The following is a 72,089-nucleotide window of genomic DNA, read 5'->3' as shown; positions in this document are numbered from 1 at the left end:
TGGCTAATACTTGATTTCAAAATCCAATCTCTGTAGGGTGGTCTGCATCCACCTCCTTTGATGCATGTTGAGATTTTTTTATTTTTCGAGCCGGGGTCAGAGATGAGCGTGCTCATCTCTGAGATCCCTTTGGGTAAAGATCCACTTCAGACTTTGATGATCTATCATCAAGCTGAACCTCTGTCCCAAAAGATAATGTCTCCATAACTTTAGAGCATAAACTACTGAGAGTAACTCCAAGTCATGGACGATATAATTTCTCTCGTGTGTTCTGAGCTTTCTGGATTCATAGGCCACTGCATGACCTTCTTGCATAAGAGCATCGCCTAAGGTGAAACCACTGGCATTAGTAACTACCTCAAAAGGTGTGGTAAAATATGATAATTTAAGGATAGGGTTGGTTACTAAGGCTGTCTTCAACTTATCAAAGGCACTCTAACACATAGCAGTCCACTGAAATAGGGTACTCTTCTTGAGAAGGTTAGTTAAAGGGAATACTATCTGAGCATACCGTATAAAGATTCTATACCATCCAGTTAATCCTAAGAATCATTTGACTTCCTTTACCATCTTGGGTTTCGGCCAATCTACAACTGCTTGGATCTTTGTGGGGTCAGGAGAAATCCCATCTTTAGACACTATGAATCCCAAGTATTCCACCTGGTCAGGAGAAATCCCATCTTTAGACACTATGAATCCCATCTTTAGACACTATGAATCCCAAGTATTCCACCTGGTCACAACAGAGAAAGAACACTTGCTCTTTTTTGCAAAGAGTTGGTGCTTCCTTAGGATTTCCAGGACCTTACGCACATGATCTTCATGATCTGCAACATTCTTTGAGTATACCAAGATGTCATCAAAGAAGACAAGAACAAAATAATCCAGGTATTCTTTGAGAATATCCTGCATAAGACGATTAAACATCGTTGAGGCATTAGTCAATCCAAACGATATGACTGTGAACTCATAATGCCCATAGTGAGTATTGAATTCTGTATTCGGGATGTCTTGTTCCTTGATTCTGATCTGGTAGTACCCAGATTTGAGATCTATCTTTGTGAACATTTGGGTTTCACTTAACCGAACCAGAAGTTCATCAATCCTAGGGATAGGATACTTATTTTTAATTGTTAATTGATTCAATCCTCTGTAGTCAATATAAAGTCTTAACGGTCCATCTTTCTTCTTTTGAAAGAGAACACGTGCACCCCAAGGTGAGACATTGGGTCTGACGAATCCCTGCTCTAACAGTTGTCTTCACTGCTCCTTAAGTTCTATGGCTTCAGGGATTGGCATTTTGTATGCACGCTGGGTTACTGGCTGAGCTCTAGGGGTTAACTCAATCTCATGATCTACTTCACGAGACGGATTCATCTCAGTCTAGCTCTTCTTGGAAGGCATCTGCATATTCACTTAACCACTCTGGTTCCTTAGCCTTGCATTTTATGTCTACTAGATTCATCTTGACGACATAAACAACTTGCCTCTTTCTGAGCCCTTTTAACAATTTAGAAGCCTTGACTAATTGCAGCATTGGGGATCCAAAAATTCTAGTTCCTTGAACTTTATTCCCGTGAAGGTCGAGGAGGAAAGAGATGGTTCCATTGTGACAATGAATGTCATCCTGATTCTTATGGAGCCAATCCATTCCAAGGAGTTCATCATAGATTCCCAAGGGTAGGACTCTAAATTGGCAATCTGTTACATTCCCATCTAGACTAAACTGAATAAGGTCTGTCTCAAGCTGTGTGAAAATTCATTCATTTTAAATTAAATAAAATATCCATTATTTTGAATATGCCAAAAATTCATCTTTTTGCATTTAAATGATTGAATTCCAAATGTCATGGGAATTCCTCTTTTATCATTTTAAAAAGAATTCCTATACATAAATTAAATTTATCAAAAATTTCTTTTTTTAAATTAATTAAATTAATTATGCATAAATACAAAAAAAGTATTCTTTCTTAAATATGATAAAAATCATTCTTTTTGCTTCAAATTTCTAAACCTACAATATGGTAGGAGTTCCTCTTTTAGTATTATGCATAAAAATAATATAAGTATTTTTTTTCCAGAAACTTTTGCCATAGCTTCGCTGCTATTACTTATAATTTTTAATTTTTCTAAAAGAATAAAACCTTGTAATGAAATTATGATAGAAAATCTAATTTTAAGCTTAAATCTAAACTATGAATTTAAATCATAATTTTAACCATAATCATAAACTTAATTATGATTATCCCACTAAATTAAGCTAATTCCATTATTCCTCTTTCCCAAATTGATAGGATAATATATTTCTCATTTAGAATCAATCAAAGTAGTTTTTAACTACTTATAAATAATCTAAAAGAAATAACCATTATTTTGTTAACATAAAATCATAAAAATACCATTTTCTTCATCTCTAGCTTATCAAGCCTAGAGTTTGGTTTTGAAGTAAGAAAATATCAAAGAGAAGCATTCTTTTGCTAAAGAATTAGTTATAGAAATGACTATTCTTTTTGAGAGAGAGATATTTATAAGAAAGCATTCTAAATAAGCATAAAGATTAACTTTTTCTTGATTACACATTAATATTGTAAGATTCCTCCCCCCCAGCCCCTCATGATGTCCAGTATCTTCCCCTGTAATTCATTCCCCTCTTCAGAAATATAAAAGATCTTGTTTCTCCCTGTTTTGGTCTAGAGAGAAAAAATATTCTAGAGAGATAATATTCAGATTTTAAATATTTTTGGATAGAAAAATACCTCATCTTACTAAAATAAGTTCCCCTCAAACAGAAGCTCAAAAAGATTTTTAGAAGGTGCATTAGAAATTAAGTATAATCTGTTCAAGAGGCATTATCCTGGGGGTGAAGATTTTTTTGAAATTTTAAATTAAGGTTCCTAAGGACCAATAAGATTCATCCAAATGTAGGGAGGAGATAAATGAAGAAATAAAAAGAAAATCCCCCAAAAATGAGTAAATACTCACATAAGATGAAGAGTTGACTAAGGACAAGGTTAATAGTTAAAAAAGAGAGATATTTAGGTGAAATGATGCATTTTTGACACCTCTACATGGGTAGATTCCCCTCATGAAGAGGGCACCTATTTCACATGTTTTAAACTCCCAAATAATGAGATATTTTCATCTCTCCTCTCTCGTGTTTCAACTAGATCCAAAAAGTGACCAAAACTGACCCAAAAATGGTCAAAAATTGACCAAACTGATCTGAAAAATTCTAGAATCAATTGGCTTGGTTAGAGGCTCACTTTTTTCTATAAATAGAATCTCTCCCCTTTGTTGAAACATAATAGTATTTTATGCACTGTTACTCTGCTCCTCCCAAGCCAAGAACTGTGAGTTTATCAATAATTCACTAGTTTTTGACATTTCCCTCTTCCAAAGATTGGTGGCCACTCTTGTTACAAACAAGAGTTGAACCCTCAAACCATCAAGCCAAAGGAAAGCTCCAAGAAATTATGTAAGTAGAGATTCTTGTATTTTTCTTTATTGATTTTATGTTTTTCTAATGTTTATGATTGTTTGAAGTGATAAATGGATGTTATGCCTTGATCGAAAGGCTTTTCCCCTCTCTCTTCTTAGAATCAACCCTTCTTTATCCTAGTCAAGTGAAGATTGTTGGAATTAAAAATTTTATAATGTTTTCTCTTTTATAAGTGAATTTTGATTAGTATAGATTACTTTAAATCAATTAGAGTTAATTTTTAAGACAAAATTAAGTAGGAAAATTTGAAAAATGGTCACCCATACAAAGGAGGTTATGGCAAAATTTTTGGAAATAAGACTTATCTTTTATTATGCTAAAAGAATAATTCCTATCAATTCTATACTATAAAAGTGTCATTTTCATGCATAGAAGATGCATAAACATTATTATTATTTTCATGCATAAAGGAATAATTTTCTTTTATTATGAAAGTGTTACTTTCATCAAAATGGATTTTTAGGCATAAAAGATTATTATTTTATTGTAAAAGTATTACTTTTATCATATTTGATTTTCATGCATAGAAGTATGCATAAAAGATTATTATTTTTATTATAAAAGTATTACTTTTATCATATTTGATTTTTATGCATAAAAGTATGCATAAAAGATAAATTTGTTTATTATAAAAGTGTTACTTTTATCATATTTGATTTTCATGCATAAAAGTATGCATAAAAGATTTTACTTATTTAGTAAAAGTGTGATTTTCATCATAAATGATTTTATGCATAAATAGGATGCATAAGAAAAATTCTTTTATTCTAAAAGTGTAATTCCTACTAAATTAGATTTATGCATGGAAAGATGCATAAAGAAATTATTTTAACCCAAAAGAGTTATTCTCATCAATTTTGATTTTATGCATAGAAAGATGCATAAAGAAATCTATTTTTAGTTCAAAAGAATTATTTTCGTCAATTTTGATTTTATGCATAGGAGGATGCATAAAAGATTGATTTTTAATTCAAAAGTGTCATTCTCATTTAAAATGAATTTATGCATAGGAAGATGCATAAAAGATTGATTTCTATTTCGAAAGTGTTAGTCTCCTTAAAATGGAATTTATGCATAAATAGATGCGTAAAGAAATCTTATATCAAAAATAAGAATTCTCTTGTATTCTATAAATAGATATGAGGATGTGAAACGAATCAAATAGATATGAGGATGTGACACGAATCAAATAGATGAAAATGAACGAGGAATAGATGGAGATGTATGTATGTGAATGTGAATGTGGATGTGTGAATGGGGATATGGATGTAGATATGGAATGTGGATGTGGATGTATGTGAATGTGAATGAGGATGTGGAATGTGGATATGTGAATGTGAATGTGGATGTGGATGTATGAATGTGAAATGTGGATATGGATGTATGAATGTGGAATGTGGGTATGGATGTATGGATGTGATGTGAATGTAGATGTACGAATGTGAATGTGTGGATGGGGATATGGATGTAGATATGGAATGTGGATGTGGATGTATGTGAATGTGAATGAGGATGTGGAATGTGGATATGTGAATGTGAATGTGGATGTGGATGTGTGAATGTGAATGTGGATGTGGATGTATAAATGTGAAATGTGGATGTGGATGTGGATGTATGAATGTGGAATGTGGGTATGGATGTATGGATGTGATGTGAATGTAGATGTACGAATGTGGATGTGAATGTGGATGTGTGAATGGGGATATGGATGTAGATATGGAATGTGGATGTGGATGTATGTGAATGTGAATGAGGATGTGGAATGTGGATATGTGAATGTGAATGTGGATGTGGATGTGTGAATGTGAATGTGGATGTGGATGTATGAATGTGAAATGTGGATGTGGATGTGGATGTGGATGTATGAATGTGGAATGTGGAATGTGGGTATGGATGTATGAATGTGATGTACGAATGTGGATGTGGATGTGGATATGTGAATGTGGATGTGAGAATGGATGTGTGGATGTATGGATGTAGATGTGAATGTAGATGTACAAATGTGGATGTGTGTGTGGAATAATGATTGCAAATATGAATGTGAATGGATATGAAGTCGATATGAAATGTATGAGATGAGATGTCATGTGAATCATCAGAATGTGAATGAATAATATAAGATCTGAACGAATGAGATATAATGAGAAATGGATGTGATGAGACGTAATGTAAATTAAGAAAGATAGGAACAGATGTTATGTGAAGTGAATGAATCCGATGTGATGGGATGGAAAATGATGTATCTGGTCAAGAACGGATACACATATGATTTGGAATTGGATTAAGTAATATGGATTGATATGGAATAATGTGGAATGACGAGAGTTCAATATAGAAACGATATTTGTAAACTGTTTGCAAATGACTGTTTTATGTCAAAGATGCTGGGAAAGCATTTTGACTATCTTGAGTATGTGGTCATAGGAGACTTACCTGATAAAGTTGCAATAGCTAACGGAGAGTCAATGGAGGACGTCTCGCGTAGCAAGGTCGGCCGAGGTCTTGACCAGCCTCGGTTTGATTTAAATGGTGAGCTTCCGGTACGGTGGATGAGGGACCAAGGAAGCGGCCTATGTGAGTGAAGTGCTAGGTGACCTGCGAAGGATCCTAGAGGGTGCTGACCATACGGTGCTCGGGCTCTGGGTCGCCGAAGATACCCACACGTGTATCGTGGAAGATAGTGGAATAAGGAGTAAGAGTTGTTTTCTAAAATCGGGCATGGATCTGGTTGATTGACCTTGCTGGTCCTCAACGGATGAGTCCATGACTCTTTTATATGGATCTGTTGGTTGATCTTACTGATCTTCCATGGAGATTCCATTTTGTTATGTGAATATATTGCCGGTTACTATGAGCTAAGAACTGAAAAGGCCCCTGAGTGAACAGGTGGTGAGCGTTGTGGTTGCCAATGATGCCATAAGTACACCGATGAATGAATGATTAGAAATATGGATTCAACCAGAGATTTTGAGGATAGTGATCAATGACATAATGGTTTCATTAAAGGATTGTTTTAAAGTTAGCTGATGCTGAGAAAAAGACAATTTCATATTGGGTGCGTAAGTGGTGTGACTAGTTTTATGTTTGCATGAACTTCCATCTAGGGGGCCTGGGAACTCTTTTCCTTGGTACCCGGGACTAAACCTAACCAAATTCCTAATTGGATCCCATCACTACAGTGGTTGGGCTAACCATGGGATTGGGGATGGGGTTAGGCTGGACTAATGGATCCGTAAATCGAGACTCAATTTCTGTTTAGTTCGATAGATGAAGTAAATCCCGGACAAAAATTGTATTATGGAAAAAGGATCAACGGCTGTGCCTCTCGATGAGGAAAAAAGCGTTGGTCTCTATGATCCAAGTGCAATCTGTCCCTTGAATCTGACTATGGAACTTACGAGTTTGATCAGATCAATTCAGTTAAGTAAGGCTTTTGACTACGTTAGGGAAAATCTATCCTGGTGGAATCGTCTGTGCTTTCCGGGCAAGAGAAGTTTTTCCAAGTTCGGTTTGGAAGAATCGAGGAATTAGTCACCTGTTCGGATATCCGTGGGCGAGGCCCCGAGTGTGGGACCCTGCCCCATGCAAGATGTGCTACTTCCGTTGCTAGCACCCCGAATCCGTTACGCGGTGGGGACAGGGATCTTACAGTTGGTATTAGAGCCATTTGGCTAATGAGGATCAACCGAGAAGCCAAATATGTTAAAAATTTATCAAGAAGCACAAAAAGGTTGTAATTGTGTGATAAAAATTCATACAATTTGATATTCAAATAAAAATTCGTAAATTGGTAATTCGGTCTTCAGGTGGAAGTACCGCAATTGTATGGAATCCCTGACTTGCTTGAGGCCTAGACATGATAGTATTTACCTTATAATTCCAAGGACCATGACTACCCGTATATATCGAGGGTATAACTACAGCTCTTTACTGGCTGTATATACGAGTAAATCTAAGACTTAAAATTATAAGCATTAATGCTATCCAGTTGATGAATTCGAATGTGGTTGATATGATTTTTAAATTCTGGTTGAGAACTGATGAGTTGATTTGGATTCTGATTGAAAAATGATGATCCCTGAAAATTGGTTGAAATGTAATAAGCTGAGCGAAACCGCAATGAGGATGAATGGGACGAGTCCGTGTGATAATGTTCGTAGCTAGAATGAAGTTAATGACTTCAGCCAATCACAATCAGATTAGTGGATTGTGCTGCCAAATTACTACTGTTAACTTTTGATCAGTGGAAAATTTGAAATCCCCATGGATGATTGTTCAGATGGAAAAATTTAGTCTAATGGACCATTACTGTGTTAAAGATATGAATGAGATGTTCTGAATGAATTATTAACTGATAAAGCGTTCTATATGAGTATCTTTATCCCTTGATTCTGTGGGAAGCCGACCTATTTAGAGAACCCCGGAATCAGCTGAATCAAAATTCGGATTGAATCATAAATAGACTTAACAAGAATTTTCGTATTGATAGGAACATGGATCGAGGTCGTCGTGGTAGAAATGTTAACCCCCACCTCGATGAAGAAGAGCTTGACCTAGATGTTCGTAAAACTCTTCATAGTTTGCAACCTGGACCTTTCAAAGGTGAAGGGGAAAACTTGGGCGAGACTGTGGAGAAGTGGATCGAATCAATGGAAGAATACTTCGATGTCACCGGGTACAATGAGAAGAGAAAAATGGCTCTTGCAAGACTGAAGATAGTGGAGACAGCTAGAGTGGCATGGAGAAACCACTGCGAGACAAACTGTCTCGACCGAAATACCCAAACCTGGACCGATCTCAAGGCTTACCTCAGAAAGAGGTTTTGTCCCCCAAGCTTTCTTGAAACTAAGATGAATGAGTTCTTGGAACTAAAGCAAGAAACCTGACAAATTGAAGAGTACCATCAGGCTTTTGCACTTCTCCTTAAATATTCCCCTCAATTGGATGAAGAGTAGCTGATGGCCAGGTTCATTCGGGGAATGAACGAGCCATTAGATACTTTAGTCAAGAATGCCAAACCTATTTCCATGGCCGAAGCAGTTCGGATGGCGAAGGATTTTGCGAAAGCCTTTGATGTCAAAGTCTCGCCAAAGCTAGCACCATCACCTTTCAAAAGGTTTTTATTCCCAGAAGGTGATTCCAACCTTCCTCCGCCTAAGAGATATCAGGGTCAAACCCAGGATATGGGAAGTTCCAGAATGGAAGAAATGTCCTTTTTCCGAAATTCAATTTCCTGGATTTCAAATTCAAAAGTTCCACCCTTGAACAAGAGAGTGAAATGCTATAACTGGACATCGCAGTATGGATTGCCCAACTCCTTTTGGATCAAGGTTTTCAGGGCAGGGAAATCAGGGATCAAGATTCCAGACTCCATCCCCTTCCATCCAGAGTAATCACGGTTCTATCCGCCAAAATCAGGGAAGTCCCAGAGGTAGACCCTTTATCCAACCTGCAGTTTCAATCCAAAGTAATGCAGGACCTATATCTCAGAAGAGGGGAAGTTAAAGAGAGTTATTCCAAAATCGGCCGTCCACTTCCAAAGCAATAATGCTGGAAGTGATTGAAGAAGAAGAAGAAGATGAAGATGAAAAAGATCATACTCCACCTGCGAGATGAGGACATCTCGCATTTTTTAAGTGGGGTAGAATGTAAGATTCCTCCCCCCAACCCTCATGATGTCCAGTATCTTCCCCTGTAATTCATTCCCCTCTTCAGAAATATAAAAGATCTTGTTTCTACATGTTTTGGCCTAGAGAGAGAAAATATTCTAGAGAGATAATATTCAGATTTTAAATATTTTTGGATAGAAAAATACCTCATCTTATTAAAATAAGTTCCCTTGAAACAGAAGTTCAAAAGGTGCATTAGAAATTGAGTATAATGTGTTCAAGAGGCATTATCCTGAGGGTGAAGATTTTTTTGAAATTTTAAATTAAGGTTCCTATGGACCAATAAGATTCATCCAAATGTAGGGAGGAGCTAAATGAAGAAATAAAAGGAAAATCCCCCAAAAATGAGTAAATACTCACATAAGATGAAGAGTTGACTAAGGACAAGGTTAATAGTTAAAAAAGAGAGATATTTAGGTGAAATGATGCATTTTTGACACCTCTGCATGGGGAGATTCCCCTCATTTCACATGTTTGAATGAGTTTTAAACTCCCAAATAATGAGATATTTTTATCTCTCCTCTCTCCTGTTTCAACTAGATCCAAAAAGTGACCAAAACTGACCCAAAAATGGTCAAAAATTGACCAAACTGATCTGAAAAATTCTAGAATCAGTTGGCTTGGTTAGAGGCTCACTTTTTCCTATAAATAGAATCTCTCTCCTTTGTTGAAACATAATAGTGTTTTATGCACTATTACTCTGCTCCTCCCAAGCCAAGAACTGTGAATTTATTAATAATTCACTAGTTTTTGACATTTCCCTCTTCCAAAGATTGGTGGCCACTCTTGTTACAAACAAGAGTTGAACCCTCAAACCATCAAGCCAAAGGAAAGCTCCAAGAAATTATGTAAGTAGAGATTCTTGTATTTTTCTTTATTGATTTTATGTTTTTCTAATGTTTATGATTGTTTGAAGTGATAAATGGATGTTATGCCTTGATCGAAAGGCTTTTCCCCTCTCTCTTCTTAGAATCAACCCTTCTTTATCCTAGTTAAGTGAAGATTGTTGGAATTAAACTTTTTATAATGTTTTATGTTTTATAAGTGAATTTTGATTAGTATAGATTACTTTAAATCAATTAGAGTTAATTTTTAAGACAAAATTAAGTAGGAAAATTTGAAAAATGGTCAGCCATACAAAGGAGGTTATGGCAAAATTTTTGGAAATAAGAATTATCTTTCATTATGCTAAAAGAGTAATTCCTATCAATTCTATACTCTAAAAGTGTCATTTTCATGCATAGAAGATGCATATTGATTATTATTATTCTTATGGATAAAGGAATGATTTTCTTTTATTATGAAAGTGTTACTTTCTTCAAAATAGATTTTTATGCATAAAGGAATAATTTTCTTTTATTATGAAAGTGTTACTTTCACCAAAAAAGATCTTTATGCATAAAGGAATAATTTTCTTTTATTATGAAAGTTTTACTTTCATCAAAATGGATTTTTAGGCATAAAAGATTATGTTTTTATTATAAAAGTGTTACTTTTATCATATTTGATTTTCATGCATAAAGGTATGCATGAAAGATTATTATTTTATTATAAAAGTGTTACTTTTATCATAATTGATTTTCATGCATAGAGGTATGCATAAAAGATTATTATTTTATTGTAAAAGTGTTACTTTTATCATATTTGATTTTCATGCATAAAGGTATGCATAAAAGACTATTATTTTATTGTAAAAGTGTTACTTTTATCATAATTGATTTTCATGCATAGAGGTATGCATAAAAGATTAGTATTTTATTGTAAAAGTGTTACTTTTATCATATTTGATTTTCATGCATAGAGGTATGCATAAAAGATTATTATTTTATTGTAAAAGTGTTACTTTTATCATATTTGATTTTCCTATGATCAGATTCAAGGGACAGATTGCACTTGGATCATAGAGACCAACGCTTTTTTCCTCATCGAGAGGCACAGCCGTTGATCCTTTTTCCATAGAACAATTTTTGTCCGAGATTTACTTCATCTATTGAACTAAACAGAAATTGAGTCTCAATTTACGGATCCATCAGTCCAGCCTAACCCCATCCAGTCCCATGGGTTAGCCAACCGCCCAACCACTAGTGATGGGATCCAATTAGGAATTTGGTTAGGTTTTGTCCCGGGTACCAGGGAAAAGAGTTCCTAGGCCCCCTAGCCGGAAGTTCATGCAAACATAGAACTAGTCACACCACTTACACACCCAATATGAAATTTCTTTTTTCTCAGCATCAGCTAACTTTAAAACAATCCTTTAATGAAACCATTATGTCACTGATGACAATCCTCAAAATCTCTGGTTGAATCCATATTTCCAATCATACATTCATCGGTGCACTTATGGCATCATTGGCAACCAGAACGCTCACCACCTGTTCACTCAGGGGCCTTTTCAATAGTTCCTAGCTCATAGTACCCGACAATATTTTCACATATAAAAATCAAGATGGAATCCTCGTTGAAGATCAGCAAAACCAATCAACAGATCCATATAAGAAAGCCATGGACTCATCCGTTGAGGACGAGCAAGGTCAATCAACCAGATCCATGCCCGGTTTCAGAAAACAACTCTTACTCCTTGTTCTAATATCTTCCACGACGTACGTGTGGGTATCTTCGGCGACCCAGAGCTCGAGCACCGTATGGTCAGCACCCTCTAGAATCCTTCACAGGTCACCTAGCGCTTCACTCATAGGCCGCTTCCTTGGTCCCTCATCCATCGTACCGGAAGCTCACCACGAGGCTGGTCAAGACCTCGGCCGACCTTGCTACGCGAGATGTCCTCCGTTGACTCTCCATCAGCAGTTGCAACTTTATTAATTAGGTCTCCACACGACCTTAATCACAAGATGGTCAAAATGCTTCCCCAGCATTCTTGACATAAAACAATCATTTACAAACAGGTCACAAATACAGTTTCTATATTGAACTCTCATCTTTTCACATTATTCCACTTATTTAATCCAATTCCAATTCATATGTGTATCCATTCTTGACCAGATACACCATTTTCTATCCCATCACATAGGATTCATTCACTTCACATAACATCCATTCCTATCTTTCTTAATTTACATTACGTCTCCTCACATCCATTTCTCATTATATCTCATTCGTTCAAATCTTATATTATTCGTTCACATTCTAATTCACATGACATCTCATCTCATCCATTCGCTCATATCGACTTCATATCCATTCACATTCATATTTGCATTCATTATTCCACACACACATCCACACTCGTACATCCACATTCACATCTACATTTATACATCCATTTTCACATCCACATCCAAATCCACATTCATACATCCACATCCACATCTACATTCATACATCCACATTCACATTCACATCCATACATCCATATCCACATTCCACATCCTCATTCACATTCACATACATCCACATCCACATTCCATATTTACATCCATATCCCCATTCACACATCCACATTCACATTCACATGCATCCATATCTACATCCATATCCCCATTCACACATACACATTCACATTCACATACATCCACATTCACATTCACATTCACATCCAGACATCCATATCCACATTCACATCCAGACATCCATATCCACATTCCACATCCTTATTCACATTTACATACATCCACATCCATATTCCATTCACATCCAGACATCCATATCCACATTCCACATCCTTATTCACATTTACATACATCCACATCCATATTCCATATCTACATCCATATCCACATTCACACATCCACATTCACATTCACATACATCCACATTCACATTCACATTCTCATCCATACATCCATATCGACATTCCACATCTACATCATTTCTTTCACATACATATAACTACATCTATTCTTTCACATACATACATCTCCATCTATTCCTCATTCATTTTCATCTAATTGATTCGTTTCACATCCTCATATCTATTTATAGAATACAAGAGAATTCTTATTTTCGATATAAGATTTCTTTACGCATTTATTTATGCATAAATTCCAATTTAAGGAAACTAACACTTTCGAAATAAAAATCAATCTTTTATGCATAAATTCATTTTAAATGAGAATTCGGTTATACATTCATTGGTGCACTTATGGCATCATTGACAACCAAAACGCTCACCACCTGTTCACTCAGGGGCCCTCCAATAGTTCCTAGCTCATAGTACCTTACAATATTTTCACATATAAAAATCAAGATGGAATCCTCGTTGAAGATCACCAAGATCAATCAACAGATCCATATAAGAGAGCCATGGACTCATTCGTTTTGAGGACCAACAAGGTCAATCAACCAGATCCATGCCCGATTTCAGAAAACAACTCTTACTCCTTATTTCAATATCTTCCACGACACACGTGTGGGTATCTTCGGCGACCCAGAGCCCGAGCACCGTATGGTTAGCACCCTCTAGGATCCTTCGCAGGTCACCTAGCGCTTCACTCATAGGCCGCTTCCTTGGTTCCTCACCCACCATACCGGAAGCTCACCATTAAAATCGAATCGAGGCTGGTCGGCCGACCTTGCTACGCAAGACGTCCTTCATTGACTCTCCGTCAGCAGTTGCAACTTTATCAGTCAGGTCTCCACGACCTTAATCACAAGATGGTCAAAAATGCCTCCCCAGCATTCTTGACATAAAACAATCATTTACAAACAGGTCACAAATACAGTTTCTATATTGAACTCTCGTCTTTTCACATTAATCCATATTATTTAATCCAATTCCAATTCATATGTGTATCCATTCTTGACTAGATACATCATTTTCTATCCCATCACGTAGGATTCATTCACTTCACATAACATCCATTCCTATCTTTCTTAATTTACATTACGTCTCCTCACATCCATTTCTCATTATATCTCATTCGTTCAGATCTTATATTATTCATTCACATTCTGATTCAAATGACATCTCATCTCATCCATTCGCTCGTATCGACTTCATATCCATTCACATTCATATTTGAATTCATTATTCCACACACACATCCACATTCATACATCCACATTCACATCTACATTTATACATTCATTTTAACATCCACATCCAAATCCACATTCATACATCCACATTCACATCTACATTCATACATCCACATTCACATTCACATCCATACATCCATATCCACATTCCACATCCTCATTCACATTTACATACATCCTCATTCACATTTACATACATCCTCATTCACATTTACATACATCCACATTCACATTCCATATCTACATCCATATCCCCATTCACACATCCACATTCATATTCACATGCATCCACATTCACATTCCATATCTACATCCATATATCCACATTCACATTCACATCCATACATCCATATCCACATTCCACATCCTTATTCACATTTACATACATCCACATCCACATTCCATATCTACATCCATATTCCCATTCACACATCCACATTCATATTCACATGCATCCACATTCACATTCACAAACATCCACATTCATATTCTCATCCATACATCCATATCCACATTCCACATCTACATCATTTCTTTCACATACATATAACTACATCTATTCTTTCACATACATACATCTCCATCTATTCCTCGTTCACTTTCATCTAATTGATTCGTTTCACATCCTCATATCTATTTATAGAATACAAGAGAATTCTTGTTTTTGATATAAGATTTCTTTACGCATTTATTTATGCATAAATTCCAATTTAAGGAGACTAACACTTTCGAAATAAAAATCAATCTTTTATGCATCTTCCTATGCATAAATTCATTTTAAATGAGAATGACACTTTTGAATAGAAAATCAAATCTTTAATGCATCTTCCTATGCAGAAAATCAAAATTGACGAAAATAACTCTTTTGAACAAAAAATAGACATCTTTATGCATCTCTCTATGCATGAAATTAAAATTGATGAGAATAACATTTTTGGATTAAAATAAATTCTTTATGCATCTTTCCATTCATAAATCCAATTTAGTAGAAATTACACTTTTAGAATAAAAGAATTTCTCTTATGCATCTATTTTAAGCATAAAATCATTTATGATGAAAATCACACTTTTAATATAAAAATATCTTTTATGAATCCATTTATGCATAAAAATCAAATATGATAAAAGTTACACTTTTACAATAAAATAATAATCTTTTATGCATACCTCTATGCATGAAAATCAAATATGATAAAAGTAACACTTTTACAATAAAATAATAATCTTTTATGCATACCTCTATGCATGAAAATCAAATATGATAAAAGTAACACTTTTACAATAAAATAATAATCTTTTATGCATACCTCTATGCATGAAAATCAAATATGATAAAAGTAAACACTTTTACAATAAAATAATAATCTTTTACGCATACCTCTATGCATGAAAATCAATTATGATAAAAGTAATACTTTTATAATAAAATAATAATCATTTATGCATACCTCTATGCATGAAAATCAAATATGATAAAAGTAACACTTTTACAATAAAATTATAACATTTTATGCCTAAAAAATCCATTTTGATGAAAGTAACACTTTCATAATAAAAGAAAATTATTCCTTTATGCATAAAAATCTATTTTGATGAAAGTAACACTTTCATAATAAAAGAAAATTATTCCATTTATGCATAAAAATCTATTTTGATAGAAGTAACACTTTCATAATAAAAGAAAATTTTTCCTTTATGCATAAGAATAATAATAATCAATATGCATCTTCTATGCATGAAAATGACACTTTTAGAGTATAGAATTGATAGGAATTAATCTTTTAGCATAATAAAAGATAATTCTTATTTCCAAAAAATTTACCATAACCTCCTTTGTATGATTGACCATTTTTCAAATTTTCTTACTTAATTTTATCTTAAAAATTAACTCTAATTGATTTAAAGTAATCCATACTAATTAAAATTCACTTATAAAAGAGAAAACATTATCTTAAAAATTAACTCTAATTGATTTAAAGTAATCCATACTAATTAAAATTCACTTATAAAAGAGAAAACATTATAAAAAGTTTAATTCCAACAATTTTCACTTAACTAGGATAAAGAAGGGTTGATTCTAAGAAGAGAGAGGGGAAAAGCCTTTCAATCAAGGCATAACATCCATTTATCACTTCAAACAATCATAAACATTAGAAAAACATAAAATCAATAAAGAAAAATACAAGAATATCTACTTACATAATTTCTTGGAGCTTTCCTTTGGCTTGATGGTTTGAGGGTTCAACTCTTGTTTGTAACAAGAGTGGCCACCAATCTTTGGAAGAGGAAAATGTCAAAAACTAGTGAATTATTAATAAATTCACAGTTCTTGGCTTGGGAGGAGCAGAGTAACAATGCATAAAACACTATTAAGTTTCAACAAAGGAGAGAGCTCTTATTTATAGGAAAAAGTGAGCCTCTAACCAAGAAAACTGATTCTAGAATTTTTCAGATCAGTTTGGTCAATTTTTGACCATTTTTGGGTTAGTTTTTCTCACTTTTTGGATCTAGTTGAAACAGGAGAGACGAGAGAAGAAAATATCTCATTATTTGGGAGTTTAAAACTCATTCAAGCATGTGAAATAGGCACCCTCTTCATGAGGGGAATTCCCCCATGCAGAGGTGTCAAAAATGCATCATTTCACCTAAATATCTCTCTTTTTTAACTATTAACCTTGTCCTTAGTCAACTCTTCATCTTATGTGAGTATTTACTCATTTTTGGGAGATTTTCCTTTTATTTCTTCATTTATCTCCTCCCTACATTTGGATGAATCTTATTGGTCCATAGGAACCTTAATTTAAAATTTTGAAAAAATCTTCACCCCCAGGATAATGTCTCTTGAACAGATTATACTTAATTTCTAATGCACCTTCTAGGAATCTTTTTGAACTTCTGTTTCAGGGGAATTTATTTTAATAAGATGAGGTATCTTTCTATCCAAAAATATTTAAAATCTGAATATTCTCTTTCTAGAATATTTTCTCTCTCTAGGCCAAAACTGGTAGAAACAAGAGGGATTTGATTAGAGGGAAAGATACTGGACGTCCTGAGAGGCTGGGGGAGGAATCTTACATTCTACCCCACTTAAAAAACAAGATCTTTTATATTTCTGAAGAGGGATTTGATTAGAGGGAAAGATACTGGACATCCTGAGAGGCTGGGGGAGGAATCTTACATTCTACCCCACTTAAAAAACGCGAGATGTCCTCATCTCGCAGGTGGAGTATGATTTCTTTCTTTTTCTTCTTCTTCTTCCTCAATCACTTCCAGCGTTACTGCCTTGGAAGTGGATGGACGATTTGGGAACAACTCTCTTTGACTTCCCCTATTCTGAGATAGAGGTCTTGTATTACTTTGGGTTGAAACTGCAGGTTGGATAGAGGGTCTACCTCTTGGATTTCCCTGATTTTGGTGGAAAGAATCCTCATTACTCTGGACGGAAGGGACTGGAGTCTGGAATCTTGACCCTTGATTTCCCTACCTTGAAAACCTTGATCCAAAAGGAGGGCAATCCATACTGCGATGTCCAAATCCTTGACAGCTATAGCATTTCACTCTCTTGTTCAAGGGTGGAACTTCTGAAGTTGAATTCCAGGGGATTGAGTTTCAGAAAAAGGACATTTCTTCCATTTTGGAATTTCCCATATCCTGGGTTTGACCTTGCTCTTAGGCGGAGGAAGGTTGGAATCACTTTTTGGGAATAAAAACCTTTTGAAAGGTGATGGTGCTGGGTTTGGAGGGACTCTGACATCAAAGGCTTTGGCGAAATCCTTTGCCATTCTTACTACTTCGGCCATTGAGATAGGATTTGCATTCTTGACTAAAGTATCCAATGGCTCGTTCATTCCCCGAATGAACCTGGCCATCAGCTGCTCTTCATCCAATTCAGGGGAATATTTAAGGAGAAGGGCAAAAGCCTAATGGTACTCTTCAATTGTCTGGTTTTCGTGCTTTAGTTCCAAGAACTCATTCATCTTAGTTTCAAGAAAGCCTGGGGGACAAAACCTCTTTCTGAGGTAAGCCTTGAGATCGGTCCAGGTTTGGGTATTTCGGTCAAGACGGTTTGTCTCGCAATGGTTTCTCCACGCCACTCTAGCTGTCTCCACTATCTTCAGCCTTGTAAGAGCCATTTTGCTCTTCTCATTGTACCCGGTGACATCGAAGTATTCTTCCATTGATTCGATCCACTTCTCCACAGTCTCGCCCAAGTTTTCCCCTTCACCTTTGAAAGGTCCAGGCTGCAAACTATGAAGAGTTTTACGAACATCCAGGTCGAGCTCTTCTTCATCGAGTTGGGGGTTAACATTTCTACCATGATGACCTCGGTCCATGTTCCTATCAATACGAAAATTCTTGTTAAGACTCTTTATTTATGATTCAATCCGAATTCTTGTTAAGTCTCTTTATTTATGATTCAATCCGAATTTTGATTCAACTGATTCCGAGGTTCTCTAAATAGGTCGGCTCCCACCAGAATCAAGGGATAAAGATACTCATATAGAACGCATTATCAGTTAATAATTCATTCATAATATCTCATTCATATCTTTAACACAATAATGGTCCATCAGATTGAATTTTTCTATCTAAACAATCCTCCATGGGGATTTCAAATTTTCAGATTTATAATTTATCAACCCATAACTTGATCTATTGATCAAAGGTTAACAGTAATAATCTGCCCAGCACAATTCACTAATCTCATAGTGATTGGCTGAAGTCATTAACGTCATTCTAGTTAAGAACGTCATCACAGGGACTCGTCCCATTCATCCCAATTGCGGTTTCGCTCAACTTATTACATTTCAACCAATTTTTAGGGATCATCATTTTTCAATCAGAATCCAAATCAACTCATCAGTTCTCAACTAGAATTTAAAAATCATATTAACCACATTCGAATTCATCAACTGGATAGCATTAATGCTTATAATTTCAAGTCTTAGATTTACTCGTATATACAGCCAGTAAAGAGCTACAGTTATACCCTCGGTATATACGGGTAGTCACGGTCCTTGGAATTATAAGATAGATACTATCATGTCTAGGCCTCAAGCAAGTCAAGGATTCCATACAATTGCGGTACTTCCACCTGAATACCGAATTACCAAATTACGAATTTCAGTTTGAATATCAAATTGTATGAATTTTATCACACAATTACAAACTTTTAGAGCCTCTTGATAAATTTTTGACATATTTGGCTTCTCGATTGATCCTTATTAGCCAAATAGCTGTGATACCAACTGTAAGATCCCTGTCCCCACCGCGCAACGGTCGGATTCGGGGTGCTAGCAACGGTAGTAGCACATCTTGCGTGGGGCAGAGTCCCACCCTCGGGGCCTCGCCTACCACGGATATCTGGACAGGTGACTAATTCCTCGATTCTTCAAAACCAAACTTGGAAAAACTTCTCTTGCCCGGAAAGCACGGGCGATTCCACCAGGATAGCTTTTCCCTAACGTAGTCAAAAGCCTTACTTAATTGAATTGATCTGACCGAACTCCTAAGTTCTATAGTCAGATTCAAGGGACAGATTGCACTTGGATCATAGAGACCAACGCTTTTTTCCTCATCGAGAGGCACAGCCGTTGATCCTTTTTCCATAAAACAATTTTGTTCGGGATTTACTTCATCTATCGAACTAAACAGAAATTGAGTCTCGATTTACGGATCCATCAGTCCAGCCTAGCCCCATCCAATCCCATGGGTTAGCCAACCGCCCAACCACTGTAGTGATGGGATCCAATTAGGAATTTGGTTAGGTTTTATCCTGGGTACCAAGGAAAAGAGTTCCCAGGCCCCCTAGCAGGAAGTTCATGCAAACATAAAACTAGTCACACCACTTACGCACCCAATATAAAATTGCCTTTTTCTCAGCATCAGCTAACTTTAAAACAATCCTTTAATGAAACCATTATGTCATTGATCACTATCCTCAAAATCTCTGGTTGAATCCATATTTCTAATCATTCATTTATCGGTGTACTTATGGCATCATTGGCAACCAGAACGCTCACCACCTGTTCACTCAGGGGCCTTTTTGACAGTTCTTAGCTCATAGTAACCGGCAATATATTCACATAACAAAATGGAATCTCCGTGGAAGAACAGCAAGATCAACCAATAGATCCATATAAAAGAGCCATGGACTCATCCGTTGAGGACCAGCAAGGTCAATCAACCAGATCCATGCCCGGTTTCAGAAAACAACTCTTACTCCTTATTCCAATATCTTCCACGACGCACGTGTGGGTATCTTCGGCGACCCAGAGCTCGAGCACCGTATGGTCAGCACCCTCTAGGATCTTTCGCAGGTCACCTAGTGCTTCACTCATAGGCCGCTTCCTTGGTCCCTCATCCACTGTACCGAAAGCTCACCATTTAAATCGAACCGAGGCTCGTCGTCAAGACCTCGACCGACCTTACTAGGCGAGACGTCCTCCATTGACTCTCTGCCAGCTCTTGCAAATTTATCAGGTAAGTCTCTACGACCACATACTCAAGACAGTCAAAATGCTTCCCCAGTAGCTTTGACATAAAACAGTCATTTGCAAACAGTTTACAAATACAGTTTCTATATTGAACTCTTGTCATTCCACATTATTCCATATCAATCCATATTACTTAATCCAATTTCAAATCATATGTGTATCCGTTCTTGACCAGATACATCATTTTCCATCCCATCACATCGGATTCATTCACTTCACATAACATCCGTTCCTATCTTTCTTAATTTACATTACGTCTCATCATATCCATTTCTCATTATATCTCATTCGTTCAGATCTTATATTATTCATTCACATTCTGATGATTCACATGACATCTCATCTCATCCATTTGCTCATATCGACTTCATATCCATTCACATTCATATTTGCAATCATTATTCCACACACACATCCACATTCGTACATCTACATTTATACATCCATTTTCACATCCACATTCATACATCCACATCCAAATCCACATTTATACATCCACATCCACATCTACATTCATACATCCACATCCACATTCACATCCATACATCCATATCCACATTCCACATCCTCATTCACATTCACATACATCCACATCCACATTTCATATCTACATCCATATCCCCATTCACACATCCACATTCATATTCACATACATCCACATTCACATTCCACATTCCATATCTACATCTGTATCCCCATTCACACATCCATATTCATATTCACATACATCCACATTCACATTCCATATCTACATCCATATCCCCATTCACACATCCACATTCACATTCACATACATCCACATTCACATTCCATATCTACATCCATATCCCCATTCACACATCCCCACATTCACATTCACATTCACATTCACATACATCCACATCCACATTCACATTCCATATCTACATCCATATCCCTATTCACACATCCACATTCACATTCACATACATCCATATTCACATTCCATATCTACATCCATATCCCCATTCACACATCCACATTCACATTCACAAATCCACATTCCACATCCTCATTCACATTCACATACATCCACATCCACATTCCATATCTACATCATTTCGTTCACATACATATAACTACATCTATTCTTTCACATACATACATCTCCATCTATTCCTCGTTCATTTTCATCTAATTGATTTGTTTCAAATCCTCATATCTATTTATAGAATACAAGAGAATTCTTATTTTCGATATAAGATTTCTTTACACGTTTATTTATGCATAAATTCCATTTTAAGGAGACTAACACTTTCAAAATAAAAATCAATCTTTTATGCATCTTCCTATGCATAAATTCATTTTAAATGAGAATGACACTTTTGAATAGCAAATCAATTCTTTAATGCATCTTCCTATGCATAAAATCAAAATTAACATAAATAACTCTTTAGAACTTTCTTTATGCATCTTTCCATGCATAAATCCAATTTAGTAGGAATTACACTTTTAGAATAAAAGAATTTTTCTTAGGCATCCTATTTATGCATTAAATCATTTATGATGAAAATCACTCTTTTAATATAAAAAAATATCTTTTATGCATAAAATCATTTATGATAAAAATCACTCTTTTAATATAAAAGAATTTCTTTTATGCATAAAATCATTTATGATGAAAGTAACACTTTTATAAAAAAATAATCTTTTATGCATACTTCTATGCATGAAAATCAAATATGATAAAAGTAACACTTTTACAATAAAATAATAATCCTTTATGCATACCTCTATGCATGAAAATCAATTATGATAAAAGTAACACTTTTATAATAAAATAATAATCTTTTATGCATACCTCTATGCATGAAAATCAATTATGATAAAAGTAACACTTTTATAATAAAATAATAATCTTTTATGCATACCTCTATGTATGAAAATCAAATATGATAAAAGTAAAACTTTATAATTAAAAAAATAATCTTTTATGCATACTCCTATGCATGAAAATCAAATATGATAAAAGTAACACTTTTACAATAAAATAATAATCTTTTATGCCTAAAAATCCATTTTGATGAAAGTAACACTTTCATACTAAAAGAAAATTATTCCTTTATGCATAAAAATAATAATAATCAATATGCATCTTCTTTGCATGAAAATGACACTTTTAGAGTATAGAATTGATAGGAATTACTCTTTTAGCATAATAAAAGATAATTCTTATTTCCAAAAATTTTGCCATAACCTCCTTTGTATGGCTGATCATTTTTAAATTTTTCCTACTTAATTTTATCTTAAAAATTAACTCTAATTGATTTAAAGTAATCTATACTAATCAAAATTCACTTATAAAAGAGAAAGCATTATAAAATTTTAATTCCAATAATTTTCACTTAACTAGGATAAAGAAGGATTGATTCTAAGAATAGAGAGGGGAAAAGCCTTTCGATCAAGGCATAACATCCATTTATCACTTCAAACAATCATAAAAATTAGAAAAAAATAAAATCAATAAAGAAAAATATAAGAATCTCTACTTACATAATTTCTTGGAGCTTTCCTTTGGCTTGATGGTTTGAGGGTTCAACTCTTGTTTGTAACAAGAGTGGCCACCAAGCTTTGGAAGAGGGAAATGTCAAAAACTAGTGAATTATTAATAAATTCACAATTCTTGGCTTGGGAGGAGCAGAGTAATAGTGCATAAAACACTATTAAGTTTCAACAAAGGGGAGGGCTTCTATTTATAGGAAAACGTGAGACTCTAACCAAGCAAATTGGTTCTAGAATTTTTCAGATCAGTTTGGTCAATTTTTGACCATTTTTGGGTCAGTTTTGCTCACTTTTTGGATCTAGTTGAAACAGGAGAGAGGAGAGATAAAAATATCTCATTATTTGGGAGTTTAAAACTCATTCAAGCATGTGAAATAGGCGCCCTCTTCATGAGGGAAATTTCCCCATGCAGAGGACCTGTCAAAAATGCATCATTTCACCTAAATATCTCTGTTTTTTAACTATTAACCTTGTCCTTAGTCAACTCTTCATCTTATGTGAGTATTTACTCATTTTTGGGAGATTTTCCTTTTATTTCTTCATTTATCTCCTCCCTACATTGGAATGAATCTTATTGGTCCATAGGAACCTTAATTTAAAATTTCGAAAAAATCTTCACCCCCAAGATAATGCCTCTTGAACAGATTATACTTAATTTCTAGTGCACCTTCTGAAAATCTTTTTGAGATTCTGTTTTAGGGAAACTTATTTTAGTAAGATGAGGTATTTTTCTATCCAAAAATATTTAAAATCTGAATATTATCTCTCTAGAATATTTTCTCTCTCTAGGCCAAAACAGGTAGAAACAAGATCTTTTATATTTCTGAAGAGGGGAATGAATTACAGGGGGAAGATACTGGACATCATGAGGGACTGGGAGAAGGAATCTTATAAATATTCTTAGGGAAAGCTTGATTTGAATTAAAACAACCATTTAGAAGACTTCTCAAGCTTGGGAGGGGTTGATAAGAGAAGTCATTTGAGAGAATTAACAAAAAACCATAAAATTCATTCTTACCTAAAACACATATCTTATTTTTATGCAGAATACTAAAAGAGGAACTCCTACCATATTGTAGGTTTAGAAATTTGAAGCAAAAAGAATGATTTTGATCATATTTAAGAAAGGATATATTTTTTTGTATTTATGCATTATTAATTAATTAAAAAAAAGAAAATTTTGATAAATTCAATTTATGTATAAGACTTTTTTTAAATGATAAAAGAAGAATTTCCATGAAATTTTGAATTCAATAATTTAAATGCAAAAAGAGGAATTTTTGGCATATTCAAAATAATGGATATTTTATTTAATTTAAAAAAGAGAAATTTTTGATAAATTTAATTTATGTATAAGAAATTTTTTAAATAATAAAAGAGGAATTTCCATGGCATTCAGAATTCAATCACTTCAATGCAAAAAGAGGAATTTTAAGCATATTCAAAAAATGGATATTTGTATTTAATTAAAAGAGGAATTTTTATGGTATTTTAAGTAGAGAAAGGTTTAAATTAACTTTGATGATGACAGAAGAGGAATTTTCACCCTAATTCCACCTAGAAAATTAGGGTTGATAATTAAATTGGTGGAAAGAATATTCTTAGATATTTTATGTGGATAAATCACCAAATTATTATTTACCCAAAATTAGATTAATGGAAGAAGAGTATTTTTATAAAATCTTGATATTCTCATATAGAACTAATTCTTAGTCTATTGTGGTTAGGAAGGAATGAATTTCATAAAGTTAGAATTTCCTTACAGTTAGAAGTTCTGTAGATGTTTATCTGAAGAAAATCCTTATAAATCAAAGTTAGAAGTAAACTGAATAATTTTGGTTAGACCATGGCTAAGAATGGCGGCCAGTAAACTACTTGCCCATTTCTCGAATCCAAATAAAGCAAAAACCTCGAGACCAATTCCAATTCTTGACACAAAGGTTAGACTACCGTTAAATTAGCGCAATTCCCTCTTAACCGAATTCACCAAGAATCTAGTTGGAAATTTAGTCAATGATGGGTAGATTACCCTGATGAGAGATTAGGATAATATTTCCCTGATGAGAGATCAGGATAATATTACCCTGATGAGAGATCAATGATTCTCATAAAGAGAATCTCGATTATAGGAAAAGGGTTCTGTGGAATCAAACTCAAACCAAGAATTCTACTTGTATTAGAACCTCTGTTTTCTTTTAAAGGACTGTTTTATGCCAGAATGCTAGAGGAAGCATTTGGTATGTGATTAACTAAGGAGAGACTCGTTTTTGCAACAGCTAGCGGGGAGTCGTCAAGGGACGTCGCTCGTCTCGCAACGCTCGTCTCGCGAAAAAGCCTACCGAGGTCTTGACCAGCCTCGGTATGGTTTAAATGGTGTGCTTCCGGTATGATGGGCGAGGACTGATGAAGCGGTCCTTGAGTGAAGTGCTGGGACACCTAAATAGGATCTTTGAGGGTTCTAGCCAGGTGATGCATGGGCTCGTGGTTGCTATAGGACACCCATGCGTATGTTGAGGAAGATACGGATGAACTAAAAGGAACTACTTTTGTGAACTGAAAGGATCTTAGAGGGTTCTGGCCAGGTGATGCATGGGCTCGTGGTTGCTATAGGACACCCATGCGTATGTCGAGGAAGATACGGATGAACTGAAAGGAACTACTTTTGTGAACTGAAAGGAACTACTCTTGTAAACTGAATTTTGATATATTGAATCTTGTTGGTTGACCAGATGGTCTTCAACGGAGAGTCCGGATGATATATTTTGTAAAACAATGGACTTAATATTTTGGAGGATTATGATCAGTAATACTATGATTTCATTGAAAGATTGTTTTAAAGACAGTTGAATCTGTTAAAATGGCAATTTCATATTGGGTGTGTAAGTGGTATGACTACCTTGAATTTTGCTTAAAGTGCCGACTAGGGGGCTAGGGAACTCTTTTCCTCTGTACCCGAGCAAAACATAACCCAATTTTTATAAAGGAATCCCACCAATACAGTGGTTGGGTGGTTGGCTAACCCATGGGTCGTCGGTTGGGGTTAGGCTAGATTGGGGGGATTCCTCCGATACAAATAGTTACAATTAAGTTACGTTAGCTAGATTAAGTCCTAGGAAGACCCTTGTTCTGTGGGAGGGGGGATCAGCAGCGGCGGGCTGGGCGTTGCAAAAGGGAGAAAAAAGTAATGATTCTATGGACCAAGTGCAAGTCTCTTCCTTGATCTGACCATGTGATTTTTGGGTTTGGTCGGATCAGTTGTTGCAACCATTCGAAAAGTGGGGTATTGATTTCATTGGACCCATTAGTCCCGCGGTTAGATACACTTAAGCTCGATAAATAATCGTCGCCATGGACTATTACACAAAATGGATAGAAGTAAGGGCTACCCGTAAAGCTGATGCATGCTTTACTACAAAAGTCTTGTATGAGTCAATAATCACACGCTTCAGATGCCCCCTTGAGATTGTGAGCAACAATGGAACACACTTTAATCCAATTCCTCATGAGAATTCCTTGTCACTTATAGGAAATCTTCCCCATATTACCCCCAAGCTAATGGCCAATTAGAAAGCACCAACAAAGTTCTATGTGCCATTCTCACCAAAACGATTGACGCGAGCTGCGTAATGATTGGGAAAAAAGTTACCCATAGCACTTTGGGCCTATCAAATGTCCTACAAGGCTGCTACCAATGCAACACCCTTCAGTTTGACCTATGGTACTGAAGTAGTTATGCCAATGGAGTTCTTGGTCCTAAGTTTACAAATTGTTACACAAGAAAAACTCACAGGGAATGTCATAGGCTGTCGCCTATTTGAGGTTGAAAAGCTTGACGAAACATGGCTCCTCGCTTTATATAGCATGATTGTAGAAAAGATGAGGCGTAAACAATGGTTCGATGACCAGCTAAAGGATAAAAAAATGAATGATGGCAACATGGTTCTCCTCTTTAGCACAAATGTATGATTCCTCCTCAGCCTGAATAATGAAAAAGCTTTAACCTCAATCCCCTATAGTCATTCCCTATTTCAGAATGCAAGAAAATATTATTTTTCCTTGTTTTTACCTAGAGAGAATAAAAATTCAGAGATCATTCAATATTGAGATATTTTTAGATATAAAAATTCTCCTAATATCTAAAATATATTTTCCTGAAATAGAAGTTCAAAATAAATTCTCCAATGTGCATCAGGAATCAATTAAATAAGGGTATAGATTTTCAAAAAAATTTGGATTATGGTCCAATTAAGGTTCCTATGGGCCAATATGATTAATCCAAGTGCTGGGATGAGATAAATCCAAAGAATAAAAGAAAATATCCAAAAATGAGTAAATGCTCACATAAAATGAAGAGTTGATTGAGTACAAGGTTTATTAGTTAAAAATTAAGAGATATTACTAAAAAAAAGATATATTTTAGAAAAATAAAGAATTTTTGACACCTTGGTAAGGAGAGGGGTAGGCGCCTCCTTCACATGTGTGGAAGGGTTTTTAATTCAAAAACATTGTGATACTTTTATCTCTCCTCTCTCTTGGATCAAACTATGAACCCAAACTGGTATTTTTTATCTCTCCTCTCTCCTGGATCAAACTGGATCAAAAGGGGACCCAAACTGGATATTTTTATCTCTCCTCTCTCCTGGATCAAACTGGATCAAAAGGGGACCCAAACTGGTCCAAATCTTATCAAAATTGAGTTAGATTGAAGTCGAAAAATTCTAGAACCCAGTTGGACTCAGTTAGTGTGGCCTCCCTCTCCTATAAATAGACCCTCTCCTGTGAGCTATACCATGCCAGTATTACATTCAAATAATCATATTTTCTATTATCCCTGGAGCTTTTCTCTCTCTTCAACAACTCTTGTAGCTCTCTTCTCCATTTGCTAAACCAATTAATTGGTTGGGGGCTTCACTTCTAGAAAAAGAAGCAAGCTAATCCTTGAGGTAAGAATAAATTTTATGGTTTGTTGTTAATTTTCTCAAATGACTTCTCTTCTCAACCCCTCTCAAGCTTGAGAAGTTTTCTAATTAGTTGTTTTAAATTCAAATCAAGCTTTCCCTAAGAATCTTAATGTGTAATCAAGAAAAAGTTAATCTTTATGCTAATTTAGAATGCTTTCTTATGTATATCTCTCTCTCAAGAAGAAAAGTCATTTCTATGTCATTCTTTAGCAAAAGAATGCTTCTCTTTGATAATTTCTTATTCCAAAACCAAACTCTAGGCTTGTTAAGCTAGAGAATAAGAAAATGGTATTTTTGTGATTTGTTAACAAAATAATGGTTAATTCTTTTAGATTATTTATAAGTAGCTACTAAAAACTACTTTGATTGATTCTAAATGAGAAATAGATTATCCTATCAATTTAAAAAAAGAGAAATAATGGAATTAGCTTAATCTAATGGGATAATCATAATTAAGTTTATTATTATGGTTAAAATTATGATTTAAATCCATAGTTTAGATTTAAGCTTAAAAGTAGATATTCTATCAGATTTTCATTACAATGTTTTATTATTTTAAGGAAAAAAATATCAGTAATAGTAGTGAAGCTATGGTAAAATTTTTGGAAAATAATAAATATCTTATTTTTATGTGCATAAAGCTAAAAGAGGAATTCCTACCATATTCTAGGATTAGACATCCTATCCAAAAATAATGATTTTCATCATATTCATGGGAAATAAATTTTTAGTATTTATGCATGAATATTTAATTAAAAGAAAAAAAGAATTTTTGGTAAATTTATTTTATGCATAAGAAATGTTTTAAATAATAAAAGAGGAATTCCCATGACATTTGGAATTCAATCATTTAAATACAAAAAGATATTTTTTTGGCATATTTAAAATAATAGATATTTTTATCTAATTTAAAAAAATAAATTTTAGATAAATTTATTTTATGATAAAAGAGGAATTCCCATGACATTTGGAATTCAATCATTTAAATGCAAAAAGAGGAATTTTAAGCATATTAAAAAAAAGAATATTTGTATTTAATTAAAAGAAGAATTTTTATGGTATTTTAAGTAGAGAAAGTTTTCAATTAAATTTTGGTGACAAAAGAGGAATTTTCACCATAACTCCACCTAGGCAAGAAGTTTACTGGCCGCCCCTCTCGCAGTCGTGTTCTAACCAAAATTATTCAGTTTACTTCTAACTTTGATTCCTAAGGATTTTCTTCAGATAAACATCTACCGAACTTCTAACCAAGGGAAAATTCCAACTTTATGAATTTCATTCCTTCCTAACCATAATAGATTAAGAAATGGTTCTATATGAGAATATCAGGTTTTTATAAAAATACTCTTCTTCCATTAATCTAATTTTGGGTAAATATCAACTTGGTGATTTATCCACCTAAAATATCTAAGAATATTCTTTCTACCAATTTAATTATCCATCTCTCGAATCTGAATCAAGCAAAAACATCATGTGACCAATTCTAATTCTTGACACAAAGAATAGACTACTGTTGAATTAGCATGGTTTTTCCTTAACCGAAATCACCAAGAATCTAGTTGGAAATTCAGTTAAATGATGGGTAGATTATCGTGATGAGAGATCAATGATTCTCATTAAGAAAATCTGGATTAAGGAAAAAGGGTTTTGTGGAACCAATCTCGAACCGGGAATTTTAGTTGCATGGAACCAATCTTTTCTTTTAAAGGACGTTTTTATGCCAGAATGTTGGAGGAAGCATTTGGTATGTGTTAAACTAAGGAGAGACTCATGTTGCAAACAGCTAGTGGGGACTTGTCGAGGGATGTCGCTCGCGGCAAAACCTGCCAAGGTCTTGACCAACCTTGGCATGGTTAAAATGGTGCGCTTTCGATGATACGATGGGCGAGGACCGATGAAGGAGTCCCTGAGTGAAGTGCTAGGACACTTAAGTAGGATCCTAGAGGGTTTTGATGACCAGGTGATGCATGGGCTCACAGTTTCTAGGACACCCATGCGTACGTGGAGGAAGATACGGATGAACCAAAAAGAATAACTTTTGTGAATTGAATTTTGATATTAGATCTTGTTGGTTGACCAGCTAGTTTTCAACGGAGAATCCAAAAAAAATATTTTGTAAAACAATGGACTCAATATTTTGGAGGATTATGATCAGTAATACTATGATTTCATTGAAAGATTGTTTTAAAGACAACCAAATCTGTTAAAATGGCAATTTCATATTGGGTGTGTAAATGGTATGACTACCTTGAATTTTGCTTGAAACGTCGGCTAGGGGGCCTGGGAACTTTTTTCCTTGGTACCCGGGAAAAATAGGACCAAATTTTTATAAAGAAATCCCACCAATACAGTGGTTGGTGGACGGTTGGCATGGGCTAGTTGGGGTTAGTTAGGCTGGATCGGGGGATTTTTGCGATACAAATAGTTATGATTAAGTTACGTTAGTTAGAATTAGTCCTAGAGGAAGGCCCTTGTTCTATGGGAGGGAATTAGCAGCTTTGCCTTGCTAAAGGAGGAAAAAAGCGGTGATTCTATGGACCAAGTGCAAGTCTCTTCCTTGATCTGACCATGTGACTTTTGGGTTCTGTCAGATTAGTTTGGTTAGTTAAGACTTTGACTCGAGAGATCAATTCTCCCATTAGATGATTTTCCTAGTGGAATCTACCGTGCCTTCCAAGCGAGGGAAGGTTTTCTGGTTTTGGAGGAACCGTCGAGCTAGTCTCTTGTCCGAATATCTATGGGTGAGGCTCGGAGTGTGGATCCATGCCCTGCGCAAGAGGCTGACGCTGCTTCCACCGTCAATGCCCTCAGAGGGGGCACGGGTCTTAGAGCTGGTATCAGAGCCTTATTGAAAGCTAATAAGGAAAAATGAATTCTTATCAGAAATTTATGATAAAAACTCAAAAAGAGAATTTACGTATTGTATTTTCATTCCTTAAGCTTCATTAATGAAGATTTTTAATCAAAGAATTTGGTTTTAAACCTTATTTGTCTCACTTAAAAGTTTTTGGATGTATTACATATGTGCATGTGCTAGATGAGTTACGTACCAAGCTAGATCCAAAAGCAACAAAATGTATGTTTATTGGGTATTCCCTTGAGCAAAAGAGATATAGATGTTATAATCTTGCTACACGTGAATTGAGGATAAGCAGGGATGTTGTATTTGATGAGATGAGTAGCTGGTATGCTACTCAAAAGAATGTTGTTGGGGTTGATGTAAGTGGAAATGTGGCTGCACAAAATGCTAGTCAGCACAATCACAGTCATTGAGTGGACAAGAATGTTGTTGGGGTTGATGTAAGTGGAAATGTGGCTGCACAAAATGCTAGTCAGCACAATCACAGTCATTGAGTGGACAAGGAGAGTCCTCATCCAGTGGTTTTGTTGATAGACCATGGAGTGGTAGGCTGTGTCATAATACCAGTCTTGAAAATGTAGTTGGTACATCACATAAAGGCAAAGAGAAAGTGGTTGAGTCCCTTGGTATGCCTGACATTTCTGCAGGGTATTCTCTTGTTGATGTAGTGGCTCGGAGATGAGCCTTGATGAGGAGCTTAGGATTCCAGTAATGAGGACACCTGGTGTGAAGTAGGCTATGGAAGCCATGAATGCAAAGTTACAAAGATCTAGAAGAGTCAAAAATCCTATGCAGAGATTGACTTATGATGATTATGTGGCACATCACTATGCATATATGGCAAAAGTTGTGTAGGTTGTAGAACCCACATGTTTTGATGAGGCTATTGGAAATGTGTGTTGGGATAAAGCTATGGATGAGGAGATGGATGAGGAGATGGATGCATTGTATTTAAATGAGACTTGGGATTTGGTGCCATTTCCTAAAGGTAAGAAAACCATTGGTAAGTGGGTATATAAGGTGAAACATAACAGTGATGGTAACATAAGCAGGTACAAGGCTAGATTGGTAGCCAAAGGATATGCATAGACACATGGGATGAGGAGACATTTTTCCTAATTGCAAAGATGGCAACTATGAGAGTTGTGATTGTGGTGGCTATAGCTAAAGGCTGGTTTTTACATCAAATGGATGTCAAAAATGCATTCTTGCATGGTGACTTGCAAGAAGAGGTGTATATGGATCAGCACCAAGTTTTGAGGATACAGGTCACTTGGAGTATGTGTGTAAGCTTTGTAAGGCCTTGTATGGGCTGAAGCAAGCTCCGTGAGCATGGCATGACAGGATTACTGAGTATCTTGTCACTATTGGTTTTCATATGATGTAGATCACTCTTTATATGTGCGCAAGAGTGATAAGGGTATTGTGACCATCACCATTTATGTAGATGATCTTATTATTGGGGGGGTGACAACTTGGAAGAGATTGAGCATGTGAAAAGTCTTCTCAAAAGAAAGTTTGAGATGAAGGATTTGGGAGAACTGTGCTACTTTTTGGGAATTGAGGTCATTCACACACCTGCGGGTATTTGGCTGTCAAAGAGACATTATGCATTGACATGTTGTCCAAGTATAGGATGGCTAATTTTAAGCCAATCTTGGTGCCATTAGATCAAAATGATAAGCTTAGTGTGCGGATGCAGGTTATGTGTTGTGGAGGATCCCACTATGTACATAAAGATTGTGGGGAGTTTCATCTATGTCACGATCAACAGGCCAGATTTGAGCTACATTGTTGGCTTAGAGATGCAAGTTCCGTGCAAACCACATCTTGAGAGTGTGCGATGCACACTTTGGTATTTGAGGGCCATTGTTGATTTGTTTTATGCAGCAGGTGTATCATTAGAGCTATATGGGTACACAGATGCAGATTGGATAGGTAGCATCTCAGACAGGAGATCTACTAGTGGATTTATGTTTTTATTGGGGAGTGCTACTGTGACATGGAGCAACAAGAAGCAGCCCACAGTTTCCTTGTCAAGTATAGAGGTAGAGTACAGAGGAGCTGTAGTGGCATCATGTGAGGTAGGTTGGTTACGCAAGCTACTTGTTGCTGATTTGGGGTTGCATGTGGAGAGAAAGATTGTCATATATTGTGACAATATTAGTAGTATATAGTTGACCAGGAACCCAATTTTCCATGCGCGGATGAAACACATTGAGGTGTGTTACCACTTCATTAGGGAGAGAGTCTTGGTAGGCAACATTGACTTGTTATATGTTCAGCACACATGATAAGGTTGCTGACATTTTCACGAAGGCCTTGGGAGCTGAGAAGCTCCGCAGATTTGAGATATGCTTGGAGTTCATGGCTGGAGTTGAGCTTGAGGGGGAGTGTTGAGATGTCAAGCTCAACATGAGCTGACACTCACGATGAGGTGCTTGCATGACCGTTTGACATTTATATCATTGGCGGGTTTTGTAGCTGGCACCGACATATCTTCGCCAACGATTCTACAAACTAAACTACACTAACTAGTCCACATCTACCCACTCCTCTTAGTGTGTTCACATTATGGACCTCTTGTATATACTCTATTATGTGTGTTAGTCACTTTATCTTCTTTGTAGACCTCTTTTGTTATGTGAAAAAGAAGAAGAATTTTTAGCCTCTCACCTTGTGTGCTCTCTTCTAGGGTTTGTGTGTGAGTGTGTGCTTGCAAGAGCTCAATCTCTCTTCTCCCTTGCATCTTTTCATGGTGGCTAGAAGTGTGAGCACCCATCTCGACAATGCAATGGCTACCATAGGTCACCCCATTGCTTGTCCCATCACATTTGATCTCATGGGAAAGTAGTTGGCTTAGCGATGTTTGAAGCCTTACATCTTGGACCAATATTGTAAGGTGTTGCACCAACTCAGAATCAACCCCCAAGATCTGTCTATCCGTCGGCCGATGGGCATGGAATCTTTTCCATGAGGAGCAAGGCAAGAACCCCAAAATCCTCTATAGTTTCTCATGGTTCGCTACTCCATGCAATAGAAACCGTGTACCAAAGCCAAACATGCTCAAGCGCCTACATGAGTTCATCAGCAGATACAAAAGATCTCGCTGTGGTTGCCACAATCAAGTTCTTCGATCTGATCATCCATTACCACAAAGGCACTCAAGGATTGGCCTTTGGACATCAACAAAGGGCCAACATGGAAGCAGCTATTTGGCTACTATGAGTGCATCCACTGGATGCTTGTTGCTTGGTGCCTCCAAACCTTCAAGGATATGATGAAGACAAACTTCTGGATGAGCTACCGTGTCTTCCATTAAGCCCCCCCACATCCTACCTCGCGAGGCAACTTTGTCTGGGACCTAGTCATTCTACTACCATTAGATCCTTTGCCAACTCCAAGGATGGACCTCAATTCAAGAGGGGGGTATATTAACCACTCCGGTTAACATCATTTTTCAAGCGTGGTCACCCTTCGTGTAACTTATCTTTTTGTAACCGTGCAAATAACTTATTGATAAAAGATATATGGGATGACTGAGCTTATGGTTTGTGTAATGCTGGTTGTAGGAATAAGCTAGAAAGCCAATTTTGGGCCCCCCAATTGTAAATGGGCAGATGACCATTGTAAAAAGTGAGCTCATGTATATATGGAATATGAAAAGGGACAATCCCATTTGTCTAAATTGAGTCTTGCTCTCTCTCTCTCTCTCTCTCTCTCTCTCTCTCTCTCTCTCTCTCTCTCTCTCTCGCTTGAGCTTGTGGTTGCATGCTTGTGTTGTATATGATTGCTTTCTTGATTGTTTTGTATGCATAGTAGGAATGGTGTTAATCTAGCTTCTCTTCTCCTCTCCCTTCTCTCTTCTTTCCATCAAGATCCCTCTTGCATGCATTTTTACATTGAGTGAAGGTAGATCTTTCCATAGCTCCCTTATTTTCTCTTCACCTAGCTTCTAAATCTCCACCTAGGTGACACAAGTGGTGGTGAAGTAAGCCCCTAGTGGCCTCACATAGTAGGGGAGTAACTCTCATTACGGTTAGCTAAGTGCTATTATCCGAATCAACCCTTGCATGGCTCCTTTCTCTTCTTCTCTCTTTTTCCTCTTATGCAAGGTAGTATGTTTAGGTTAACACCTCTTGGGTGAGGACTTGAAGCTTGTTTATTGGTGACCACCCCAAGAAAAGGGTTTTGTACTGATTAGCCCATTTGGTTAGAGTTAGTAGCTTACCCTTGAGGTTGTCTTTGAGTGGTTGTATAAGCTTTAACATTTGTGGCATTGCCCTTGGGTTTAGTGATGAATGAAGTGGAGAGGGCGGGTTGGAGCTTTGTAGATGAGGGTCTTTTTGTTGAAAGGACTCGACAAATTGAGCTTGTGAGTTCCCATGCTTTGTGTAGGGGAAAGTCCATGGGATGTGGTTGTGATGAAGAGGGGACTTGGTTCCTCATTGGCCGCCAAACCTGCTGTGTGGATTGGACAAGTACTCGCACAGTTTTGGTGGATTGGGCCAACTTTTGAGGGTGATTTGGTGGAAACCAAATGATGGAGTTTCCAACCATCATAGAAGCATTGGGCTTTTAAGAGATGTTTTGGCACCCACCGCTGTCTAAGTGATGAGAGGGTGCGTGGTTGATAAGGCATCTTCTTGGTTTTTTGTCAACGGGGCTTTGAGCTATGAGTAGGTTGTCAACGTCGAGGACAAGCTTTTCTTTATGGATTTGGGAGCCACACTTGTGTGTTTCCTTCATGGAAGCCTTGAGCTTTGAGCGAGTGGGTAGTCTCCCATCATTGTTAGCTTCTCTGCGCTTGGGGTTGCCTAACTTTTTGCCGTTGGGCCTTGTGTCGTAGCTCCTTGGGGAGTTGTTTTGGTGGATGCACACATGCTGCATTTTTGGGTAGTCCGAGGTGAATGTTGCCTTCATAGTAGCCTTGTGCTCTTAGCAACAAGTGGTTGGGGACTAGCCAACATTGAAGGTTTGGCTTAGGGTTGGTTTTTGTCAGCTTGGTTTTCTTTTTTCTCTTGTGTTTCCGAGATGGTTGTTTTGGGATCCAGAGTTTTGTCTAGCCATCATAGAATCCTTGAGCTGCAAAAAGATTCTTAGGCACCCACCATTGATCGTCATGATAGTGGTAAGATATTGGGGTGCTTGCAGTGGGGATGGTCGAGGATGTAGAGTTAAGGGTGATTGTCAACAACATTGAGGCTTGATTGTCAATGTGGGATGGTATTGCTCGTGCTTCTTCGACCAGCTTTGGTGAGGCATGGGGTGTGGTAATAGGGGAGACTGGCGGCGGTGATGAGGATGTGACTTGAATGTGCAGGGCAATCAAGGATGAGGTTATGTGCATGATTTCCTCTTGTGGACACAAGAGGGCTATGGATTTTTTGCTATTGACTTTCATGGTGGCCGTTTCTTCCTGCCAATTGATTTGGTAAGAGTGGCATCAATCCACTCTTTTCCAATTATAAACTAGCCTTCGAGTGCTCTTGCGTCTATGACATGAAATTTGCACTCCAACTAGTTACTTTTATAGATATTTTAGGAATGAAATACCCAACACTCATTAGATGCAATTCATGTGAAATTTGAATGTAAGTGTTTTCAAGTGTAAGTGTGGGTTTTGCTATAGTTTTCCACGCCTCCAAGAATATGAGATTGGTGTGGACCATAGGATATATGTGGGCTTGCCACCATTGTAGACCATTCTCAATCGATAATCCAATCCATATTCTTGGTGGGTTTGGTTCTTGTGCCGTTTGGGGGGGCAGTGGAAGCCTTACCAATTTTTGGGGTTAAAAGAGTATCCTTTGTGGAAGCAGTTTTGGTGTTGGCATAGGATCGGATACATGGGACTCCCCTTCCAAGAGGATAGTTATGTTGTCAACTGAGTTGACTGTACATGTGGTATTTTGGACCCAACTTCCTCTAGGGATGACTTCTTCTTTGTCCTCACCTATGGGGAACCACATAAAACTTACAAGCGAATGGGTTAAAGATAGTATGTAAAATTTATCTAAAATACCCAAGGCTTCATATCCGCCGTTGTCCACTAGGCAACTGAATTTTTGCATGAGCACTATGAAGAGATGGTTTTCCTAGGGAGACCCATGTTTGTAAGATTCCTCCTGAGCCTGAATAATGAATAACCTTTACTTCAATCCCCTGTAATCATTCCCTATTTCTGAATACAAGAAAATATTTTTTTCACTTGTTTTTGCCTAGAGAGATAAAAAATTCTAGAGAGAGGCGATTCAGTATTGAGATAATTTGGATAAACAAATTATCCTAATATCAAAAATATGTTTCCTTGAAATAGAAGTTCAAAATAAGTTCTCTAAGGTGCATTAGGAATCAATTAAAAATGAATTACAAGGCCTTAGCCTAAGGGTCAAGATTTTCTGAAATTTTTGGATTATGGTCCAATTAAGGTTCCTATGGGCCAACAAGATTAATCATCCAAGTGTTGGAATGAGATAAATCCAATGAATAAAAGAAAATACCCAAAAATGAGTAAATGCTCACATAAGATGAAGAGTTGACTGAGTACAAGGTTTATTAGTTAAAAATTATCAGATATTACTAAAAAATGAGATATTTTGGAGGAATGATGAATTTTTGACACCTTGGTAAGGAAGGGGAGACCTTTGAGGTAGACGTCTCCTTCACATGTGTGGGGGGGTTTTTTATTCAAAAATATTAAGATATTTTTATCTCTCCTCTATCCTGAATCAAACTAGATCAAAATGGAAGCTAAACTGGTCCAAATCTTGTCCAAATTTAACCAAACTAAAGCTGGAAAATTCTAGAACTTAGCTGGACTCAGTTAGTGGCCTCCCTCACCTACAAATAGACCCTCATTTTTTTGTATTCTCATCAACTAGACCATGCCAATATTACATTAAAATAAGCATATTTTCTATTATCCCTTAAAAATCCTCTACATTTTGGAGAAATTGGAGCTTCTCTCTCTCTTCAACCATCCTTGGAGCTTTCCTCTCAACACACTAACCAATTGATTGGTTGGGGGCTTCCTTCTAAGAGAAAGAAGCAAGCAAAATCAAGTGGTAAGATATAATTTCATGGTTTTCCTCTAATATTCTCAATGTTTTCACTTCCAACCCCTCTCAAGCTTGAGAAGTTTCAAATTGATTGTTTTTCAGTGCAAATTAAGATTTCTAAAGAATTCTAATCATTATTCACAAATTTTTTTTTCTTTATGCTTAATTTAGGATGTTTTTATGTATATCTCTCTCTCCCCAAAAGAATGGTCATTCCTATGACCAATTCTCTATTCAAATGATGCTTCTCATTGATAAATTCTCAATTCAAAAATCAAACTCTATGGTAGTTAAGCTAGAGGTTAAAGAAATGGCTTTTTAATGTTTATATGCTAATAAAATTATGATAAACTTATGATTTAATTCCATAAATTGGATTTAGGTCTAAATGATAGTTATTCTATCATAATAGTATTATAAAGTCTTATTCTTTTAAAATTTATTGAAAATTATCAGTAATAAGAGAGGAGCTATGGTAAAATTTTTAGATATTAATACATAAATCATTTTTGTGCATAATGTGAAAAGAAAACTTCCTACCATATTCTAGGATTAGTCATCCTATGGTAAAAGAATGATTTTCATCACATCCATCGAGAACTAATTTCTAGTGTTTATACTTAAATAATTAATTAGAGAAAAAGACACATTTTTGGTAATTTCATTTTTATGCAAAAAGAGGAATTTCCATGATAATGGAGATCCATGTAATTAAATGGAAAAAGAGAAAATTTAATATATTAAAATAATAAAAAAAATTAGAAGAATTTTAGATAAATTTATTTTTATGCATGAGAAAAGTTAAATGATAAAAGAAGAATTCCCATGACATTTGTAATTCAATCATTTAAATGGTAAAAGTGGAATTCTTGGCATAATTGAATTAATGGATATTTTTATTTAAAATTTAAAGAAGAATTTTAGATAAATTATGCATGAGAAATTTTATTTTATGATAAAAGAGGAATTTTCATGATACTTAGAATTCAATCATTTAAATGGTAAAAGAGGAATTCTTGGTTTATTTGAATTAATGGATTTTTTTATTAATTTAAAAAGAAATTTTAGATAAATTTATTTTATGATAAAAGAGGAAATCCCATGACAATTGGAGTCCAATCATTAAATGAGAAAAAGAGAATTTTAAGCTTATTCAAAACAATGGATATTGGTATTTAGTTAAAAGAAGAAATTTTATGGTATTTAAGTAAAGAAAGAATTGAATTAAATTTTGGTGACAAAAGAGGAATTTTCACCAAAATTCCACCTAGAGAATTAGAATTGATAAATTAAGTGGTAGAAAGAATTTCTTTAGATGTTTTATGTGGTTAAATCACTAAATTGGTATTAACCCAAAATTAGATTAAATGGAAGAAGAGTATTTTCATTAAAATTCGATATTCTCATATAAAATCAATTCTTAATCTATTATGGTTAAGAAGGAAGAAATTCACAAAGTTGGAATTTCCTTACGGTTATAAGTTCAATAGATGTTTATCTGAAGAAAATCCTTGGAATCAAAGCTAGAACTAAACCAACTGATTTTGGTTAGACCATGACTATGAGAGGGACGGTCAGCAAACTATTTGTCCTCTCGATTTGAATCAAGCAAAAACCTCGTGACCGATTCCAGTTATTAATACAAAGAGTGGACTACCATTGAATTAACTAGTTTTTCCTTGACCAAAATCACCAAGAATCTAGTAGGATAGTCAGCCAAATGATGGATAGATTACCCTAATGAGAGATCAAGGATTCTCAATATGAAGTTAGGGATTAAGTAAAGAGGGTTTTGTGGAACCAATCTTAAACTGGGAATTTTACTTGCATAGAACCTCTGTTTTCTTTTAAAGGATTGTTTTATGCTAGAATGCTGGAGGAAGCATTTGGTATGTGTTTAATCTAAGAAGAGGCTCGTTTTTGCAAACAGCTCGCAGGGAGTCGTCAAGGGACATCGCTTGCATGGCAAAGCCTGCTGAGGTCTTAACCAGCCTCGGTGTATAGTTAAAATGGTGTATAGTTAAAATGGTGTGCTTCCGGTACATGGGTAAAGACCGACGAAGCGGTCCCTGAGTGAAGTGCTAGGACACCTAAGTAGGATCCTAGAGGATTCTGACTAGGTGATGTGCACGGGCTCGTGGTTGCTAGGACACCCATGTGTGCGTGGACGAGGAAGATTCTGATGGACTAAAAAGAATGACTTGTGAATCAAATTTTAATATTGGATCTCCTTGGTTGGCCAGCTGGTCTTCAATGGAGAGTCGAGATGACATATTTTGTAATACAATGGACTCAGAATTTTGGTGGTATGGATGATGATCAGTAATATTATGATTTTCATTGCAAGATTATTTTAAAGACAGTCGATTCTATTATAATGGCAATTTCATATTGGGTGTGTACGTGGTATGTCTACCTTAATTTTTGCATGAAACGCCGGCTAGGGGGCCTGGGAACTCTTTTCCTCAGTACCCGGGCAAAACATAACCAAATCCTTATAAAGGAATCCCACCAATATAGTGGTTAGGCGGTTGGCTAACCCATGGGCTGGATCAGAGGATTCCTACGATACCATTAAGATAAGATTAGTTACATTAGTTAGATTAAGTCCTGAGAAGACCCTTGTTCTGTGGGAGGGAATCAGCGGGCTATGCCTCGTTAAAGGAGGAAAAAAGAGATGATTCTATGGACCAAGTGCAAGTCTCCTCTTTGATCTGACCATGTGACTTCAGGTTTTGGTTGGATCAGTTTGAATAGTTAAGACTTTGACTCGTTAGATTAATTCTCCCGTTCGAAGATTTTCCCTGGAGGAATCGCATGTGCCTTCCAAGGGTGAGGGAAGTTTTTTTGGGTTCAATTTTGGAGGAACTGCTGGACTAGTCTCTTGTCTGGACATCTATGGGCGAGGCCCTGACGAGTGTGGATCCATGCCCCGCGCAAGAGGCTGACGCTACTTCCGCCGTGCCAGTGCCCTCAGAGGGGGCACCGCGGAGGGGGGAGGGGTCTCACAATTTTTCCCATGGCAAACAATTGTGGTGGCTAGATGTGGGAGACAATAAGGCACACTTTTGTTGCATATTTCTTCTAAAGAGAAAATCTAACCATACCCAAAGGGTTATGGTTTTGTGTTGGGGAATTGCACTTACGCTCATGGTGTTAAGCAAAGTGAAGGGCATGTAGGGTTCATGAAGGTATTGGGAGGTTGGGAGCACAAATTTCATTCCAAGTTTGTATTTTGGGAGTGTATCAAGTGTTGCTAGGATTTTCATCTAGTCATGGTTGGCTTCATCATCCATGACAGAAGTGATTGTGTTTGGCTCCCACTCATCATCAAGGATGTGGTCACAGAATCTTCTCCGAAGGGACCTCTGATCATGGGATGTGCCTTCCATGTATATAAGTTCACTTTGAGTGTGCGAGCATGTTTGCAAAGGTAGACATGATCTGTGTCCCAGTCATGGACCACTCATGTTAGTCTCATGAAGGGCCTTCTCATAATGTTTCATAGCCAGATTGAGTAAAATCCATGGCTATAAATATGTGTTTGAAGATCACGTCAAGGAATTTAATCTTGAGGTCCTTCAATAGTCCAAGGGGTTTTGAGGTTGTCCTATCCGCTCTAGCCATATCACGAATTTGGCATCATCCAAGGGTGGTTCTCCCCAATTTTCCTAACAGGTCCTTGTGATTATGCTTACATGAGTATCCCCATCCAAGATGGCCGGGACCTCATGTCCTTCATAGGAAATGGGAATGAGTGTGTTTGTGTCATCACTTTCAATGTAGTGACCCAACACAATCACTTGAATAGTCGGTGCACCTTTGGGTTGTGGGTTTTCCCACTGAAGTAATTAAGGATGATGTGGCTTAGATTCATCTGCAGAATATGAGTTGTCCATCTCCTCTACGGGAGCCAGTAGTTTTTGTTCCATCTAATCCCTAAGGTTATTCCATAAATTCGGATTCCCTTGTAAAAAGGTTCTAAAGGACATTTGGATTTGGGAGGAGGAAAGAAAGGCTGATAGGCTGGCAAGGTCACGTTGATGAGGGGCTTCCTCATTTCTAGGGCTTGTTTCATAGGTTGGACCGGCAATGGTGTATGGAAGTTCAATTTGGTTTTTATTTGATGGTGCTTTAGGTTGAGACTTGGGTGCTATATAGGAGGGTAAAATATTTCAGCAAATTTGTTGTGGGCACCCTGTGAGTCTTTGTCGGACTCTGTGTCACGATCCACATTGAGTTCTTTAATGTGAATGTGGGATTTGGTCTTAGCCTCCTATATAATAGGCAATGGAGTGTTAGAAGGAACAGGGGGAAAGATATTTTTGGGTCAACGTCAAGCTGGAAAACTAATCTTTCTTAGCCTCAAACATAATCTTGGTCTCCTACCCTATCTACTGCACATGTTCAGATTCGTAAAGAGATCTATGGGGATTGCGTGTCCTTGGGTTTTCTTACATAGGACACATTGATGTGTTTGGGAGACCTTCCTCTATAGCCCATTCGAAACACACCACCATGATTGAGGAGGGAAATACTACCCAACATCACAATCCAGCATGAAAACCAAATGAAGGCACCAATACACTCAGCTATCTGTAGCTCTGACACAAGTCGACACTTGAGTACACTCCAATTTCCTCAAACTATATGAATGTCTCTTCTAGATGTCCTCCCAGGTCAGCTATAATCTCTAATAGCCCCGATCTTCCCTTATAACCCTTCAGCCAGTTGACCAGAAATACTCTCAGCTAACACAAATAGATTAGATGTTGATAGAATAATTGCTTTCGAATGCTGACGCTTACTTTCTTCTAAAATTTGTCCTCTAGGATCCTCTACAATCTTCCAACATCAGCTAACCTTATATCCACGACCTCAGAACCTACCTGGACTTCTTGTTGACACACAACTGACACCCTTCTGATTAAATTAGCTGAGATAGACTTAGCTCTCTGAAATAGACCCAACCGATTCAACTATCTCAACTGAAGAAAAAATCTTCCCTTACATGTCCTCTGACCTCCCTTGACTCTCAAGTTGCTCCATTCTCAAAAAAAATACCACACCAAAGACTCTCTGCTGACTCTAACTGACTGTATTCAGACTTTTCTGACCACACTTACTCAGTCGACCCAACTGAATCAGAATTCCTCTCCTTTGAATATAGTGACCCTCTTAAGCCTTTAAAAAACTATAACCCCACCAAGACTCACCTCTCTATACTCACAACAACTCATATCTATAGACGGTATTCTGACTCAAAAATACCTTCTCTTTCAATTATGCCTCACTGTTGATAGATGACTATCTGTTAATCCCATTTTGGATTAACAATGTGCTCCTCCATTTGAGGAAATTAATAAGTGTCATGAAAAGGTAATATAAAAGTTGTAAATTATAAGATATTGGCCACCCAAGGACTTAGTTAAGTAAGTTTTGGGGCGCCCAAGTGTGAATAGTGAGGGAGAAATTCCAAACTTAGTGTCCATTAATGAAGAACTAAGAGTGGAGGAAGGGTTTGTAACCCTAGATGAAGAGGATCTCTGAGAGGGAAAATTCTATCGTTTCACATTCACTCGGTTTGTAAAGAGAAAATTCAGGAAATCTATCGAAGTCGAAATATTCAGATAAATGATTAATTTATTTCTCATCAAAATTCGTGATTAATTTAGAAATCAGTTAAGTGAATATTCAATGAATGAAGTTCAGTAAATTAGTATTTGAAATACCACCCCCTTTTTGAGAAAGATAATTCAGGAAGAAAAAGAAATGTGAGGTAAATAGATGTGAAGAGATGTGTGGTGAGAAGAATCAGATAGATGTGAATGAAGGGATGAATAGATGTGTGGTGAAAATCAGATAGATGTGAATGAAGGGATGAATAGATGTGATGTGAATAGAGGTGATGAGATGTGAGGTAAATAGATGTGAAGAGATGTGTGGTGAGAAGAATCAGATAGATGTGAATGAAGGGATGAATAGATGTGATGTGAATAGAGGTGATGAGATGTGTGCTGTGAATGAAGGGATCAATAGATGTGAATGAAGGGATGAATAGATGTGAATGAAGGGATGAATAGATGTGATGTGAGGTAAATAGAGGTGAAGGGATCAATAGATGTGAATGAAGGGATGAATAGAGGTGATGAGATGTGAGGTAAATAGATGTGAAGAGATGTGTGGTGAGAAGAATCAGATAAATGTGAATGAAGGGATGAATAGATGTGATGTGATTAGAGGTGATGAGATGTGAGGTAAATAGATGTTAAGATATGTGTGATGTGAATCAGATAGATGTGAATGAAGGGATGAATAGATGTGATGTGAATAGAGGTGATGAGATGTGAGGTAAATAGATGTGATGAGATGTGTGATGTGAATCAGATAGATCTGCATGAATGGATGGATGGATGGATGTGATGTGAATAGGGATGAAGAGATGTGAGGTAATAGATGTGATGAGATGTGATGTCATGGGAATCAGGATGTAAATGAATTATATGGGATGTGAGTGGATGTATGTGAAAGAATGGATGTGAATGTAGGTAAAAGAATGTGATGTAGATGTGTATGCGAAGGAATGTGATGTGATGAAAAATGATGTGATATGACATGAATATATGTGGATGTGAAGTGATAGATATGAATGTATGAATAGATGTGGGTAGTCGTATAGGTGAACGATTGGATGGAGATAGTGGACAGAAGTGATGAGATGTAATGTGGATAGAATGTATGTGATGGGATGGTTACGAGAATGTATGTGGTGGTATTAATGAACGAATGTGATGGATATGAATGAATGAGATGTGATGGGTGTAAATGGATGAGATATAATTGAATGTGATGGACGAGAATTGATGTGGTGTCATGTGAATTGTGATGTGAATGATTATGATGTGATGAGAAAGAGAATACAGATGAAATAAATGAGGAATGATGTGGAATAATGTGGGAAGACGAGAGTTTACTATAGAAATGGTATTTATGACCTGTTTTTTAAAAATGACTATTTTATGTCAAGAATGCTCGGGAAGCATTTTGATCGTCTTGTGAAAATGAGGTCGTGGAGACCTAATGCTGACGGAGAGTCAATGGAGGTCCTCTTGCGTAGCAAGGTCGATCGAGGTCTTGACCAACCTCGGCTCGATTAAAATGGTGAGCTTCCGGTACGGTGGATGAGGGACCAAGGAAGCGGCCTATGAGTGAAGCGCTAGGTGACCTGCGAAGGATCCTAGAGGGTGCTGACCATACGCGGTGCTCGAGCTCTGGGTCACCAAAGATACCCACACGTGCATCGTGGAAGATATTGGAACAAGGAGTAAGAGTTGTTTTTTGAATTCGGATTTGGTTGATTGGCCTTGCTGGTCCTCAACGAATGAGTCCATGGCTCTTTTATATGGATCCGTTGGTTGATCTTGCTGATCTTTAATGGAGATTCCTTTTTTGATATGTGAATATGTTTCCGTGGTTACTATAAGCTAGGAACTATCAAAAAGGCCCTTGAGTGGACGGGTGGTGAGCGTTCTGGTTGCCAATGATGCCATAGATATACCAATGAAGGAATGATTGGAAATAAAGATTCAACCAGAGATTTGGAGGATTATGACCAATGATACTATGGTTTCATTAAATGATTGTTTTAAAGACAGTTGATTCTGTGAAAAAGGTAATTTTATATTGGGTGTGTAAGTGGTGTGACTAGTTTTAAGTTTGCATTTAAGTTTGCATGAATATCCAGCTAGGGGGCCTGGGAACTCTTTTCCCTGGTACACCGGGGACAAAACCTAACCAAATTCTTAGTTGGATCCCATCACTATAGTAGTTGTGCGGTTGGCTAACCCCTGGGACTGGGATGGGGTTAGGCTGGACTAATGGATCCCTAAATTGAGACTCAATTCTCTTATGGTACGATAGATGAAGTAAATCCCAGACAAAAATTATTCTATGGAAAAGAATCAACGGCTGTGTCTCTCAATGTGAGGAAAAAAGCATTGGTCTCTATGATCCAAGTGCAATCGTTTCCCTGATCTGACTATGGGACTTACGGGTTCGGTCAGATCAGTTCAGTTAGTTAAGACTTTTTGACTACGTTAGAGAAAAATTATCCTGGAGGAATTGCCCGTGCTTTCCGGGCAATGGGAAGTTTTTTTGGGTTTGGTTTTAGAAGAACCGATGGATTAGTCTCTTGTCCGGATATCCGTGGGTGAGGCCTCGAGTGAGGGACCCTAGCCCGTGCAAGAAGTGCTACTTCCGATGTGCTAGAGGCCCTGAATTCATTGCGCGGTGGGGTCAGGGACCTTACAACTGGTATCAGAGCAAATTTGGCTAAAGTGGATCAACTAAGAAGCCAAAAATATCAAAAATTGATCAAGTAGCAGCAGTAAAAGGTTGAAATTGTGTGATAAATTCAAACAAACTGTTATTCAGACTGAAATTCATAAATTGGTAATTGGGTCTTCAGATGGAAGTACCACAATTATATGGAATCCTTGACTTACTTGAGGCCTTGACATGATGGTATTTACCTTATAATTCCAAGGACCGTGACTACCCGTATATACCGAGGGTATAACTGCAGCTCTTTACTGGTAGTATATATGAGTAAATCTAAAATCCTAAAATTATAAGGAAAAATGCTATCCAGATGATGAATTCAAATGTGGTTGATATGATTTTAAAATTCTGGTTGAGAACTGATGAGTTGATTTGGATTCTGATTGAAAAATGATGATTCTTGAATTTTGGTTGAAATGTAATAAGCTGAACAAAACCACAATGAGGATGAATGGGACGAGTCCTTGTGATGATATTCATAACTGGAATGACGATAATGACTTTAGCAAATCACTATGAGATTAGTGGATTGTGCTGACAAATTACTACTATTAACACTTGACCTAGTGGATCAAGTTAAGGGATGACAAATAAAAAAAATCTATATAATTGAAATTCCCATGGAGGACTGTTCAGATGGAAATTTCGGTCTAATGGACCATTATTGTGTTAAAGATATGAATGAGATGTTCTGAATGAATTGTTATCCGATAATGAGTTCTATACGAATATCTTTATCCCATGATTTTGTGAGAAAATGACCAATCTAAAGAACCCCATAATCAGTTGAATCTAAAATCGGATTTGAATCATAAATAAAGGGACTTAACAAGAATTTTCGTATTGATAGGAGCATGGATCGAGATCATCGTGGTAGAAATGATAACCCCCAACTCGACGAGGAAGAGCTCGACTTGGATGTTCGTAAAACTCTTCATAGATCCCAGCCTGGACCTTTCAAGGGTGAAGGGGAAAACTTGGGTGAGGCTGTGGAAAAGTGGACCGAAGCAATGGAAGAGTACTTCGATGTCATCGGGTACAATGAGAAGAGCAAAATGGCTCTTGCAAGATTGAAGATAGTAGAAACAACCAGAGTGGCTTGGAGAAACCACTGCGAGACAAACCGTTTGGATCGGAATACCCAGACATGGAATGATCTCAAAAATTACCTAAGGACAAGGTTCTATCCTCCCCGCTTTTTGGAAACAAAGATGAACGAATTCTTAGAATTAACCTAGGGAAGCAGAACTATTGAATTATATCATAAAGCGTTGGCTCTCCTCCTCAAATTCTTGCCACCGCTCTGATGAAGAACAGCTCATGGCTAGGCTCATTCGGGGACTAAACGAATCTTTGAATATGTGGTGAAGAATGCCAAGCCAGTTTCCATGGCTGAAGCATTGCAGATGGTGAAGGATTTCACCAAGGCCTTTGATGTCAAAGTCTCGCGGAAGCCAGCACCCTCACCTTTCAAAAGGTTTTTATTTCCAGAAGGTGATTCCAACCTTCCGCCACCTAAAAGATATCAGGGCAAAGCCCAGGATATGGGAAGTTCCAAAATGGAAGAAATGTCCTTTCCCGAAACTCAATCCCCTGGAATTCAACTCAGAAGTTACACCCTTGAACAAGGAAGTGAAATGCTATAACTGTCAAGGATTTGGACATCACAGTATGGATTGCCCAACACCTTTTGGATCAGGGAAATCAGGGATCAAGATTCCAGACTCCAGCTCCTTCCTTCCAGAGTAATCAGGTTTCTTTCCGCCAAAATCAAGAAAATCCCAAAGGCAGACCTTCTAACCAACCCGCAGTCTCAATCCAAAGTAATGCAAGACCTCCGCCTCAGAATAGGAGAAGGCAGAGAGAGATATTTCCAAATCGACTCTCCACTTCCAAGGCAATAATGCTGGAAGTAATTGAAGAAGAAGATGAAAGATGAAAGATGAAAGAGATATTTCTAAATCGATCGTCCACTTCCAAGGCAGTAATGTTGGAAGTAATTGAAGAAGAAGAAGAAGATGAAAGAGATCATACTACACCTGTGAGATGAGGACATCTCGTGTTTTTCAAGTGGGAGAGAATATAAGATTCCTCCCCAGCCCTCAAGATGTCTAGTTTCTTCCCCTGTAATCAATCCCCTTTTCAAAATAATAAAAGATCTTGTTTCTACCTGTTTTGGCCTAGAGAGAGAAAATATTCTAGAGAGAGATAACTCAGTTTTTAGATATTTTTGGATGGAAAAATATCCTTTCTTATAAAAGTAAATTCCCCCAAAACAGAAGCTTAAAAAGAATTTCCTAAGGTGCATTAGAAATAAATTATAATCTGCTCAAAAGGCCTTAGCCTAAGGGTCCAGATTTTTTGAAAATTTTGGATTAAGTTTCTGAGGGACAATTAGATTGATCCAAATGTAGGGAGGAGATAAATTGAAGAAATAAAGAAAAACCCCCCGAAAATGAGTAAATACTCACATAAGATGAAGAGTGGACTAAGGACCAAGGAAAATAGTTAAAAAACTGATTTTTGACACTTCAAAATGGGGATTCCCCCTCATGAAGGAGGCACTTTTTTTCTCATCATTACTCCCCATTTTAAATCAATAAAATGAGATATTTCATCTCTCCTCCCTCCTATTTCAAGTCCAGTTCCAAAAAGTAAGGTGAACTAACCTAAAAATGGTCAAAAATTGACCAAACTGATCTAGAAAATTCTAGAAGTACCATTTAAAAACCTACACAATTGTGACGACGAACGAAAGGTGGTCCAACTGACGGCAAAAAAGAGTTAAGGAAGATGGGTTGTCCACATCATATGATGGCCTAGGTGAAGTCAAGGAAATTGATATTGTAGAACCAAGGGAGGAAACCAAACATGTTTATATCGCTAAGGACGACTCCAGTTGAAGAAAATGAGCTTGTTGCTCTCCTAAAAGAGTGTAAGGATTGTTTTACCTACAAAGAGATGAAGGGTGTACCACCTAAAGTGGTGCTACATACAATTCCAATCATGGATGAATCAAGACCAACTAGGCAAAAACCATACCAAATGAATCCTAAATATGCAGCAATTATGAAGGAGGAAATCGATAAACTCATTGCTACGGATTTTATCTACGAGATAGAACATGCGCATTGGTTGTCACACCAATCGTAATAGTGCCAAAGAAGAATGGGAAACTTAGGGTATGTGTCGATCTCAAAAAGGATCCAATTAAGAATTTGGTTAGGTTTTGTCTCGGGTACTAGGGAAAAGAGTTCCTAGGCCCCCTAGCCGGATATTCATATGCAAACTTAAAACTAGTCACACCACTTACACACCCAATATGAAATTGCCTTTTTCACAGAATCGATATCTTCTAAAAACAATCATAATGCTAAAAATCTCCGGTTGAATCCTTATTTTCAATCATTCCTTCATCGGTGTACCTATGGCATCATTGGTAACCAGAACGCTCACCACCTGTCCACTCAGGGGCCTTTTAGATAGTTCCTAGCTCATAGTAATCGGCAATATATTCACATATCAAAAATGGAATCTCCATTGAAGATCAGCAAGATCAACCAATGGATCCATATAAAAGAGACATGGACTCATCCGTTGTTGAGGATCAGCAAGGTCAATCAACCAGATCCATGCCCGAATTCAGAAAACAACTCTTACTCCTTGTTCCAATATCTTCCCCGATGTACGTGTGGGTATCTTCGACGACCTAAAGCCCAATCATCGTATGGTCAGCACCCTCTACTAGGATCCTTCGTAGGTCACCTAGCACTTCACTCATAGGCTGCTTCCTTGGTCCCTCATCCACTGTACCGGAAGCTCACCATTTAAATCAAACCGAGGCTGGTGAAGACTCCGCCGACCTTGCTAACGCGAGATGTCCTCCATTGACTCTCCATCAGCAGTTGCAACTTTAACAGATAGGTCTCCACCACGACCTCATTCACAAGATGATCAAAATGCTTCCCCAGTATTCTTGACTTAAAATAGTCATTTAAAAATAGATTTCACATACAAATACAATTCCAACAATATTTCTATTTTTTCTCATCACTCCACATCACATTAGTCCCCATCTTTTCTCATCTTCTCACAACTTTTTTTTTCTTCATCGATCCCTATCACATCACATCATTCCCACATCAAATCACATCCAATCGCATCATCCACACATCAATCCACATCATCTATACATCCATCCACATCATCCATACATCCATCCACATCATCCATACATCCATCCACATCAATCCACATTATCCACACATCCATCCACATCTTCCATACATCCATCCACATTAATCCACATCATCCATACATCCATCCACATCAATCCACATTATTCACACATCAATCCACATCATCCATACATTTATTCACGTCAATCCACATTACCCACACATTAATACATATCATCCATACATCCATCCACATCAATCCACATTATTCACTCATCCATCTACACCAATCCACATGTCAATCCACATTACCCACACATCAATCCACATCATCCATCCACATCAATCCACATCATCCATACATCCATCCACATTAATCCACAATACCCACACATCAATCCACATCATCCCTACATCCATCCACATCATCCACATTATCCACTCATCCATCCACATCAATCCACATTACCCACACATCCATCCACATCTTCTATACATCCATCCACATCAATCCATACGTCAATCCACACCATCCATACATCCATCCACATCAATCCACATTAGCCACACATCAATCCACATTCATTTCATAAGTATTCACATTCTCATCTAATCACATCGTTTTCTAATCTCATCTAATCACATCTAATCACATCTAAGTATTCCCATTCTCATCTAATCACATCGTTTTCTATCTCATCACTTATTTCCTCATTTATCCTCATCAGATCACATCTACTTGCATCTACCCATACATCTCATCACTTCACATACATTAACATCTATCCAGTTTACATTGCATCTTTTCACATCACATCTCATTCATTCACATCCCGATTCACATGCTAACACATCTTTTTCTATCTCATCACTTATTTCCTCATTTATCCTCATCAGATCACATCTACTTGCATCTACCCATACATCTCATCACTTCACATACATTAACATCTATCCAGTTTACATCACATCTTTTCACATCACATCTCATTCATTCACATCCCGATTCACATGCTAACACATTCATTCACGTCCCTTATCGTTCATTCACATCTTGATTCACATGTTATCACATTCATTCACATCCTATATCATTCATTTACATCCTAATTCACATGACATCACATCTCATCTATTCATTCACATTTATCTGATTTGCATCACATATCATCATATCTATTTACCTTTCATTCTCATCACTTGTGTTCTCATCACATCCATCCATCCATTCTTTCCCATCTATCTGATTCGCATCACATATCATCACATCTATTTACCTCTCATTCTCATCACTTCAAGTTTCTCATCACATCCATCCATCCATTCTTTTCTTTCTATCTGATTCGTATCACATATCATCACATGTATTTACCTTTCATTCTCATCACTTCTATTCTCATCACATCCATTCTTTCCCATCTATGTGATTCGCATCACATATCATCACATCTATAAACCTCTTATTCTCATCACTTCTATTCTCATCACATCCATCCATCCATTCTTTCCCATCTATCCATTCTTTCCCATTCTTTCCATCTATCCATTCTTTCCCATCTATCTGATTTGCATCACATATCATCACATCTATTTACCTCTCATTCTCATACTTCTATTCTCATCACATCCATCCATCCATTCTTTCCCATCTATGTGATTCGCATCACATATCATCACATCTATTTACCTCTCATTCTCATCAATTCTATTCTCATCACATCCATCGATTCTTTCCCATCTATCTGATTCCCATCCCATCTCATCACATCTATTTACCTCTCATTCTCATCACATCCATCCATCCATTCTTTCCCATCTATCTAATTTGCATCCCATCTCATCACATCTATTTACCTCCCATCTCGTCACATCTATTTACCTCTCATTCTCATCACTTCTATTCTCATCACATCCATCTATTCATTCCCATCTATCTGATTCATATCATATCTCATCACATCTATTTATAGAATGTAAGAGAATTCTTATTTTTTATATAAATATTCTTTACGCATCTATTTATGTATAAGAACAACTTTGGTGGGAAATAACACTTTTATAAAATTCTGTTTATGCATCTATTTATGCATGAATTCAATTTTAAGGAGAACAACACTTTCGAAATAAAAAAAATCTTTTATGCATCTTTCTATGCATAAATTTAATTTTAATGAGAATAACTCTTTTGAAATAAAAATAATTTCTTTATGTATCTTTCTATGCATAAAATTAAAATTAATGAGAATAACTCTTTTGAAATTAAAAAAATTTCTTTATGCATCTTTCTATGCATAAAATCAAAATTTGATGAAAGTAGTGCTTTTATAATAAAAAAAATCTTTTACGCATCTATTTATGCATAAATTCAATTTAAATTAAAGTAACACTTTTATAATAAAAAAATTTCTTTTATGCATAAAAATCAATTTTGACGAGAGTAACACTTTTATAATTAAAATATTCCCAATATGCATCCTTCCATGCATAGAAATTAATTCTAATAAAAATAACACTTTTATTATAAAAAATATTTCTAATATGCATTTTTCTATGCATAGAATAAAAATAACACTTTTAGAATACACAAGCAATGGGGATTACTCTTTTTGAATAATAAAAGATAAAACTTATTTCATAAAATTTAAGAAAATTTTGGCAAAACCTCCTTTGTATGGCTGACCATTTTTCAAAATTTTTCATTCTCAAGTTACTTAGAAATTATCCCAAATGGTTTAAAGCATTCTAAAGTAATCAAATTCCACTTTTTAAAGAGAAACAATATGAAAAGTTTAATTCTAACAATTTGATTACACATCTAGGATAACAATTTGATTACACATCTAGGCTGAATTCAAGAATGAAGAGAGGGGGAAAGCCTTTCCAACAAGGCATAGCACCATTTTTCATTTTAAAGAAAACAAAAATTAGAAAACCATTAAATGGAATAAAGAAAACATATGGTTTGAGGGATCTACTTTTGTTTGCAACAAAAGTGGCCACCAATTCTTTTGAAGAGGAAATGGTCAAAAACTAATGAACTATCAATAAATTCACTATTTTTGGCTCTGGGGGGAGGAGTAGAGTAACAGCAGTGCATAAAACACTATTAACCATTTACAAAGGGGGAGGCTTCATTTATAGGAAAAAGTGAGCCTCTAACCAAGCAAACTGATTCTAGAATTTTCCAAATCAGTTTGGTCAATTTTTGACCATTTTTACTAGTCAGTTTAGCTTACTTTTTGGATCTAGTTGAAGCAAGAGAGAGGAGAGATGAAAATATCTCATTATTTGTGAGTTTAAAACTCAACCACACATGTGAAATAGGCGCCACCTTCATGAGGGGAATTCCCCCACACTGAGGTGTCAAAAATGCATCATTTCTTCTAAATATCTCTTCTTTTTTAACTAATAACCTTGTCCTTAGTCAACTCTTCATCTTATGTGAGTATTTACTCATTTTTGAGGGGATTTTCTTTTATTCTTCAATTTATCTCCTCACTACATTTGGATTAATCTAATTGGTCCATAGGAACCTTAATTCAAAAAATTTAGAAAATCTGGATCCTTAGGCTAAGGTCCTTTTTACATGATTTCAATTTATTCCAATTGCACATTGGAAATTTCTTTTTGAATATCTGTTTCAGGGGAAACCATTTTAGACACTAGGAGGATTTTTATATCCAAAAATATCTCAATTTTAAATTACCTCCCTCTAGACATTTTTTCTCTCTAGGCCGAAACCGGGGAAAATAGGATCTTTCTTTTATTTCAGAGAGAGGAATAATTATAAGATAAAAAGGGGAGGTTTTTACACCTGCACACCTCAAAAGCCGAAGGGAGGAATCTTGCATCCTACCCCACTTAAAAAATGCGAGATGTCCTCATCTTGCAAAATTAGAGGAGAACTCTTTTCCTTAAGATCCAACTGATTCTGGGGTTCCTTATAGTCTGGTGAACCCAATGAGTCCATGGCTCTTTTATATGGATCTGTTGGTTGATCTTGCTGATCTTCACAACGGAGATTCCATTTTTGATATGTGAATATATTGCCGGTTACTATGAGCTAGGAACTATATCGAAAAGGCCCTTGAGTGGACAGGTGGTGAGCGTTCTGGTTGCCAATGATGCCATAGGTACACCGATGAAGGAATGATTAGAAATAAGGATTCAACTGGAGATTTTGAGGATTATGGTCAGTGACACAATGGTTTCATTAAAATATTGTTTTTAGAAGATGTTGATTCTCTGAAAAAGGCAATTTCATATTAGGTGTGTAAGTGGTGTGACTAGTTTTAAGTCTGCATGAATATCCTGCTAGGGGGCCTGGGAACTCTTTTCCCTGGCATCTTCTCACAATTTTTTTTTTCTTCATCGATCCCTATCACATCACATCATTCCCACATCAAATCACATCCAATTGCATCATCCTCCACACATCAAACCACATCATCCATACATCCATCCACATCATCCACACCAATCCACATCATCCATACATCCATCCACATCAATCCACATTATCCACACATCCATCCACATCTTCCATACTTCCATCCACATCAATCCACATCATCCATACATCCATCCACATCAATCCACATTATTCACACATTAATCGACATCCTCCATACATCTATTCACGTCAATCCACATTACCCACAAATCAATCCATATCATCCATACATCCATCCACATCAATCCACATTATCCACTCATCCATCCACATCAATCCACACGTCAATCCTCATTACCCACACATCAATCCACATTACCCACACATTATCCACTCATCCATCCACATCAATCCACACGTCAATCCTCATTACCCACACATCAATCCACATCATCCATACATCCATCCACATCAATCCACATCATCCCTACACCCATCCACATTATCCACATCAATCCACATTATCCACTCATCCATCCACATTAATCCACATTACCCACACATCCATCCACATCTTTCATACATCCATCCACATCTTTCATACATCCATCCATATCAATCCATACATCAATCCACATTATCCATCCACATCAATCCACATTACCCACATATCAATCCACATCAATCCACATTCATTTCATAAGTATTCCCATTCTCATCTAATCACATCTTTTTCTATCTCATCACTTATTTTCTCATTTATCCTCATGAGATCACATCTACTTGCATCTACCCATACATCTCATCACTTCACATACACTAACATCTATCCAGTTTACATCGCATCTTTTCACATCACATCTCATTAATTCACATCCCGATTCACATGCTAACACATTCATTCACATCCCTTATCGTTCATTCACATACCGATTCACATGTTATCACATTCATTCACATCCTATATCATTCATTTACATCCTAAATCACATGACATCACATCTTATCTATTCATTCACATTTATCTGATTCGCATCACATATCGTCATATCTATTTACCTTTCATTCTCATCACTTCTATTCTCATCACATCCATCCATCCATTCTTTCCCATCTATATGATTCGCATCACATATCATCACATCTATTTACCTCTCATTCTCATCACATCCCCATCCATCCATTCTTTTCTATCTATCTTATTCGCATCACATATCATCACATCTATTTACCTCTCATTCTCATCACTTCTAATCTCATCTCATCCATCCATCCATTCTTTCCCATATATCTGATTTGCATCACATATCATCACATCTTTTTACCTCTCATTCTCATCACTTCTATTCTCATCACATCCATCCATCCATTCTTTCCCATCTATCTGATTCGCATCACATCTATTTACCTCTCATTCTCATCACTTCTATTCTCATCACATCCATTCATCCATTCTTTCCCATCTATCTATTTCGCATCCCATATCATCACATCTATTTACCTATCATTCTCAGCACTTCTATTCTCATCACATCCATCCATCCATTCTTTCCCATCTATCTGATTCGCATCCCATCTCATCACATTGATTTACCTCTCATTCTCATCACTTCTATTCTCATCACATCCATCCATCCATTCTTTCCTATCTATCTGATTCGCATCACATCTTTTTACCTCTCATTCTTATCACTTCTATTCTCATCATATCCATCCATCCATTCATTCCCATTTATCTGATTCATATCACATCTCATCACATCTATTTATAGAATGTAAGAGAATTCTTATTTTTGATATAAAGATTCTTTACGCATCTATTTATGTATAAGAACAACTTCGGTGGAAAATAACACTTATAAAAATCCATTTATGCATATTTATGCATAAATTCAATTTTAAGGAGAATAACACTTTCGAAATAAAAATAAATCTTTCATGCATCTTTCTATGCATAAATTAAATTTTAATGAGAATAACTCTTTTGAAAAAAAAATTCTTTATGCATCTTTCTATGCATAAAATCATAATTAATGAGAGTAACTCTTTTGAAGTAAAAGTAAATTTCTTTATGCATCTTTCTATGCATAAAATCAAAATTTGATGAAAGTAGTGCTTTTAAAATAAAAAAAATTCTTTTATGCATCTATTTATGCATAAATTCAATTTTAATGAAAGTAACACTTTTATAATAAAAAATTTTCTTTTATGCATCTATTTATGCATAAAAATCAATTTTGATGACAGTAACACTGTTCCACGGGAACACTCACGGGAACACGGATTATGGAAGGAGGGCAGAAGCAATTAATGTGAGAGAGTGGGATTACAGCCATGGGAACATGAAGACACACATAATTTTTCCATATTTTTGTGCCGAAGTGTAATGTAAATCGTTTTAGGCCAATATGGGTTCTAAATGAGAGTTCTAAGTGTATTAAGCAAGGCTCACTTATGGGGTTGTCCGCCCATGTGTGAAAGAGGCCTAGGGTTAGGGTTAGTGGCATCTCTACAAAAGAGATGTTAGCTAAAGAAAGTGGACGTTTTTGCCATTCTCATAAGCTATTGAGCGAAGCTCTTGAGCTCTCAAGCTATGGCAGCTCTCTAACTCTCTCTCTATTGTACTCTAATGAGCATCAAGCTCCAATGAGTATAGCTCCACTTCTTTCTCTTAATCTGTTTTAGCATCATTAAAGTAGATTAATCTATGATTAGTTGAATGCTTCTTTCTTTCTCTTGTGTATGCTGCATGCTTGTAGTGTGTGTGTGTATTCTCCATTGATGCAAGCTCTTGCCCACTTCTTTGGCAATGAGTTATTCATGGATAGACTCTCTCTATGAGCTTGTGGGTTTGTGAGTGTTACATTCTCTGCTTGCTTAAGCTTGTGGGTTAGTAGATGCACGCTTATGGATTTGCAGGTATTAGGGAAAGCTAAGATTTAATCAATGTTTGAATGGGATTAAGAGATTGCTATGCATTGCTTGTTGTCTTGATTAGTGTAGTGGATTTAAGGGATTGAGAGATTGATTGAGGTGTTGAATGAATGGTTGAATCGTCAAGTGGTGGTTTGTGTATGTGAACTCTCCCTCATGGGATAAGCCTTCATGCACTAATCGGGTCGAGTCCTCGGATTGACATTATGTTTCTTAACACATTTGTTGATCGGTAGTACTCTATGTGCACTATATTGCACGGTAGAGAGAACCGCTCTACAATGGCGCCGCTGCGCCGGGGAGCGAGTGCCTACATTAGTTGAGCACCATACACACACTACCACTCCTTGTTAAGCTCCAATCGGTTGCAAAACTATTGGATAGGAGAGCAGGCTTTGGGACTAATTTTGGTATTTATTTAAGACTAATCTGTTGTTAAATTCTTTTTTTTTGTCTTGCAATTTTGGGTGCGATTGGCAAGCTACACTTCTCCCTTGAGGTCAGGACAAGGATTCAACACACGAGAAGGATTGGAGGTAGGCGCTTAACCTGCAAATTTCAATTTTTGTGCGAAAGAGAGAGGCCTGTTTTTGCATTTTTGTCATTCTGTTTGAGGATAATTTTTACAGTTTTAATTTTCTGCATGTTCGTTTTATTTTCTGTTCTTAGCTTAGTTTAGTTTTCTGCACCTTTAATTTTGTGCATTTTAGTTCTCTGTTAAACCTGCATTTTTGTTCTCTCTGTTAAACCTGCACATGTAGAGAAACTGAAATCTGTACACACACATTAAGATTGAACATTTCGAATTTGTTGCAAATTTCAGAACATGCATTGAGTTCCCTGCACATGTATTGAATTCGCTATAAATCTGACAGCTGCACACGCATTGAGTTCACTGCACACGCATTTCAAAAAAGAAAAAAATAATAGTAATAAAAGAAGGCGGTTGTGCGTGAACAGCGCACCGCGAGGAGAGACCCACACACTGCACCGTAAAGACCGCCACCGCACCGGATAAGGGGTGCAAAAAAAAGGGAGTCTGAAAAATTTTTCATTTTCTGTCGCAAAAATTTGGGAGGTTATCTAACTTTTCGAGAGGAGTTAGAAAACACCCATCGTCGAAATTTCGGCCCCGGAACCATTTTTCCATAGTATGGGAAACTCGTAAATTTTAGGCGATTTTTGATCCGAAAAAATACGCTATTTTTTTGGCCTGATGTGTTCGAGGGGGTTCAAAATGGGTTCTGGCAAAGTTTGAGCCAACTTGAAAATTTTTGGATTTTATTTGAAAAAAATTAAAAAAAAACCTTAAAATTTGACCTTATGCACTTGGGGTCGGGACGTCATATAGACACTGCCATAGGGCCTAGGGCACCTTCTAGAGTACCTACGCAGGAAAGTGGGACCCAATCGGTAGGAAATTTGGCAGATATTGGTGAAACCTTTTTCGAATCCCAATCTGATACCCTTTCCAAGACAACTAGCTCATTGTCTATGGACAATCTAGGGCCGTCAAATAGTCATCCCTTACCCCCAAATAGGACACCCACAAGATCTTTTAATCCATTTGAAGCTGACACCATGGGGTTACCACTCAATGTGAGACTTCAATATGTCTACACGAATGCTCAAGGAGCTGAGATCTTTAGGGATCCACAACAATGGTATCTCGTTAAGATCGTAGACTTTTTCTCAGAGCTTGATTGAGCACCTCTAGTCAATGACCAGGGTAACATGTACATGGGTGGAGATGGTGTTCGCTACGAAGTCACCTATCATCCTGAGAATGTAGACAAATTAGGAGAGCTCTCTAAGAGTGAGTTCTTAGATTTATTAAAGCCTTCTCAAGCAAGGGAGTCTAGAAATGATTGGCTCATTGAGCCGGACATGCCTGGACCATCCAATGCCCAGTCCTCAAAGCCATCCACAAATGATTTACTTTGTGTAGATCTAAATTTGGAAAGGAACAGGAAAGGCAAGAGAAAAATGGATCAGGGCCTGAGAACCAATGGGAGTTTGTACGACAAATTCCAGTGACAAAGGTCTTTCAGGATGACCCACTTCAAGAGGTCTATAAGGACTCTTTAGAAGGATATTATGCCACAACTAGATTGCCAGAGCTAGATCTTCCTCTAGCACTTGTGGTGGTAGTCGAGAAGCTTGCAGGACACAAGAACCGAATCATTGATAAATGGACCAATGAATACCGAACCTTAGATTGGAAGGAGATTTGTGAGCTCACGTGGAGAGGACAACCATTATTCATGGAAGTGTTCTCAACTAATACAGCTAAACCAGGAGAGACAGCCTTTCTTGGAGAAACTGTTGCTCCTCCCTTACGAGAGTTCACTAGAGAGGGACCCTCAACATCAAAGTGAACCACTGCAAGTAGCCCAACTCTAGCACCAAGATATTATCCAACACCAAAAGTGCGACCACAGATCACACCACAACAACGTTTCTCTCACTATGACAATCGGAGGGTAGGGGAGCCAACTCCGCCTCCCATTAATGCAACTCCTGAAATGCGGATAACAAGATCTTTGGAGGGGGTTGGTGAGGCAGGTAATAGGGGACCCACACCAATTTGGGATGCATGTGGACCATCTTACCAAAGAGAGGAACAGTTCCCACTGAGAGTGAGAGGCCGTAGGCCCTATGATGAGTATTCAAGAAAAGTAAGGCCATCAACTCTTCAGAAACTAGTAAAGAAGTACGAAGGGTTGGGAGATCCATATGACCATGTAGGAGCATTTAGGCAAGCAGTTCGAGCTAAGCAAGTGACTGACAAGCATACGCAAATTGAAGGATTTGGGCTCACTCTTGAGGGAAAGGCCCTTGCTTGGTTTCAAGCACTAGAGGCTTCAGACGAATCTTCTTTAGGAGTTTTGGAAGAGAGATTCATTGCTGCTTTTTCCTTGATGGGGATTCAACATGACACGATAGCAAACATCTACTCTTTCAAGCAAGGTGAGACTGAGAGCGTTAGAGACTGTGTAAATAGGATGAAGCAGTACATTAATCGTTGCCCAGAAGATGAGAAGCCCACCCATAGTCGATTAATTTCTCTCTTCTTAAAAGGACTCAAAAATTCAACACTGCACACACATCTCTATGCAAAGAAGCATACAAATTTCAATGAGTGTTGCCATGATGCTATGGATTTCACAGATAACTTCAAATTCCAAGAGGGTACTGGCCCTGAGGTGAAACCTAGAGATCAGTGGGGTGATGACCAAAGTTCAGGGTCTAGTGCGCTAGTAAATCGAGACCACATAGCTAACCTAGTACTAAGGAGATTGGGACAAACCTATCGCCCACCCATGCAGCCACAACAACAGCAACAGCAGTGAATGAGGAGTGTACTACCTATAGGTCCTCATCTTTGTGGAGCGTGTGGTGGTAACCATAAAACCGAAGAATGTAATACCTTTTCTTCTCTAGTCACAAACCAACCCACAAAGAAGTGGTGCCAGGCCTGTGCTTGGAATTTTACCCACACCACACAGGAATGTAATACCTTTTCTCCTCTAGTCACAAACCCACAAAGAAGTGGTGCCAGGCCTATGCTTGGAATTTTACCCACACCACACAGGAATGTACTCGCATTGCAAGAATGAAACAAGAATGTGAGCAACAAAGGGGTGCAGTGCCTCCACAAATGCATCAACAGTATACTAATTTTGAACGTAAGCCACCGATGGCACAAGAGCAAGCACGACCTGTACTTGGAGCTCAACCTCCTGCTCCTAGGACTGCTCCTGTGAGGTTTGTTGACTACGACAATTCAAATATGTGTAGAGACTTGGTAAACCCAAGCTATGTGGAGGAGGAATATGCATCATATTCATCCAAGGAAAATCTCCTTGAAAATCCCGCATATCCAAGCCAAGCACTAGAACCTCAACCAGGGGAACAAAATTCTTTGATGTTGCTAGGCGGCTACCAACCTAGAACTCCAGGCCCCTCAGGTCAATGGCAGCAAAGGAAAGTAGAAGCCAAACTAATGGGCCCCTGTTATGAGTGCGAAGAACCTCATTGGGCTCGTGATTGTCCACATCGCCCAAGGCAAGCAGCTCAATCCAATACAACAGTACCATAGTTTCCACCAATTGAAAGATATTGTCTAGGGTGTCGTGTAGAACACTTTCCAAAGGATTGTTTGCTGAAACCACATGAGGAAACTACCTCTCAACCAAAGGTCTCACTCAACTTTGTAGAGGCAGCTCCATCGCCACCTTCATCAGAGAATGAGGATGTCGTGCCACTTAGAGTCATGACTAGATCACAGACATGAAATGCCGAAATGCAAACTGATGAGACACCTCGAACTAGGGATGCAAAGGCAAATCTAGTGGACAAGACCCTACATTCCAATAGAAAAAGGACCACTAGGAGGAAAAAGAACCGCAACAAGAAAACTAAAAGTGCATCCACTAGTTCTCAAGAAGTCTCTAAACAAAACATGAAGGATCAAGCTTTTACATCCCAAGAAGTGCATGAGGAGCATCAACCTCGGGCCTAGTGCTAAACAAGATGAGGCTAGTACAACTGAGGATAGTTCAGGGGGTTCTGTTTTTGTGGATAAGGTGAACGAGACTCTAGATGCCATCATTGATGCTCATAGAAGTCGCATTGTAGCTTTATCTGAGCTACCCAAGAAGCTTCAAGAATACCCAAACCCTTGTGAGGAGAAGATCAATCTAGCTGTACATCAGCAACTCATTAGGGAAGCTCAATCAATGCTTGAGGTGGGCCCTCAATGCTTGAGGGCCCACCTCCACCTCGGGGCCCAACCTCTCTTAAGCCAACGTTAGAAACCATACCAGAAGTGTCATCAAGTTGGGAAATAAAAAGTGAGCTGATCTCCCAAGCTCATAGCAAAAAGTCTGCAACAATTGACACCCCATTGAAAGAAGGCATTCTGCCACCACCTAGTCTTGCCTTCCCATGCAATGATGAAGTTATTGATGCTAACGAGGACATGGCAAATGAGATGTGGGCAGCAGTTCATGAGAAAGTTAATGAGAATATGTCCTCTATTATTTCACCTCCATTCTCTGAGGTGGATTTTACCAGGGGCACAGAAAACAACTTTAGATGCCCAAGCATCTAGGAGGAAGTTCAAACAATTGTTTCTCCTAGAAGTAAGCATACAATGAAAACCTTACAATCTTATTTGGGAGAATATGAGAACTGTTCTCAAACCTTGAGGATACCCTCCATGCATAGAAGGTTGACAAAGGAGATGGATATGGGTATCGTGCAAGCTATTTTGTCAGCACCAGTGGCTTGTACCTTACCTTTGCTTGATAAAGCTTCGACGTGAGTTGTGGAATGATATTGCCACATGTTGTCAGAGCAGGTATTGCTACAAAAGGGTCACCATCATTGTACTATACACACTGAGACAAAGCATGTTATGCCAGTTCCTATCAACAAAGTAGGAAAATTTTGTGAGGACGATCAGGGAAATGCGACCCTCCCATTAGAAGTGCGAAAAGTAGCTTCAACTGCAATACTTGACAGTGGTGCAGGAGTGGGCATTGTGACAAGGTCCTTTTGGGAAAAGTGGAGCAAACCAGCTATTATGAGTACAAGGATGCGCTTGCAGCTAGCAGATGGAAGCTTAGAACATCCCATTGGGCTGCTAGAGAACATATTGGTCACCACATGTGGGATTGAATATGAGCACACATTTGTAGTAGTGGATTTTGGAAAGCATCCAAACTATGAAGTGATATTAGGTAGACCATTCATGTGACAATTTCAAATGATTCAAGATTGGGGATACAATTATTTGTACCTCCGACATGATTCTGTCATCACAAGGGTCAACCTAAAGAATCACTCATATCGTGATGTAACAAGGTCTCCAATAGATGAGTTTGATTCTGCTTCATCTGAGGGCTCAAGAGTTACATTGTCAGATGGGCGAGAAGATCTATGGATGTGTGGAGCCTCATGTAGGGATTTCAACACTGAGAGACTTAAGGGTAATCAGATGAGGCATACATTCCACAACCCTTCCCTGAGCACTTAATTGATCCACTAGAATGGAGTCATATCCTTGCAACATTATCGACTTGTGCTTTACCTAAGCCAATTCAATTTTGTGACTCAGATGGATATGACATTATTCCTATACGAATGGTACAACCACGTGACCTTCTAGATGATTATACTATGGGGATGCATCCACAACAACACTGCATGTAGAGGAAGTCTCAGTGGAGGATTTAACACTCAAATCTGCTAATCATGCTGATAAGGAAGATGGATGGGACTCTGATTTTGAAGATGATGTGATAATCCCTGAGGAAGAGTTAGGAAAGGCATGCCTACTCTTGAGAGGAAGGGAGGTTCAAATAGAGATCCCTCAAAGCTGACCTAAACGTAAATGTTGTAAGAGCCATAAGAGAATCCGTAAACAAGATGAGAGGGAATGATGTGAGAGAAAACAAAAAGAAGACGAGGAGTTTAAGAATGAACACTCTCGACCACCACCTCACTTCTCAGGAAAGAATGGATATCTATACTATGTCCAAGCACAAGATAGTATCAAAGACCAAGTAAAACGATCAGATGGATTCCAACCACGAGAAAAGCTAAAAACTGTTAGCAAAAATCGCAAAAAAACAAAGAGACCAAAACAAAAACTCAACTCTCAAACAGATTCAAAAGAGAGTGTCGGAAGTGCAAAGATAACATTTGAACAAAAAAATGCGAGATTGCAAAAGAGAGCTCAAAACCGCATGGTCTTCAATGAGTGACGACTCAAGTGGACAAGAACAAGGTCTCAATGTTCCCCCCAACTTCACACAGTACACTCTTCAAGATCGGAAGATTGTTCTTCAACAGCCCATGCGATAAAAGCCAAGCATGCCAGGGGTTTCATATGATGGTCCAGAAGATGCAAAAAAAATTGATATCGCCAAGCCAAGAGAAGAGCCTCGCTATGTGTAGATTGCCACAGACTTGTTCTTAGATGAGGAGAAGTTATTAATTCAAACAATATAAAGGAGTATCGCTATGTTTTTGCTTGGAGTTATAAAGACCTCAAAGGAGTTGATCCAAGCATATGTCAGCATACAATTCCATTGTGAGAGGATGCAAAGCCTTCCAAGCAATGTCCTTATACTTACAATGAGAATTTTGCACGAAAGATAAAAGAAGAAATAGACAAGCTCTTAGAGGCAGAATTTATCTATGAGATTGAACACATTGAATGGGTCTCCCCTATTGTAGTGGTGCCCAAGAAAAATGGAAAACTTTGAGTATGTGTAAACCTCAAGAAGGTAAATGCAGCTACTGTACGTGATCATTACCCACTTCCAATCACGGATCATGTTTTGGAACGAGTTGCAGGGAAGAAGGCATATAGTTTCTTGGATGGATTCTCCGATTACAATCAAGTGTCAATTGATCCAAAGGATCAACACAAGATAGCCTTTGCTACTAAAGATGGCATCTTTGCCTATCGTGTTATGCCATTTGGTCTAACAAATGCACCAGCAACCTTTCAACAGTTAATGAGTCATGTATTCAAGGAGTACCTTAGGCAATTTCTTGAGATCTTCATGGATGATTTATGTGTTCACTCACAAGAGCGTGATGATCATATAGAACACCTCAGACTTGTGTTTCAAAAGTGTCAAGTTTATCGTATATGCTTGAATCCTGACAAGTGCAAATTCATGGTAAGACAAGGGAAAATTTTGGGCCATATTGTTTCTCGCAATGGGATTTCAACAGATATGGATAAAATTGATGTCATTGTCTCATTACCTCAACCTATCAACCCTAAAGGGATACAAATATTCATGGGACATTGTGGCTATTATCGTCGATTCATCTATATGTACGCTGTCCTAGCCAGACCATTATATGCTCTTCTTGTAAAGTTTAATTGGACTGTTGAGTGTGAGGAATCCTTTGAAAAGTTGAAGCAAGCATTAGTGACTGCACCCATCTTACGGGCACCAAATTGGAACCAAATCTTTCATGTCCATATTGATGCTTTAAACTTTGCAATTGGATGTATTTTGGCTCAATCGGGAGAACCTAATAAGGATTTCCCAATCTCATATGCTAGTTGAACAATGCTGAGAAGAATTATACCACAACAGAAAGAGAAGGTTTGTCAATGATATATGCAGTGAAAAAGTTTCGCCATTACCTTTTGGCAAACAAATTTATATTTTTTGTGGACCATCAAGCACTGCTATATTTGGTGAATAAGCCTTATGTAACTGGAAGGATTGTGAGGTGGTTTGTCATCCTTCTTGAGTTTGATTTTGAAGTGGCAGTCCGAAAAGGAACAACTCATCTAAGGGCAGATCATGTCTCGAATCACCTCTGGAGAAGCTCATGTGGTGTGGATGATGATATGTTAGATTCAACACTTTTCCTTGTAGAGACAGCTCCTAAATGGTCTGAACCCATCTTAGAAATTTTGACAAGTGGGCAGATACAACTAGTGGGTCCTAATGTGGACCTATGGCGACCATTCAAGTTAATCTCAGGGAGATTATATCGTCAAGGTAATGATGGAGTATTGCGGCTTATACCTAACCCTGACCAATATGAGGAGATCTTGAAATGGGCACATGAGGGTATTGGTGGAATCCATGCATCAGCTATACTCATTGTGTGCGGCGACGTATAACTGAGGATGGGCAATGGTGGCCTACCATGCATGCGGATGCTGAAAAATTTGTTCGTAATTGTGCTTCTTGTCATATTCAACAACCAATTCATAATGTCACATTATTCCAAATTTCAACTACACCAAGTTGGAGTAAGTATATTGTGGACTATCTTAAGCATGGTCATACTGATCGAACATCGAAAGCGTGCTATTGAAGTTGAGGCAGCCAACTATATGCTGATAGAGGGCCAACTCTACAAGAGGGTCAAGGATGGCAACTTGCGCATGTGTGTATGTGAAGCTGACTACTTGAAAATCTTGACTCATGCACATGCAGGTGTTGGGGGTGGACACTTTTCGGGCAATACCACAGCTAAGTTGATTAGGTGGTCTGGGCTTTGGTGGCCAACCTTACAAATGGATGCCGAAGAATATGTGAAACGTTGTGAGGATTGTCAAAGGACCAAACCTCCCATCACAAAGGACAATATGCCATTGCGGCCTATGTTAAGTACACGTGCTTTTGCCAAATGGGGTATTGATTTTGTCAGTCCCATTAAACCTCTAGCTCGTCACACGCATGCCGAATATATTATAGTCGCAACTGACTATAATATATTATAGTCGCAACTGACTATTTGACCAAATGGGTAGAGGCAAAAGCTACAGTCAAAAATGATGCCAGAACCACAGCCAAGTTCTTGTATGAGTACGTGTTTACATGCTATGGCTTACCTATTGAAATCGTTAGTGATCAGGGTGTGCACTTTGTGAATGAGGTCATAGAGTTTTTACTTCAAGAATTTATGGTAATTCACAAGCGTTCTGTACCCTATCATCCCCAGACCAATGGTCAAGCTGAGAGTACTAACAAGATTCTCTTCACAGCACTCACAAAGATTGTTGAGAGACATAGGACTGATTGGGAGCAAAAGTTGCACTCAGTTCTTTGGGCATATAGAACATCCTATAAAACATCTGTGGGCACAACCCCATTTGAGCTTGCTTTTGGGCTAGATGCAATTCTTCCCATTGAATTTCTTGTACCTACTCTATGAGTTGCTAAACAATTGGACTGGACTGGTCATGAGCTTTCTAAATGCATTGATGAATTGGAAAAGCTTGATGAGGCCCGCTTATTGGCGGTAATGGGAATGTATGCCGAGAAGAGGAGACAAAAGCAATACCTACTCTATGAGTTGCTAAACAATTGGACTAGACTGGTCATGAGCTTTCTCAATGCATTGATGAATTGGAAAAGCTTGATGAGACCCGCTTATTGGCGGTAATGGGAATGTATGCCAAGAAGAGGAGACAAAAGCAATGGTATGATCGAAATGTAACAACTGGCCGATTCAAAAAAGGGGACCTTGTGCTCTTGTACACACTTAAGAAGCATAAGCGAAAGCTCAAGAAACGTGGCCTAGGACCGTTTGTGATTAATGAGCTTACTCCAAGTGGTGCAGTGCATTTAGAGACACTAGAAGGTGAGCAAATGCCTAACTTCATTAATGGAAGTCATCTCAAGAAATACAATGAACCATTAACTGAAGCCATGCTTCAACAATTGCATGCTACCCACACACGGAAAGAAGCACATGACCTACTTAAACGTCAGGCTCAAGAAGAGGCTAAAGCTAGAGTTGCAAAAGCCAAGGAGCGTCGCAAGGCTTCTGTATTGGCCTTACAGTTAGCTACTGATGACAATATGTCGATCCTTTCAATATTCACGTGTGTCTTCATCTTCATGCAACTACCTACTTTGTCTCTGCCTTAATTGACTCTGGTGCAGATTATAATGTTCTCTCATTTGACACATGGGTAGCTTTGGGACAACCAATGCTTGTGCACATTCCTGTTGACTTACGAAGCTTCTCAGGTGAAGATAACCCTATAGAGGGAAAATGTGTCATTATGATGTCCATTCAGGATCACCAGATGTCAGTTCCCTTTTATGTGGCTAGTAAGTCCAAGGCAGTGGTAGAGGTTGTTCTTGGTCGATCATGGTTAAGTGCTACCAATTGTTCATTAGATTGGAAGAATAGACAATACAAATTGCAAATTGATTCTCATTGCATCTTGGGATCTGCTGCTCCACGAGTTGTATCATGTCAAAAGGGTGGTAGTTCTACCTTACACAACCCACTTTCAACATGTGCTCTTCAAGCTCCAAGACAAATGATGTGGATAATCGATGAGTCCTCAAATGAGGGCCATGGGTGGCATGTTCCAACTACTCTAGTCACTGCTCAAAGGAGGCCAAACAAGAAGGAATTGTCAATTTGGCTACCCAAAGATGCATACAAACTTGTACCAACTAGCCTAGTTGCTAAACCTCCTAAGAAGTATATCTTTTCCAAGCCTAAACCTCAGATTGTTACTCATTGGGTCCCAAAGCATGTTCTTAAAGCACAAGGCTATTATGAGGGTGAAACAGCACTTTGGCTTCCCAAATGCTATGGTTTGCTAGAGACAAAAGAGTGTATCAATAAGATTCCAAAAGCCACTCTTGGTTTTTCATATCAGTGGGAGCAAAGGAAATCAACATAAACTCTTCAAGATAGGATAGGTGGTTGTAATAGCACCTACAAATCTACTTGTGTTGACCTTCCCCAAACATGTATTGAATCATCAGTTGTCCCAACTTCTCCTTGTTACACACTTCCACTATCAACTTGTGTACCTAAGACAAATCCAACTTTACATGAGTCTCATTTGAGCACAGATTCTAGCACTTCACTGCTTAAATTCTCTTATCTTGCTCAAATTTCTCGACAATTGCTATCCTTCCCACCTCTTAAAAAGGACATACACAAAACCAAAGGTAAGGCAGTAACACTACAATTGAAGCTCTTTGGTAGATCAGTGTTTGAATAGCCTCACTTTTACTAATGTGGTTCCTTATGCCTTTACAGGATTGTGTTCTTTTTGAGATGATCTTATCTATATTGTTTTTGACAGGGATTGTAATGATGAATATGCGTGTATAAAGTTTGAAGTTTCTAAATTTCATTGTTCTACAGCCAGATACCTCTTGATGGATACTTGGCGAGATACATGTCCACCATGCATTGACCCTGATAGTGCTCAACCTGAACATCGCGGGGGTTATAGTGCTCCTCCTTTTCAAACTCATTCTAGGTACTTTTATGCTTCCTTAGGTGAAAATTGCTGTGGGCATCATTTTGTCACTTTATTCTATCAACAACATCATCCATTTCCACATTGTCAAGAGTGTGCACAACTCCTAGTAGGAGAAGCTTCACACATTTGTTGGCTATGTCGCTCTTACTTTCGACGATATGGCACGGGCTTAATGAAACAAATTGTGGGAATTACACCCCAACGCCATAACCTTCTTGATGTGAGAGTACCAGACCGAGGACACAATCAACGTAGATTACCTGAGGAGGTTCAAGCACAACAATGGAGGGATATATGCATAAATGACTTGCAACCACCTATCTTGCAAGCCCTCCTTTCCCCAGCCTCAACATGTCAATTTTGGATCACTATGAGTACCTATATTGAGCAATTCCAAAATCGAAATTGTTTGCTTAACCTTCCCATAGAACCAATGCCATATTTTAGCGAGGAAGCACTCCTTCCTCTACCACCTTCTCCAGAGGTCAGCTTTTGTACAGGGTTGTCCTTGTATCTTGAAGTGATTGATACCATCTTCCCAGCAAAAGTTGACACGGATCCACCACAACCAGTGCAAGGGTAAGCTCATCGACTCCACAATAAGATCAACAAGCCAGGGCACTTTTCTCCCACTGGGTTTTTCCCCTCGGCTATATTCGTTCGGTGATTGGCACCAATAACAAATTTTATTCTTTTCTTTTCTTTTTTTGTGTGTTAATAAGACATTTGCAAAGATCTCAGCTACACAAGAGCATACAAACACGACCCAATAGTCCACCTACCATGTACACAAATTAGGAAGGGGGGAGACATGCAATGCCTGCAAAGAGCAAAGAGAAGCAAAAGACATTTGCAAAGATCTCAGCTACACAAGAGCATACAAACACGACCCAATAGTCCACCTACCATGTACACAAATTAGGAAGGGGGGAGACATGCAATGCCTGCAAAGAGCAAAGAGAAGCAATCTGCACAACATCAACGAGCACTACAACAGGTGTATTTAAATCTTAATTTTTTGTTCTTTATGTGCTTTTCACTTTTGCATATATTGTTTGCATGATCACACATAGTTGGCTGGTTTAAGTTTTAAATGAGTTGTTACCATGTGGTGAGAGTGATTTCTAGATTCTTAGAGGACTTAGTAGAAGGCATTTCTATTTGAAGACGGTGTAAGATATATGCCAATGGAGTATGCCAAGTTCTTATGCTTTTGAAGTATATTAGTTATCCCTAGTGGTAGCTACCTCTTAGGTATGGGCTAGGTGCTACGATTAATAAAAAATTTATGAAAATCATTTCCTAAAAAATATATACAAGTGAATCGAGACATGACGTGTCTACAGCCATGTGGAATGCTTGGTAGGAACTTGGGTTGTCTTATCACCTTAGGGTCGATGCCTTGGTTTCCATGGGGTGAACACTGACATCTAAAAGATTAAGAAAAAAACCTTCAAGGATTCTATCGCCTTGATAGATGCTGGTAGGACTCTGGGGTACATTATGGGCCCTCGAGACTGATGCCCTCATCTTCATGGGGTACTCCTTATGTCAAAAAGAAAGAAAAGGGTATGTCGCCCTTGAGATACTTAGTGGCCTTTAGATTCTCTTGGCGGAGGTCTCTTGGCCATTGCTTGGGTCTCATTGGGATGGAACCTTCCTCTTTATCATTTTTACACACACACCAAATGAAAAAAAAAAGAGAGAAAAAAAGAAAGAAAGAAAGAAAAAAAGGTCCAATCACCATTGCTCATATTTAGGAGTAGGGTTGCCACTTAGGAATAACTTAAACACTTGTAGGACATTGAGACTACGGTCATAACCTGCAGTGTACAAGAACACTTGCCTTTGCATAATAGCACTATCTACCACTTAGTCTCACTTTGACTAGTCTTTACTAACTTCCTTTAGCACTCTTTAAAACTCTAATCGTCGGCCTTTCACTTGCATGCTCACATGTGAGATTGTCATTGGTGGTTTTTTTTCAATAAAAGGCTTTACTTGTCTTCCATTGTTTTTTACAGCTTTTGTTTCTACCGCGCCCAAGGACGTGCACGATTTAGGAAGGGGGGAATGTTCCATGGGAACACTCATGGGAACACGGATTATGGAAGGAGGGCAGAAGCAATTAATGCAAGAGAGCGGGATTACAGCCATGGGAACATGAAGACGCACATAATTTTTCCATATTTTTATGCCGAAGTGCAATGTAAATCAATTTAGGCCAATATGGGTTCTAAATGAGAGTTCTAAGTGTATTAAGCAAGGCTCACTTATGGGGTTGTCCGCCCATGTGTGAAAGAGGCCTAGGGTTAGGGTTAGTGGCATCTCTACAAAAGAGATGTTAGCTAAAGAAAGTGGACGTTTTTGCCATTCTCATAAGCTATT

Source organism: Cibotium barometz, chromosome 54 (assembly GCF_041138505.1).
Source record: "Cibotium barometz isolate CiBa-2024 chromosome 54, ASM4113850v1, whole genome shotgun sequence".
Classification (NCBI taxonomy): domain Eukaryota; kingdom Viridiplantae; phylum Streptophyta; class Polypodiopsida; order Cyatheales; family Cibotiaceae; genus Cibotium; species Cibotium barometz.
Note: the sequence above shows the minus strand (reverse complement) of the source record.